The sequence below is a fragment of the Cupressus sempervirens genome, chromosome 7, assembly GCF_028749045.1.
Source record: "Cupressus sempervirens isolate cs-2001-9-10 chromosome 7, ASM2874904v1, whole genome shotgun sequence".
Taxonomy (NCBI): domain Eukaryota; kingdom Viridiplantae; phylum Streptophyta; class Pinopsida; order Cupressales; family Cupressaceae; genus Cupressus; species Cupressus sempervirens.
Genome location: NC_143124.1, coordinates 71,617,755 through 71,689,843, shown reverse-complemented (window position 1 = coordinate 71,689,843; position 72,089 = coordinate 71,617,755). Strand labels below are relative to the sequence as shown.

At 35.9% G+C, this 72,089-nt stretch overlaps 2 protein-coding genes across 2 annotated transcripts; both read right to left on the bottom strand.

Annotated features, from left to right (window-relative positions):
* Window positions 1-21,654: 21,654 nt before the first annotated feature.
* Window positions 21,655-25,584, bottom strand: LOC149545545 (uncharacterized). Its single transcript, XM_089793796.1, has 4 exons — window positions 25,384-25,584; window positions 25,005-25,103; window positions 22,457-24,913; window positions 21,655-22,264 (listed from the first exon to the last, which is right to left on the bottom strand). Exons 1-4 carry the CDS (start codon window positions 25,582-25,584, stop codon window positions 21,830-21,832), a joined length of 3,192 nt encoding a protein of 1,063 aa, XP_089649922.1. The 3' UTR covers window positions 21,655-21,829.
* On the bottom strand, window positions 25,504-39,590 carry LOC149545544 (disease resistance protein Roq1-like). Its single transcript, XM_089790707.1, has 2 exons — window positions 39,011-39,590; window positions 25,504-27,015 (listed from the first exon to the last, which is right to left on the bottom strand). Exons 1-2 carry the CDS (start codon window positions 39,550-39,552, stop codon window positions 25,677-25,679), a joined length of 1,881 nt encoding a protein of 626 aa, XP_089646833.1. The 5' UTR covers window positions 39,553-39,590; the 3' UTR covers window positions 25,504-25,676.
* Window positions 39,591-72,089: the final 32,499 nt, after the last annotated feature.

Genomic DNA, 72,089 nt, shown 5'->3' with positions numbered 1-72,089 from the left:
TATGGCTCAATTACAAAATAACCCATTTTTCTACATTGGCACGTATCCAAGGTGCTCAAAAACTCTAACCTAGAAAATAAATAGTAGAACTATGAGAGTTGGAACCTTTATTTGACCCAAATGGGTATCCAAAAATGAAAACACATTGAACGAAAACTATCTCTAAGCATATTTTGGGTGATACAGGATTGTGCTTACACCATTGGATGCTCCTACATCAGACACCCGAGGTAGATTGAAAAGTGACCTTATCAATTTATAGCTGGTAAAGGAAAAACCCAAATGGGCAACCTCTATTGCAAATATCCAAGTTGAGTCTTCTATTGGTCATCCTTTCCACTTCACCAGGTACTCTTCATATTATCTATTTCTAGTACTCTAACCTACATGACTATCTAGAATTTATTCAATCTCTTCCTTCGTAGAAGTAGGAATTGGACATGGCTCCAGCATCAACTTCTTATCTACACCATAATCATGATATTCTGTTATGTCTACAATATTGAAAATAGGAGAAATGTGAATCCCATCTAACAACTCCACCTCATGTGCATTTCCTGAATCATGTTTCTTTAAAATTTTGCAAGGGAAAAATTTTTTCATCTTCATATTGTTGTAAGTACCCACTAGAAATCATTCCTTTCTTAAGTATACCATATCCAAATCCCCTACTTGGAACTCCTTATGTCTCCTCCTTTGATTTGCCTTAGCTTTCTACTATTGGTTCATCTTGGAAATATGTGCATGTACCTCCTCATGTAGATTCTTGACATGTTCAAAAAATTCTTCTGCCTCGGCACATATCTTCTCCCCTTGCTCCATCTTTCTCAAATCTGGTGTAGTCCTTAGACTACTCCCATATACAATTTGGAATGGTGACCTACCAGTACTCCTATTTACAGAATTATTATAAGAAAATTTTGATTGTGGTAGAATCAAATCCCATCCCTTAGGCTTATCTCCCACTAAACACCTCAGCATATTGCCCAAACTTCTATTTACCACTTTTGTTTGTCCGTGAGTCTACAGATGATGTGTAGAACTGAACTTCAATTCCATCCTCAACTTCTTCCACAAAGCCCTCCAAAAATACCCCACAAATTTAGTATCTCTATCAGAAACAATACTCTTTGGGAGACCATGTAGTCTCACCACCTCTTCAAAAAACAAATTTGCAACATGTACTACATCAAGAGTCTTGTGGCATGGAATGAAATGTGCCATCTTGGAGAACCTATCAACCACCACAACTGCTAAATCATTACCCCTTTGTATCCCTGGTAATCCAAGAATGAAATCCATACTTATGTCCTCCCAAGGCTTTGATGGAACAGGCAATGGCTAATAGAGTCTAGTATTGTGACTAAATCCTTTTTCTTCTTGACATACTTGACAACTCTGGACAAACTTCTTCACATCCTGTGACAATTGAGGCCAAAAATAATGTTCTTTAATAATGGCAATGGTCTTGTCTTGACCAAAGTGTCCTACCATCCCTCCACTATGTTTCTCCTTGATCAAGTTCTCCCACATAGAACTCTTTAGAATACACAATTAACTACCCTTGAACAACATACCATCCTAAATAAAATAATCTAACCACCTGGTCCTATCTAGAGTAACAGGTTCTTTACAAGCCTTCCATACTTCGACAAAATTAGGATCATCAAGGTACAGATTCTTGAGTTCATCAAACCCAACCACTTCAACCTACATTACTGTGAGCAACAACTATCTCCTACTTAATGCATTTGCAACCCTATTAAACCTTCCACTTCTATGTTCCAACACAAATGTATAGCTTTGCATGAACTCTACCCATTTCAAATGTCTCTAATTCAATTTACCTTGGCTATTTAGGTACTACAATGCCTAGTGATCAATATACAAGAAAAATTCTTTTGGCAAAAAATAATGCCTCCATTTCTTTAAGGCTTGAACTATTGCATAGAACTCCTAATCATAAATAGAATACTTATTCTTTGCATCATTTAGTTTTTCACTAAAATAGGCAATAGGCCTACCTTCTTGGCTCAATATAGCCCCAATAGCTCTGCCACTAGCATCACAATCCACCTGGAACACTTTATTGAAATTAGGAAATGCCAACATAGGTTGCTCTATCACCTTCTTCTTCAACAATTTCAAAACTCCTTGCAGCTCCTATAGTCCACTTAAGCTCTTCTCTATCCCCACTCATTGTTTTAGTTAGGGGTGCACATATGTTGCTGAAATTCTTAATGAACTTCTTGTAAAAACTAACCAGACCATGGAATGAGCTCACCTCTGTAGTAGACCTTGGAGTAGAGCATTCCAATATGGTTTTTACCTTCTCTGGATACATTTTGAGACCCTCAGCTGATATAACAAACCCTAAATAGACTAACTCCTTTTTCATGAAGCTATAGTCCTTCAAATTAATCAACAATTTATCTTCCCTCAACTTTCAAGGACACTTTGAATTTGCAATAAATGTTCATCCAAAGACTTGCTAAAAATTAAAATATCATCCAAATAGACAATAACAAATTTTCCCAAGAATTTCTTTAGTACCTCATTCATAAGTGGCATAAAGGTGCTTGGTGCATTGGTCAATCCAAAGGGCATGACTAACCACTCATATAGACCCTCCTTGGTCTCAAATGTAGTCTTCCACTCATCTCCCTCTTGTATCTGTATCTGGTGATAGCCACTCTTGAGATCTATCTTTTTGAAGTACTGAGCTCCACTCAAACAGTCCATAAGATCATCCATTCTTGGCAAAGGGAACCAATACTTTATGGTTATTCTATTTATAGCCTGAGAGTCTATACACATTCTCCACTCTCCATCCTTCTTTGGTGCTGAAAATACAGGTATTGCACATGGGCTCAGGCTCTCTCAAATCAAACCTTTCCTCAACAACTCCTGAACATGTCTATTTAGCTCCTCAATTTCAGTAGGGGTCATCCTATGAGCAGCCTTGTTAGGAAAACTAGCTCTAGGGATTAAATCTATTTGATGACTGATTTGTCTTACTAGTGACAACTCTTCTAGAACATTATCAAAGATGACATCTCCATACTCACTTTATAGGCCTAAAACTTCAAGAGGAATTTCACTACTACCTTCCTTATCTTTTCTAGGAATGAAAGCATAACACATACACTGATGTTTCATGCCTTCTATAAATTTTCATCCATCAACAAGATGTACCCTAGCACTATTTCATACCTTTTCACCTTTCTTTATCAGGGGCTTTAGTTTGTGGTGAACTCCATCCTTTGTCAGAGAGCATGTATTTTCATGACCATCATGTACAACATGCCTATCAAACTACCACAACCTTCCCAACAATAAATGGTAGACATCCATTATAATGATTTCACAAAGAAAGATGAAAAGGACAAGGACATGGAAGAGAAGGCTCTCATGGAAAATATTTTCACTATTGAGAAGAAGGCCAGAGGGCTTATGGATGTCCTCAACACCAAGGAAGGATATATAGGATAATTGAAGACCAGACCATAGTTGCACATGTGGATGAAGATGCCAAGTCATCACATTCTAAAGATGCTAAAAGAGGAGAACTTTTAGTTAATATAAGAGTCTTTCTAAGTGGTGAGAATAGACCTAACCAAAGGAGGACCTTGTTTAACACCAAATGCAAGTGTGAGGACAAGTGTTGTGATGTGATTATCAATACTGGAAGAAATAAAAATTTGGTTTTAGAGGAGAAACTTACAAAGTTAGAGTTCAAGAGGTAGAAACACCTACATCCATATTAGATTCCCTGGTGTAGGATTATCACAAGGTTATGGTCAATGATTAGTTCCTAGTAAAGTTCAAGATCGGGAGACCATGATGAGTTTCTATGTGATATCATACCCATGGGTGCATGCCATATGTTGTTGATTAGGTTGTGGCACTTTAATAAGCACGATGTACGTGATGGCTATGTAAATACCTATTCTCTAACAAGGAATTGAGTAAGAGAATCCTAGGTGTAAAGGAAATCTTACATCACCTAAAACATTTTCCTTTTTTTCTTTTTAATAAGGGTGTTTTAGTGTAAAGTTTCTATTTGTGCAAGCTTACTATTTTTTTTTTTTGGTCAAATGAGCTCAGAATGTTCAAATTTCTTAGGTGGACATTTATCCTAGATATATATGCCTGCTAGATGAGTTTCATTATCATATCGTATGTATTGGTCAAGTTATTAAGGATTTGGTACAATTTTTTGGTATAAAAACTTTGAACTCAATTTTTAAGGCATTTGAGGATCCAAAAAGGGGTGACCTCAAATAACTAGAGCTTGCACAAGTTTGGCATTGTAGAAAAAGAGCTATCATTTCTAAAAAGTGGTTATAATAGCTAATTGTGTCTATGGTTAAATAGTGTTGGCCTCCAGAAGTTGGGCTACATAAAAATATAATTTGTAATTGTCTTGAGATGATTCTATGTAATAAAATGTGAAAAATAATATAACTTTAGAGTTGGTCAACCTCAAGGGTTAGGGTAAAATGTCTACAACCTTCTTGGGTGGTGGAAAATTGTCTATATAAGGAAGGCTCCTAGGGATGTATTGGGAAATTCTGGATAGTGGTTTGTATCTCTGTCTTGAAGGTCGTTATAAGGAAAGTGTTTGTGTGGCTTTGCATATTGTAATTCTAAAATTTGTAGTTCCACACTTTTGGAGATAATAAGAATCCTATTTTCTTATCTTAAAAATTATTCTTGTTTCTCAATTTTTGTCATTTCTTTGTGGTATTAAGGGGAGTACCCTTCATAAAGTGGTATCAGAGAAGGAGTTCCTTAGTGTGTAGATAGATCATTGATTGTGAGACAATTTGCACTAGGACTATGGTTTAGGGTTTCAATGATAAGCACAAAAACTCCTTCATGAAGGGAACATGGTGGAAGAGTCAAAGGTGGTCTAGATGAGGTTAGAGCCCTCTAGGGATAAGTGTGAGTTTTATAAGAAGAGATCCATTGAGGGATGACTCTTTTCATAAGAGATGAAAGTGAGGATAAAATCAAAAAAGAAGGAAATGTCAATCAGGAAGGAGAAGTTGAAGTTCTAAACCAAGAGCAACAAAGGCTTTTTAGGGCCATTTCCAAAACTGGAAAAATACCTAAGATTGAGGGCCCCACATTTTTAGTAAATCGTAACCCAGAGGAATTGATTTATTGGATCAATGAATTAGAATAATATTTTGAGTAAAAAGATATCAAGGGTCCTAGTAAGATCAAGTTTGCGAAGGCTAGATTGATGGGTCATGTAAAGATTTGTTCACAAGAGATTTTTTTGGCCTGTATTTTTCACTTTATTTGAATCTTGAAAATATTGGTGTGAAAATCCAATTTATCCATTACGTGCAATTAGGGTTTAAATTTTTCATGTGCAAAGTTAAACTAAATACCCTAGTATCATCACCTGTATCTTTGTTTCCATTAGAAACCCTCCTTTTTTCAAAATGTGTTTTCGTGCATTTAAAAGACCATTGAAATTTTTAAGGTGTGACCGTGTGACCAATGTGATCACATGGTCGTTACATGGTTAAGCACTTAACATTTTTATGATGTGACTATATGAAACAATTAAAAGGAACAATGTTCTCTTAGTCACAATCTGATAATGAAATAGTTAAAAGGTCTTTTTAGACAATGATCTGACACATGGAGGCATTTGAGAAGACTTTCTTGTCATAAAAGTCAAGGTTATGGTGCAAGAAATGATTAGTATCTTACAAACTATTGTTGTTTCTCAATTTTTGTCATTTTTTTGTGGTATTAAGGGGAGTACCCTTCATAAATTGGTATCGCAGAAGGAGTTCCTTAGTGTGTAGATAGATAATTAACTATGAGACAATTTGCAATAGGACTATGTTTTAGGGTTTCAATGATAAGCACAAAAACTCCTTCATGAAGGGAACATGGTGGAAGAGTCAAAGGTGGTCTAGATGAGGTTAGAGCCCTCTAGGGATAAGTGTGAGTTTTGCAAGAAGAGATCCATAGAGGGATGACTCTTTTCATAAGAGATGAAAGTGAGGATAAAATCAAAAAAGAAGGAAATGTCAATCATGAAGGAGAAGTTGAAGTTTTGAACCAAGAGGAAGAAAGTCTTTTCAGGGCCATTTCCAAAATTGGAAAAATACCAAAGATTGAGGGCTCCACATTTTTAGTAAATCTTAACCAAGAGGAATTCATTGAGTGGGTCAATGAATTAGAATAATATTTTGAGTATGAAGATATCAAGGGTCCTGGTAAGATCAAGTTTGCAAAGGCTAGATTGAAGGGTCGTGTAAAGATTTAGTTGTGAGAGATTATGTTGACCTATATTTTTCACTTTGTTTTAATCTTGAAATTCTTGGTGTGAAAATCTGGGTTATTCATTATGTGCAATTAGGGTTAAAAAAATCATGTGCCAAGTTACACTAGAAAGACCCTAGTTTCATAACTTGTATCTTTGTTTCCATTAGAAACCCTCCTTATTTCAAAAGTTTTTGCACCTTTAAAAAACCTTTAAAAATTTTAAGGTGTGACTATGCAACTAAGGTGATCACATGGTCGTCACATGGTTAAGCTCTTAACATTTTTATGACATGACTATATGAAACAGTTAAAAGGAACAATGTTCTTTTAGTCACAGTGGTTTGTGCAAAAGGTCTTTTTAGACAAGGATCTCACACATGGAGGCATTTGAGAAGACTGCCTTGTCACAATAGTCAAGGTTATGGTGCAAGAAATGATTAGTCTCTCAATCGCATGGTTAACTGGTCAAAAGTAAAGTGAAACCATGACCTAGCAAACTCTTTGATCGCACAGTTGTGCGTTCAAAAGTTGCAGTTAAATAAATGATTGTGAACTGATAAAAAGGTTTATAACCTTTCAAGGATCCTTTGATTACACAATCGTAGGGTTAAAAAGGGAAATAAAATTACATGCATAAGATTGTTAGTCACATTGTCGCATAGTTGAAACCTTAAGTTATAAAGAAAGTCACGACTGTGCGAAATAGTTAAGGGCTTGTTTTAAAACTCAATGATCGTATGGTCACGCATCTAAAGTAATAAAAGGAAATGAAAGTAGGAACCAAGTGATCACTCAAACCTAATAGGTTTCGCATGTTTGTGAGCTTTAAATGTTAAAGTCAGAATCAAGCAGTGATCATGTGATGTAGTTAGAAGGCTGTAAAGATTTGTGTGGTCACTTAGTTGCATAGTTAAGAGCATGAAGCAGACAAAAATTTGTGAAGCAACGAAAAGGAATTTGATAAAAAAATTCTTGGTCACAAGGCTAAGGGGTTAATCATTAAGATAAACAATGAAGCAGTGACCAAGGGATTCACATAGTAGTAAGCAGAAACATAGAATGGAAAATGAGCCTTGTGAAGCCGCAAACAACTAGCAGTATGTAGTGTTCACATGGTCTCAATATAAGAGCTTAATAAAAAAATGATTGTCGTAACTTCATGATTACCATATAAAAAAGAACCAAAAAATAATTTAAAGTTGGTAGTACAAGCATCGTAAAGCTAGATTGTGATGCTTTTGGAGTTTTTGAGAATTCTCGTGCATGTTGACTTAAAGACACCATTAATGCTATTCTTGTGCTCAACTACTATTAAAAAGTGATGCAACGTATTTCTCGTTATAGCTTTCACAAACTTTTAGAGCCCAAAGAGAATTGAGCACCAAGTTGTTTTTTAGAGATTTTATTTGGGGTAAAAGTGTTCAAGAAGTTGAATTTAGAGAAAATGGAGTAGGAAGAGGGAAAGATAATAGCTCAAGTCAATGTGGGAGAAGTTGCTCAAGGTGTTGAGCAACCTAATAGCCAACCTCAATGCAAAGAAGTGGGTCTATTTCTTATCAAGATCCTCACATGCTCAGACAGTAAACTCACATATTTTCAAAGATGTGTATAGTTTCTATAGGGATGCCACCATGCTAGAAACCAATGGAAATGAGTTGTTTTAGTATTTTTACAAAATAAGTTTTAAAAGGCTCCTATTCGTAACCCCTAGAATAGAATCCTGACAAATTTAATCATGTTATAGGTGATTTTGGATGTAGACCTGGTGAAGGCTTTAATAAAATCCTACAACTCATGGATTCCATAGGAAGGATATTAGTTTATCATGAAAATTAGATAGAGAAACCTTCATTGAAGTCTTTAACCTAGGAGGACCAATTACAAAGAGAAAGAGAAGATGAACAAGACATTCAAGAATCAGAAGAGTTTCTTCACTAGAAATGTCATCTCAAGACATGTCCCCAAATCCAATAAGGAGAAGGGTGAGCTCCTAAAGAAGGTAGGAGACCTCATGCCTCTATAATTATTCAATAGATACTTCCAGTATGATGTGTTTGGAGTGTATAAGGTAATTGGACTAAATGGCACAATGAATGCTCCTAGCAACGTCTATATCATTTCTCTAGACATTCAAGATGTGCACCATAATGTAGGATATGATTTTGTGACATATATAATCAATGTAATGCACAATGAAATCAGTACTACTTAGAGGAGAGAGATGGGGATTTTAGATTCCACTACTACTCATTATTGATGCAAAGAAAAGATCCTGGATTTTGGATGTAGAGAATGAGGAAATAGAAGCATCTATTTCAATTCCAAAAATGGAAGCTTAAACAAACTCGGAATGAAACAAAACCAACACCATTGTCTCCATCTCTGAACTATATTTTCACTGCTTCTTTCAGATTGGAAAAATACCTCTGTATGCTCAAGTTATGGCCAAACAACCAATTGCTGCTCCAAAAGACAAGTTCACTAGAAAATTAAAGACACTGAAAAAAAATTGATGGTCGCACAAACATCAATTGTGTGTCACTGGAACAAAATTTGGCAGCTAGAATGTTGATGTCAGCTACTAAAATATGATGCCACTCTACTAGAAAGTGACATCAGTAGGGTGGCCTAGGCTGATGACATAAGCCCCCCACAAAATGATGTCATGCCAAAATGCTAACATGGTAGGTTAGAGAGATGGTGTAATTGCACCAGAAGGTGACATCACACAAGAGCAGGTTTTGACTGTGGCATTGTTGGCAAAGGTTACAGGCGAGCGGAGATTGTGGTGGTACCACGATAACAGGTGATGGGTCAGTGGCATAATAGTGGCTGCAGAGTAGTAGCCGAGGTCTGGTTGCTCTATTGGGGCTTCGTGGTGGTGCAACTAGTTGCAATGGCACCAAAGCGGTGTGGTGGTGGTAGCATGGTGGTGCTACTCTCTTTTTTTTAATTTTTTTTTTTAAATCATTTGTACAACCTCCAAGGGGGCAAAAAAAAATTTCTAGAAGCTACAGTCATCAAAAATAGAAATTTTTCTATGAACCCTAACTATAACAGGCCTTCTGAGTGCAATGGCAAGATCTGTTTGAACCCAAAGTGCCCTGAAAAAATGCTCTTCCTCCCAATTGAAGAAAAAATCACAAACAAAATAGGTTTTGTGTCTCTAAATCGCGGCTTCAAAAATCTTTTAAACCAAGAAGCAGTAGGGAGGCTCTGATACCATGTAGAAGTTGATGAAAGCCAACTTCACAACTTTCCAAGATCACCTGCATGCAAATAACCTATTGAAGAGAAACCAAAGAAGGAAAGGTAGGGCTTGGAGAAACGGAACAAAGTGAGAGAAGTTATATTGCAACAATGAAAAATGAAATTGTTGTGCAAAAATGCAATGGGAGAGACTATTTATAAAGGCCTTTAGGAAGCTTGTAGAACAAGCTAGAAAGAGCTAGGAGATAAGGTTGACAACCAAGCATACATCCACAAAAGGTGGATTATCCTCAATGTAGGTGAGAATATAAGTATGACTAAGTAGGAATAAACTCTCGTGCTGTCAAAAACTCCTAGATGACAACTAATAAATAAATGCATTTATCCTAAGTAAAGAATAAATAATTATTATTTACTCTAACACAAACTCTATGCCATAGTACTACATGTTGAGTTCACGGGACAGCTGGATACTTTGGGTTGTAGGACTAGAGGTTAGGCAGGCTTTCGAGTTGATTTTCAAACTACCAACCATATTCTCACCCTTAGGGCCATTATTGAGGAGGCTTGGCACCATTCAGCGAAAGTCTACTACCGCTTTATTGACTTTCACAAATCTTTTGATTCAGTCCCCTGAGCGGCATTATTTCAATGACTCAGAGATATTGGAGTTTTCGAGATTCTTATCGTGGTGATCATGAGACTATATGAGAATGTTTTTGAACATCTTAAGACTCCACAGGGCTTATCTAACTTCATTCAGAGTTCTATTGGCATTATGTGGTGTTTCCCTCCTTCCCCCATGCTTTTTAGCATCTACATTGATGAGCTTGAGACTTTCCTAATGGGTGTTTCACATCCTAAGGATGGGTGTTTCACATCCTGAGGATAGGTGTTATCTTCACAAGGTTTAGGTTTCTATCCTTCTATTTGGGGACAACGTGATACTTCTTTCCTCCTTTCCTGATGGACTATAGCATCTTTTGGATGGTTTGGCCTCCTTTTGTGACTCTCAGTAGTTAGTGGTCAACTTGGGCAAGACTCAAGTTATGGTTTTCAATAGCTCAAAAACCTTTGATCGCTGATTCTTTTCCAAAGGGACTAAGATAGAGAGGACCTCTAGTTACACCTATTTGATCATTTTGTTTTTAGGATCATGTTTTAGCTTGAGACCAGCCATGACACCACGGGTGAATAAGGGGTTGGGTTTATTGGCCTTACTTGAGCAACAGTGCTTCAGACACCACTTTCAGGATACTACATTTAAGATGTCTATCTTAGACTCCCTAGTTAGACCTACTATACTTTATGGTTCGACCATTTGGGGGCCCTCCCCCCTGACCACCGATTATGCTTTGGTGGAGAGATTTCAGACTCTCCTTCTGCAGTGCCTCATCTATTGTTAGCCGACTACTTCTACTAGTATTATCTTAGTCGAGCTCGGTGCTCATCCCTTCTGACTCTACACGGTATTTGATCTAGTTTGGCTACTCCACAAACTCAAGGATTTTGTAGATTCTATTGATCGCAGATATCATCATTCTTACTTGGCTTACTATTCCTCAGTTTTGAGTGCTACCTCATATCTGACTAGTCGTGCTCATTGCTAGTATGCTCAAGTTTCTAGGCTCCTCAACACTGTTGGTATTGATATTGATCACCTTCCCCCTTTTCAATATTCCTTGGATGCTCGCACTCATCTCCTTCCTTCTCGATCGGAGTTGAATGAGATCACCAAGATGGACATCTACAGGAGGTATATCCAAGTGACTTGGGTCAATCCTTTAGGGAGTCTCTTTCCTCATATGGCAGTCTATGCAAATCACTTTATGGACATCTAAGACAATGTAATTGTTTATCCTTACTACTCTCAATGATGGCCCCATGCCTTATGTATCTAGTTGGGTTCTTTTAGAGTGGGTTCTCACCAATTCCATATTCAGACAGATCATCATACCAATAGAGTTGAGAGGTTTTCTCAATGTTGTGACATGAATGTGGTTGAGAATGAGATACATTTAATATTTTTTTGTCCCGTATCCTATTATATTAGAGGGAGGTTTCATTTCTTATTTAGAGAGTGTAGGTCATTGTCCTCCTTTTTTAGGTATGATGACCAGCAATGCCTTGCTCTTTATTTGTAGGAGACTTTTGGGCTTTGGTGGAGAGAGTTCAGATTCTCCTTCTGTGGTGCCTCATCTATTGTTAGCCGACTACTCCTGCTAGTATTATCTTAGTCGAGCTCGGTGCTCATCCCTTCTGATTCTACATGGTATTTGATCTAGTTTGGCTACTCCACAAACTCAAGGGTTTTGTAGATTCTATTGATGGCAGATATCATTATTCTTACTTAGTTTACTGTTCCTCAGCTTTGATTGCTACCTCATATCTGACTAGTCGTGCTCGTTGCTGGTATGCTCGAGTTTTTAGGCTCCTCAACACTGTTGGTATTGATATTGATCCCCTTCCTCCTTTTCAATATTCCTTGGATGCTCACACTCATCTCCTTCCTTCTCGGTCAGAGTTGAACGAAATCACCAAGATGGACATCTACAGGAGGTCTATCTAGGTGACTTGGGTCGATCCTTTAGGGGGTCCCTGTCCTCATATGGCATTCTATGCAAATCACTTTATGGACATCTAAGACAATGTCATTGTTTATCCTTACTACTCTTGACGATGGCCCCATGCCTTACGTATCCAATTGGGTTCTTTCAGAGTGGGTTCTCACCAACTCTATATTCAAACAGATCATCAGACCAGTAGAGTTGAGAGGTTTTGTCAGTGTTGTGACATGAATGTGGTTGAGAATGAGATATATTTAATATTCTATTGTCCCATATCCTATGATATTAGAGGGAGGTTTCATTTCTTATTCAGAGAGTGTAGGTCCTTGTCCTCCTTTTTCAAGTATGATGACCAGCGATGCCTTGCTCTTTCTCTACAAGAGGCTTTTTGTCTTCGAGATATCACCCTTCGGAAGCTTTCCACCCCTAGGTATATGGATCTTCACCTGCTTAGCACCTCTTTTTTCACTCTAGTTACCTCTCCTAAGGGAACCAAGCGGCCTCAGTGCATGTCCAAAAATACTCAAATTAGATCGAGGAGACCTTGTAGAGACAACGTCTAACACCACCATCAACAATGTACCTCCTCTCTCTAGCATTGGGTTTAGACTTCTTGGGGCATAGCTAGTTATCCCTCCATCTTGAGCTACTTTTCCATGGTTTTGAATAGTTAGTTTTGTGGTTTTGTAACCCCCTTTTTGTTTTTGATCTTTTTCTTTTCTTCTTGTGTCATGTCCCCTTTTCAAATAATAAAAAAATAATAATCTTTGCTAAGACAGGCAGGCCCAAGAAAGTGAAGTTTCGAAAAAAGGGAGTTAATCTTTGGAAACCGTTGGACTAATAAATGATAATTATTATTAAAATATGTTTTATTAACCTCTCTTGGATGTGAGTTACAGTTATTCCCTTTTTAAAGAGGTTTGGAGGCATTTTGGGGGGGATTCCAGACTTGATTTTCACTCATTCTTTGTTATTCTTCAGAGGCTGCCAAACCTGTGGAGAAGGAGACCCAAGAACGGGAGTTTGCAGGTTTCCAGGGAGACCCAAGAACGGGAGTTTGCAGGTTTCCAGGAAGGCTAAGGATGGGAGTTTGAAGCCATTCCATGTGCATGCTCATACAGAGTTTGCCTTTGTGCTGAACAGTGCAGATTTGTGAGTTTCCGGGTGTATTTTTGTAAGAGTTTGGTGTTTCCGGTTGAGTATTTCATATCAGTTTTGGTTGCTGCTGTATTTTATACTTTAAGCTGTTAAAATAGATCTGAATATATATATTGGGACGTGATTAAACTTCTGAGATAGATTATTAGTGTTCTTGTGGTGTTTCCGGGCATATTTTGTGCTATTTCGGGAGCCCGATGAGCATAGTTTTGGTCCTACATTTTCAAGCTATTGTGTAAAGGCTATACGGATCTGGAAATTTCAATTTGTAGGTTGTTATGCTGCTGAAAGTTCTGTAAAAATTTCCATTTTCAGATTCATTAATAATTTGTGAAGTTGTGAAGCTTTTAGCACTATTTTCAACATACCCGATTTGGGGTTTCTTGAGAAATTTGGTGGATCTTTGTGATAGCAGTTGTTTGATTTTTGAAAATCTGATTAGAGGTGTGAAATACCATATCAAATCAGAAAAGGGGACATTTCAGTGGTATCAGAGCCATGATCTTGCCAGCCTGAGGGTTTGTAGAAGTTGCAGGTCAGTTTTGACAACTACCCAGATCTTGCATGTTAGTTTTGACAACTACCCAGATCTTGCATGTCAGTTTTGATAACTACCCAAATCTTGCATGTCAAAATTTATGGTTGCATTCTACTTCTAATCATATGCATGTTAGTTCTTGGTGAATTTGGTGGTTGCATGTTGCTTCTAATCAGTTGCATGTCAAAATTTATGGTTGCATGCAACTAAGTGAAAGAGAAAAAAGATATTTGCAGCGAGAAAAGAATAAAGAAATTTTGATCAAACCTCCAGTTGAAAGTAAAAGTACAAAATCCAAGGAAGGGAAAATTATGGCTGATCCAGATAAGATGGCAAAGAAATTCTTCCAAGACATCCAAAATACTCAGAAGCAAACAGTGGATAGTTTGGCAAAAACTAGAGAGGCTTTGCGAATATTGACAGAAAAACTACAAGGAGTTGCATCTATTAATGAGAAAGGGAGCACTTCAGAGGAGCCAAGAAATCTGAAATCCACACCATCTAAATCAACCAAAACTATTTTCTTGCCTGCAGATGAGCCACCAGTACCAAATCCAGCCATTAATTCTATGGAAGAGGTTACAGGTAACTTGATTACATTAAGAGCTACTTATAATGGCTTAGATGATGACTTTCGTAGTTCAGTTCCTTTTAGAGAATATGTGGATATGATGAACACTTTGATGCCCAAGAAAGAGTACAGAAGGGAGCATGACATAAGTGGAAGAGAGCTCAAAAATAAAATAAGCAAGTTTATAGCACCTACTTTTGATGGAACAAATAAAATTTCAGCTAGAGCATGGCTACAAAAATTACAGACCTTCTTCACACTTAACCCCATGAAGGAGAGTGATGTTGTTCAAATTGCAAGTCTACACTTGGAAGATGCAGCCTATGATTGGTGGTATCATGGAATGACTACTCAAGGTCATGATCAGGTAACTACATTTGATGATTTTAGTCAAAGAGTGATAGATAGATTTGACCTCAAGGATGATGATTATGAGGATGTTGTTGTGCATGATGGTGAGATACCTGGTGTAGATGATCAGACATTGAGCATTCATGACTTTTTTGAGAGAGAGTACCAGGCACAGTTAGATGCTTCGTCACATGAGGTTGAGGCTAGTAGTACTTCACATGATTTATCCCGCCAGCTGAAGGTGTGTGAAGACAGTATTGTCACTACATTATCTCATCATGACAGGTATGTGGAGTTAGTTGGTATTGGTCATATTACTCAAGTCAGGATTTTGCTTGAGTTACCAGCTAATTCTAGTTTACGGATATGGACTCGAGATTGTTATATTTGCATTTGGGATTCAGTTGACTGGAGATCTTTAACACTTTTTGGTAGCAGTGTTTGTTTGGGTGCTAACATGGATTTGATTAGCAGATTACATGGTGTTGTCTTTTCTTGTGCCAGTATCTTGTCTGATGTTGGTATTAGTTTTTATACACCAATGTTGGGCTTTGTTCATATATCTAGTCGGCCATACTTGCTGGAATGTGTTGATGATATTTCATATTTGGCAGTGTGTATAGATGAGTCCCAGGATCACATTGGCATTGATGACATCCAGAAGGATGCAATGGGTAGTTTTGAAGACTTAGTTTTCTTGGGTATAGAGGAGTTGGACAGCAATGCTAATGTTTTTGATACTCCGTATGTTGATATGAGCTTTAGATTTGATTCACAGGATATGGATGGTAATACTCTAGAGACTAGTAACTTTGAGGACACTCCTTCAGACAGTGCATCAGAGGAGGTTTGTAGGAGACAGTCAAGCCAGTGCCATCATGTGTCTAATTAGTTGAGAGTTAGTGACCAAGACATTTCTATCACTTGCCAACATTTTGATGCTGCTCGTTAGTTGTTAGCAGTTTATGGATGGGGTTCTCCTACTAGTGATGAGCAGGGAGGAAGTTATCTTTCCTTGACAGAGATCCACTCTTTATGGGAGGCTATTCGGATTTTGAGACAGAATTATATGCAGTTGGTAGCACACAGAGATTATCTTATGGAGTGGGGCGGTACAGCATGTGATGCATTGTTGGCCAAGGAAGATGAGGTGAGTGATCTTACTGAGCAGCTTGAGGTGACTTCTGAGATTCTTGAGAGTACACAATTGGCTCTCAAGGAGTCACAGTTTCATTTGGCTAAGGTGACCATGGAGTTAGAGCGACTACAGTCTTTACCTGATTCTATACAATCATAAGCTATGGTGTTTGGTGATCCGAGGATGTCCATGGCCGAGATTGTTAGAGACAGTGGAGATGGGGATGCATCCATCCTTGATACTAACATTGGCATATCAGGTTCATTCCCACTAGAGTCAGGTTCAATTGAGTTGGGTGCTGTAGCAGATTTTTGTGGTGTGCCTGACATGGTGGTGACCTCTAGTACTAATGGCACGAAGACTAGAGATGTTGTATCAAAGACCATGTGTGATGTTGGTCAGCTGATAGTTGGCATGGTTCCTACTAGTAATACTACTCCCTTCGCAATGTCTTCAGAGGTAGCAGTCAGTTCCAACTTGGTTAATGATCGATTGCAGTTAGTTACATCTAGATTGCAGTCTAAGCCACTAACTGAGATTGGTGCATTCTATCGGCATTACACTGTGAGGTATGCTCATCTATCTACCTTTGATGACCATGTTGATGAGATGATGGTACAGAGATGTACTTTGGTTCCTAGTGCTTATCATCAGTTATGGGATAGTTTGATGCCTCGGGATGAGATTTGTGATGGGCATGACATGGTGATAGGTCCTGCAATTGACAGGTTGATAATACATGACTTAGAGCAGGATTTTTGGAGTGATGCTTTAGCAGGTGTTGTTATTGATTCTACTCCTTTGGCTATGACATCTCTTGACTTAGCTGGTGATCAGTGGGTTGTATCACTTCTTCATGGTGAGCTGTTGACTGAGGTTGGTTTTTTTTATCAACATTATATTGCAGGGTATGTACATCAGTTAGCATTTGATCCCTGTGCTGAGGAGTTGATGGCTGACAAATTTGGTTTGGATTCCATTTCTTACTCGTTATCTTGTAATGTCTTTTCACCATCAGTAGTGTATGGGAGTTATGGTTATGAGATAGTGGCCGATGATTTGCAGAGTTGTGTTGATTATAGGAGTTGTACAGTGTGTGGATTCTCCATACTTGGTACAGTTTCATTCGAGAGGGTTCACCATTGTTGCAGAGTTGGATTGTACATTCCATATAGGCCAGTGGGATGCGTTGATGGTATTTACTGTGTTGGTAGTTTGATTTGTCCACTTTACTTGGGTTCTGATGTTCTAAGAGTTTGTGCCTCATGGGTTTTTGATTGTGGTAGTGGTGATTTTGGAGTTTGGTTGAGCTATAATTGCCAGTTTGATTATGGATTCCTCTTGGTCATATTGCAGAGGATCTTGCAGGAGTCTGTGTTAATTGGTAGTAGTATAGTTCATGACTACATTTGGGATCCAGGAGGATTGATTGGTTTATTGTTCAGCCATTGCTTGAGGACAAGCAATGTTTGGGAGGGGAGGACTTGTCATGTCCCCTTTTCAAATAATAAAAAAATAATAATCTTTGCTAAGACAGGCAGGCCCAAGAAAGTGAAGTTTCGGAAAAAGGGAGTTAATCTTTGGAAACCGTTGAACTAATAAATGATAATTATTATTAAAATATGTTTCATTAACCTCTCTTGGACGTGAGTTATAGTTATTCCCTTTTTAAAGAGGTTTGGAGGCATTTTGGGGGGGATTCCAGACTTGATTTTCACTCATTCTTTGTTATTCTTCAGAGGCTGCCAAACCTGTGGAGAAGGAGACCCAAGAACGGGAGTTTGCAGGTTTCCAGGGAGACCCAAGAACGGGAGTTTGCAGGTTTCTAGGAAGGCTAAGGACAGGAGTTTGAAGCCATTCCATGTGCATGCTCATACAGAGTTTGCCTTTGTGCTGAACAGTGCAGATTTGTGAGTTTCCGGGTGTATTTTTGTAAGAGTTTGGTGTTTCCGGTTGAGTATTTCATATCAGTTTTGGTTGCTGCTGTATTTTATACTTTAAGCTGTTAAAATAGATCTGAATATATATATTGGGACGTGATTAAACTTCTGAGATAGATTATTAGTGTTCTTGTGGTGTTTCCGGGCATATTTTGTGCTATTTCGGGAGCCCGATGAGCATAGTTTTGGTCCTACATTTTCAAGCTATTGTGTAAAGGCTATACGGATCTGGAAATTTCAATTTGTAGGCTGTTATGCTGCTGAAAGTTCTGTAAAAATTTCCATTTTCAGATTCATTAATAATTTGTGAAGTTGTGAAGCTTTTAGCACTATTTTCAACATACCCGATTTGGGGTTTCTTGAGAAATTTGGTGGATCTTTGTGATAGCAGTTGTTTGATTTTTGAAAATCTGATTAGAGGTGTGAAATACCATATCAAATCAGAAAAGGGACATTACATCTTGCCCTACTTGTCTCCGCTTTGTTTTGTTATTTTTGGACACTATTTGATGGTCCTGTTGCCTTCTAGCCCCTGTTTGTATTCTCAATCCCTTAGACGCATTTGTGGTCTCTTGTTGGACATTAATAAATTATCTTATCTTATCTTATGTTCATTCATATATATTTCAATTTCATTCTATGTAATAGAATTCAATTGAAAAGAAAAGTTGTAACAAAAATGTAATGTTGTCCACATTGTCCTAGTTAAGGTCCTAATTGGTTTAATATGTATAAATTTATAGAATGAACTTTTAAAGGATAATAACTATGTAAAAGGTTATTAAATGGATATATCTTTAATTTTTATGCAAAGTCATGGCATCACATTTGTCCAAAGTCTCAAAAGCTTTCAAGAATGTGAAGAGATGCAAAAAATGCAACAATGTAAAATTGCATTAAAGTTGTCAAAGGAAGTCCAAAGGTCATAGTTGGCATTTCTAAGGTCTAAAATGACCAAGAAACTATAAAACTCATTGTAAGGTCAAACCAAATCAGAATGTAAGGAAATAGTAACATTTGAAGCAGAATTTAGAGTGATTCTAACTTGTTATTTTGATTGGCTTTCTAGTTCACTTTTTTTTTCAGGCTTTGTACATCAATGTACAGCCTAAAAATGATGTATTATTGATATGGTAGAGTAGGAAAATGAATAATCCTTCCACTTTTTTTGGTTTGAGTTTATTTCATGCTGATTTGAGAAAGTTATGAGCATTTTATGGAAGATAAATTTTTTTTTCAGATTTTCAAATTATAATCATATTGAAGCAATGTATATGAATAGTTAATCTTTGTTTCAAGGGATAAAACTTATATTTCTGGAAAGAGGAATGAATCATATTTCTAATGAAATTGAATTGGTACATTTTTGTTATGTTTTGTATAATTTATGACCATTTTAGTGAAAACTAAGTTTTTAACCAGCTTCAACGGAGTCACAAAAAATGGGTCTTGGTGTAGAGACCATAACTTTTGATTCTACCATTGGATCTTTCTAAGTTTTAGATATGTTGTTGGAAACCTAATTTCTCCTAATGTGGACAGTTATATTGGAGAAATAAGTTTTTGTTCAAAATTTATTAATCTCTGTATGCAGGCCTATCTCGAATGGCAGAATTGAAGTCTATGTTTTCAAGTTTGATTTGTTATTTGATGATGGATGATTATATTGAGAAATATGTATCGATGCCTCTAGAATGTTGAATAAATTGTATTTGTTATGGAACTCCATGAATTATTTGAGGGTTCTTAAAGGGTTATCATGATACTTGCATCACTATGAATGAGAACAAATATTCATTTCTACAATTTAGAAATCAATGCAATGCAAACTAGTGTACCAAGTAGTTGTATTACATTTTTGCTCTCAGCACCACCAACTCGTAATTGCAAACCAAACTCTAAACTAACATACCAGCTCAAATCATAATATTTTTCTTTCCAAAGTGAACAGTATCATTCAAATAAAGTTTGGAATAACAACCTACAATAGATTAAAAGAATGTTGCCAACACAAACAAAATTAGGTAGGAATGGTGCATATTTATATGAACGATATTTAAAATATAATATTCAAATCTATGCCAAAAATAGGAGTAATTATCTTGCATGAAAACTCGCCAACTTTATGATTTCACTTCCCATATATTTGGCAGCTTTTGCCGATGTTAAGTAGCCTTAATCATGACCAAAATGCTATTTGCCAGTACCATATAGCTTATACTTATTATTGTATTGTTATACAGTGTCAAAAAATGAATATTCATGATGAATTAGTTCACCACTATGACAAAAATTAAAAACCTCTATGTACGCACGGAAAACCAATATACTAATCACCCTTGAATTGTCTTACTCTGCCATTGCTTACTCCATAGCACCATACGGAATGGAATACAACATAAGACAAAATTGAGGGTCTAATAATGCTCCTTTTGAGAAAATTTGTTCAAAAATGTATAATGAAATGTTACACCTGACAAATACATGTTGTCACGTCATACTAAATTAGTATGTGACATTACTTCCTACTCATTTAATATCCAAACTTAGAACGGGTGCTGAAATACAAAAAACAAAATTTTCTGAACATGTGGATCCATGCTACCATTTATTACTTCAACCCCATTATCCCGTCTGACAATTTTAATTAGATCAAGCAGGCCCAAAGTCGGACCAAGCTAAGAAAACCCCCAACATGAATAGAAGCCAAGAAAAATGCCGACTCATCATCTGAGAAATTCGTTCTTCCAGGCCATGAACTATTCTATGCAATCATAAGCCAGAAGATAAGCCTCCCAAATTGCAAATTGAAATATGATTGAAGCCCTCTATCTTGAATAATTGTATCCAGAGTAAATATATATCTCGAGCAATAATACCTAACATGTTCAAACCACTACCAAGTAAACAGGTATGTCCTAATCAAATAAAAAAAATTAAAACATCTTACAGAATGCCAGTGGGAGCTCTTATTATTAGGTCATAGCCGGTCCCAAAATATAAAAGATAAGAAAAGCAAAACTCTAATCAAACAAAAGAAGACAATAACATGTGCAAATGTCAAAAATATGAATTGAACAATATAATTGTTGTGGATTCGTATTTTTTCGTACAAATTAACAAACTGGCCGAGTAGAAAAAATTTTTGTTGTAATTTCATTCCTACATGTTCTAATTTCATTCTTACATCTCAATCGAAGATAACCAAACTTTTAACAAGCAAAAGCCTCGTTCTCACTGAAATAATTGGGGCTGATCTCGTAGTCACTTTTTATACAGGCACAAATGGCCCACAAGAACCGACACTTGTTCTTAGCTTTGAAGGAAAGCAGGGATTAAAAATAAATATACCAAAACCCACATGCAAACCACTAGTTAAAGTGAACAAAGATCAAATGCAAACAAACACGTGATGCAGTAAAAATGCAGCATAAATTGTACAAATGCCGACCCCATGGCGATCAAGCTGTAGCCAATAAATCGTACAAATACCGACCCCATGGTGATCAGGCTGTAGCCAATAAACAACAACACACCACGACTATAGCAGATCACAGGCCCACGCCCGGCGACAGGTAGCCAAGATAGCATAGGACCATAGCAGGTCGCTGGGAAGAGCGGCAATGTGGAAGCAGCACGTTGGCAGGCCAAAGAGCCTTTCACCCTACTCAAGCAACAGGAGAAAATGGACAACCAGGATTTGGACCATCATAACACACGAATTTGGAGCCTCTATAGTTGTCGATCTAAAAATAGATGGAATTTCTTCAGAGAGGGTATGCCTTCGATCTAAAAATAGATGGAATTTCTTCAGAGAGTGTATGCCTTCGACGTAATAACTAATTTAATATATTAATTGCTATAATAATTAATTTAATATATGTTAATTGCTGAAATTATTTTTTTATTAGATGAAGGAATTTAATGTAATAGTTTACAAATACAATTACAAATTATTGTCATTATTGTCCTTCTATGGTCTACTTACCAACTTAGAGTTACAAACATAACTACTGAATATTGACTATTTACTTACCAAATTAGATTTGCAAACATAAACTATTAAGAGCATTCAGTTATCTCTGAAGATGGCTGCTCGTATAGTTTATCAATAATTGTGAATAATACATGACGAATTTTCCATACTTCACTTCTGTCAACGACCACCGCATACCCCTTCTTCGGTATTCCTCGCCTTTCAACATCTTCAACAGATTGAATAAAATGGTTATAACTTGCTCCATAATACTGGTTGGTAGTTACCCCTGTAATTATCCGTTCTCCTTGTTGCCCTCTCATATTTGACCTCAAATGTCTGCTAGTCCCATTAATAGCGCAATAGATGACTGCACTGGATTCCCACATTTTATGTCGTCTTGTACCACCGATTTCTGATATATGCGAATCAATGTCAGAAAAGAGACTTGTATTTAAATTCGAGAACGCTCCATCTGCTGCTTTCCCAACAACAGCAAGAAGCAGGTTTGCCGGCAAGGTCTGCAATAAAAAATGAAGAAGTAAAAAGATTCATTTTAGTTTATCAATGACGTAATAGATTATTTAAGAAAAAATACGGCAGAACATAAGGTTTAAACTTAATGCAGAAACATTTTTCTCTCTCGATCTGCCTTCAAACCAAGAAATATGGTTGATTGTTTAGGGCCGGAGTCTGAGTCTTCAAATCAGTACCTTCAACATGAAAATTAAATTACGTGTTGCTTCATTGCAGCAATTTAAAAGTTGCATCCTTTCCAATGCATGTAGATTATCAAATCCTTCTACGATCTGCAAATTGTCACAGTTCCGAATTATAATCCCCTTTAAACAGCTCAGTCGGACAAAATTCGAGGAGTCATGTAGTTCCAGGCGTTCCCTATGGTCCGAAATCGCAGCCACTGTTTTCAGTTCACTGCATTCTTCTATTCTGAGATCCACAATATTTGCTGGCAATGTTATGCTCTGCAGCTTCCCACATCTTGCAATGCTGATTTTCTCAAGGCAAGTTTGACTTGCACAACATGGCAGATCTTCAAGCTCCCCACAATCTGATATGGATACCTGTTTCAAATTTTGGCATCTAAGCAACTGGAGACTTTTGAGCTTTCCGCATCTATCAACGATAAGATTCCCACATCCATCAACGGTAATCTTCCCACATCCATCATTGCCTTGTATGGTCTGCACCTGGTCAAGTGTATGACTTTTAATCGACTTCGGACAGCTCAGGGGAGCAAAACTTGAGAAGTCATTTTCCTCCTCATATTCACTATGGTTACAAATTGCTGCCACTGTTTCTATTTCCCTGCAGTCAACTATTTTAAGTTCCACAAGCTTTGTTGGCAATGTTATGTTCTGCAGCTTCCCACATCTGACAATTGTAATCTTCTCAAGGCACGTTTGACGTGAAGAAATTGACAGCTCTTGAAGCTCTGCACAGTTGTAAATGTCAATAATTGCTAATTCATGCATGTCATCAATGCCTTGAATAGTATGCAGTTTTGCACAAGTCTGAAGTTTAATCCGCTTCAAACCGCTTAGTCGGGCAACATTTGACAATTCCTGTAGCTCCAGACGTTGACCATGATCACAAATCAATTCCACTCTTTCAAGTTTTCCACATCCTTCTATTTCGAGTTCCACAAACTTTGCTGGCAATGTTATGTTCTGCAGCTTCCCACATCTGACAATTGTAATCTTCTCAAGGCACGTTTGACGTGAAGAAATTGACAGCTCTTGAAGCTCTGCACAGTTGTAAATGTCTATAATTGTCAATTCATGCATGTCATCAATGCATTGAATAGTATGCAGTTTTGCACAAGTCTGAAGTTTAATCCGCTTCAAACCGCTTAGTCGGGCAACATTTGACAATTCCTGTAGCTCCAGACGTTGACTATGATCACAAATCAATTCCACTCTTTCAAGTTTTCCACATCCTTCTATTTCGAGTTCCACAGATTTTGTTGGCAAATTTATGTCATGGAGCTTCTCACATCTGACAATTGTAATCTTCTCAAGGCACGTTTGACGTGAAGAAAGTGACAGCTCTTGAAGCTCTGCGCAGAAGTAAATGTCAATTATTTCCAATTCATGCATTTCATCAATGCCTTGAATAGTATGCAGTTTTGCACAATCCTTAATTGTAATCCTCTTCAAATAGCTCAGTCGGGCAACATTTGACATCTCCTGTAGCTCCAGACGTTGACTATGGTCACAAATCAATTCCACTCTTTCCAGTTTTCCACATCCTTCTATTTCGAGTTCCACAAGTTTTATTGGCAAATTTATGTTATGGAGCTTCTCACATCTGACAATTTTCACGTTCTCTAGGCATGTTTGATGTCCAGAACATGTCAGCTCTTCAAGCTTACGACAATCTGACATCCATAATTGTTTCAGATTTTGAAATTGGGGCAACTCAAGACTTTTGAGCTTCCCACATTCATCAATGGTAAACGACTCAGTGCATGTTTCAGCTCGAAGAAAAGACAACGCCTCAAGCTCCACAAAGCACAGCATGGATAATTTTGAAATATCAAATTTACCCATCACTCTTTTCAGATTTTGACATTTGGAGAAGATAAGACTCTTGAGCTTCTCACATCCATCAATTGTGACAGTTTCCAAGTTACCTGGACCCTGAATAATTGGCAACACTTCAAGCTTTGGACAGGCACGAATGTTGATGCTTGCAACCTTTTCAATATTTAACATTCCTGATATTGTTTCCAAATTTTTGCAATCGTCGAACTCAAAACTTGCTGGCCTGAAAGAATATTCTACATCAATCCGCTTCAAGTTGTTCTGACCTATTACACGCAGCTGCTCAAATATCGGACACCTTGAAATGACCAATTCTACCAGCTTCTTAAGATCGGATATTCCTGCCACGATTTTCAGACTATGACACTGGCGAAGTACAAGTTTCTCCAAGCTGTACAAACTTATAACACTCAACTCCTCAAGCTCGTAGCACCAAGAAATGTTCAATTCTATCAGCTTCTTAAGATTAGATAATCCCGGCATGGTCTTCAGCGAATCGCAACCATCAATTGTAATTTTTTCCAAACTATTTGAGAGTACTGATAAATCTGAAAATTCTTTTATGGAAACCCTGTCCAAATGCAGCTCTTTCAACCGGGTGGGCGCCTGAAATTCAAAATAACATTCAATTGCTGGTAATAGTAGAGAGAGTAAATACCGTTAATGGATATTAAATTTTCATTTCAGAGCATAATACCTTTACGCTGCTCTGCCACAATGTTTTGAGGCCTAAATTATGGACTATCGAGCTTCCCAAAATTTGGAGAGGAGTCCTTGAAGTCGAAGGATTACTTCGCTGCAATATATTTAGATGTAAGTTTTAAAAATACGTCTAAGATGAATGTGTTTGTAGAGTGAGTTGTTAAAACCGCTTCCTAAGAATAGAATATTTTAGATAATTCCTCAGTTGTATAATTTAGATAAATATTCTATTACGATTCAAGTACTTGGTAATAGCCCACGGATGGCCGCCCTAAACTAAAAACAAATTATTATTTTTAACCAACCTTTATTGGCTAGCGATAACAAAGAAAGTTCCGTTGATTGAAATGTAGTTTTCATCGACAATGTAATACCTGTCCATGGCTGCGCCACAATCTTTTGAGACTTAAACCTTCGACGCTCAAATATCGCAACTTTTGAAGAGGAATCCACGATGGAATGCATGCCTGACTCAGATTCTTATCAAGGTAGGAGAGCTTAACCCATAATAAAACCGTTGACTTTTCCGTACTGACATCTGATTCTCCAAGAAGATATGTAACATTACATTTCATGGACTTGTCATAAAATGAATGGAAGCATCTAGCTTTGGTTTGCCGGATGAGAATGTTTTTGAATCCCTCTGATTCCTACAATCACAGAACCATCACAGACTTGAATTAAGAAGGTCAAATACGTAAAGTATCTCATGGTATGAAGCAGAAACTGGGAGGAGAGACAACCATACCGGATATTCAAGGTCTTCTCGGCGCCACAACCGAGGTGGGCTCAAGCTATTTGCAATTTTTCTTCCCATGTCCCGCAGATGGTCATGCATTCTCAAATATTTAGAATGCCCTTCCATTTCTTGAACAAAACACTTGTTTCTAAGTGTTTCCAGGGCATGCTGAGCGCTCCATCCTGATGCTTCACATACTTTCATGGCAGTGTTCTCCCGCAGATGGTCATGCATTCTCAAATATTTAGAATGCCCTTCCATTTCTTGAACAAGACACTTGTTTTTAAGTGTTTCCAGGGCATGCTGAGCGCTCCATCCTGATGCCTCACATACTTCCATGGCAGTGTTCTTGGATTCGTCAACAAAAAAACATGCTATATCCATGAAAATCTGTTGTTCCTCGTAGTCCAGTGCATCAAAGCTTATTTTGAGCCTTTGATGTATGTCCCTATGCAGTGTCTTGCTGACTTTTTCTAACTCTAACCTCCAATAATTCTGATCTCTGCCACGAACATGACTACCAAGAACTTGAAGTGACAGAGGTAATCCTCCGCATACATTGAGGAAGGAGTTAACCAGATTCTCATAATCCTCGGCCGGATAGGGTTGGCCGAAGGCGTGCCAACAGAACAGCTCTCTGGCATTGTCTATATCCATCCCTTTTAAATTATAAGCAGCACTAATTTCAGCGTTTATAAGCACGCCCACATCACGGGTTGTAACTATTACAAGGCTATGTACCGACTTCTTTAGCATCTCCACAATCAGTAGAGAATCTAACTGCTGCAGGTGATCAATATCATCCAGGACAATTAGGAAACTCAGCCTGTTGCTCCTTTCTATGCAATTCGCTATATGAGTTTTTCCTTCCTCTGTAGATTGAAAATTGAATTCATCGGTCTGGAATAGATCTTTGATGAATTTCATTTGTAAAGAAGAAAAACTTCTATTTGCATACGCTTCCCTCACATCGAACAGAAAACAGGCTTGCTCATATTGGGAGCGTTTCCGGTTAAACAACTCTTTGGCCAGAGTTGTTTTGCCGACCCCACCCATTCCAAAAATGCCGACGATCTGAACCTTGTCTTTGTTGCCTTCATTCATCTGGCACAGCCTCTCAAAATCTTCGACAAGCTGATCAAGGCACGCCCTTTCAAAATCTTTCACAAGCCTCTGAAGTCCCACTGGATATTTGGCGACATGCAAAGATCTTTTCCTTTCAACTTCCTTTTGGACAGCTGACACTATATTTTGGCTGTCACTGATACTTTACAAAGGGAAAGAAGATCTCGATAAGAAAACAATTTAGCTCGCTAAAATATTAGTAATTTTTTATGATAAATAAGAGTATATAATAGCCAAGCATGATGGAAACACCGAGATCTTGTTAGTAAGCCGTGCTTACATACATTGCCATGCAACTTACTGGTTAGAAAGAATTTGAGCAAACGAATTGAATACAATAACGATTACTTAAGCACTTCACTTTTCTTTTCTTTTTCTTCTTTTTAATAAGATATTAATTTAGTAGCTTTAAATATTAATTTTATAAATTTATTGATTTTTCTCTGCAAAGATTTTGATAAGAACTTTATTTCAATTGATATATGTTTGTTAAATGTATGAAAAAGATAGTTTGATCTAGGCGTAATGAATGGTAAAGTATATTATTCATTTTCATGAGAGAGGTTATTGTGAACCACTTTTTATTAAACATGAATCAACGAGTTTACTCAAATATCTCGTAGTTTTTTTTTAAGAATAAACACATTTTGAAGGTATCTAAAACACTTTCTACAAAAATATCTCAAGATAATCATTAACCAAAATATCCAAAAACCAGAACGTTGCTTGTTAGCCCTATTATTAGTAGCTTCCTTTTATTTCCTTCATAGTCTTAATCGAACTCATGGGTTGGAACCACTCAACCAATCCCTGATGTCAAAGTACCCTTCAGGTTGGTCGGTATTCCTCTTTTGTTATTGAACCTTCCCTTTGAGTCATCTTTTCTTCTTTCATACCAAGTCCTTAGTATTTTGAGTTATCTATTTGAAGGCTTTAAACCCTTGAACCTCTTTGAACTATTTGAACCACTTTGAACTGGGTTTCCTCTTGGTATATCTTGGTATATCTCCCTTAGACTCTTAGTCTTTCTTGGCAATAGGGAGGCAAAAGTTTGATCTAAAGTCTCATTATTGTTAATGCAACTAATTTACATACTAATTCGGGGTTGTCTAGAGCTGCTAGGAATTGATTCTCTACATGTTTGAGGATGCTTTCCCTTTTGCCTTTTTCTACAGCTATCTATGTTTTCTGATCCATCATCTTTTTTATCACCAACTTTATCTTCTTCATCAATAGTTGACACTTTACTTGAAGTACTTGAAGATTCATCTACTGAGCCATCCCATGACTGATTTTTAAGAAACTCCGCATCTCTTGAAATGATGATCTTCTCGGTGATTGGATCATACAATTTATAGGCCTTTGATTTTGAGCTATAACCTGTGAAGATGCACTTCACACCTTTCTCATCCAACTTTTTCCTATGTTCCTTTGGCACATGTGCATGTGCTACACACCCAAACACTCTTTAGTGTTCAACTGTCCATCTATGTCTTGTCCACGCCTCAAGAGGAATCTTGTCATGGAGTGCCATTGTAGGACACATGTTTATCAAGTACATTGTTGTTGCTTCAGGCTCTCCCAAATACTCAGTTGGGAGTCCCTTTGCTTTCATCATGCTCCTTCTCATCTCAACAATGGTCCTATTCTTCCTCTTAACCACTTCATTTTGTTGCGAAGTATAACTGGTTGTAAGCTCCTTCTTGATGTCATTTTTTTTTGAAAAAATTTACAAAAGAATTGGAGGTATACTCCCCTCCATTATCTAACCTTAGGACTTTGACAAAGTATCCACATTCTTTTTCAACCAGGGCTTTGAATTCAACAAACTTATCAAATGCTTCATATTTCCTTTTCAAAAAATACACCCATGTCCTACAACTAAAATCATCTATGAATGTCATAAAATAAGTACTCCCCCCGCCCCATAGAAGGGGTTTGTATAGGGCCAACTAAGCCAGAATGCACGAACTCTAATGGTGTCCTTTCCCTTCTAGAATTACCAAAATTAATGAGAAGCCTATGTTGCTTACCCAAAATACAAGCCTCACGCTTGTCACATGAATTTACAATATTTGGAAAACCTTCTACCATTCTTTTTTTGGACAATAAATTTAAACCGTTAAAAAACAAGATATCCATACCTGAGATGTTATAGCTTGGAAGGGTCTTCTATCACACTCTTCAGAGCTTATTGCTGATGTATTGTTGTACATGCATGCTTGGGAGGCGAAGCAATGACTTGAGAAGAGAAACATGTATCTATCTTCAATGGAAACATCTAATTCTTTGTCATTTGGATTGTTGCGAGAATCTTCTTACTCCCATCCTTCTCATGAATGACACACTTTTCATTTTCCATCAGGACCTTATAACCATTTTAAATGAGTTATCCAACACTCATCAAATTGTGCTTCATACCTGGGGAAAATTAAATATTTTGTATCTCCTTCTTCTCACATTGCTTGGTGCGGACCATGATAGATCATTTGCCCACAATGGGAATGGTTCCATTGTTTCCCATTTTAATTTCAAACTTGAAGTTTCTATCAATGAATGAAAAGAAGCTTCCATTACCACTCGTGGTTGCTGCAACCATTGTCCAAGTACCATAACTCATGGCTGCCTTCTTTACCAATGTTACACATGATGAAGGTTGTGGGATTGTTTGCATTTCTCATATTCACATCAACCACATTTGCACTCTGCCTTGACTGATCACCTTGCTTCTTCCAAAATTCACTTGCATAATGCCCAAATTTATGACAATAATAGCATTCTACATTACTCTTGTTGGAGTTTTAGTTTTTCTTACCTCCTCTAGAGTTATTTTGAGATTTTCTTGGTCCACAAAGAGACATTTGAACATGGAGGAGATTGCAGGTAGTAAAGACCACCAAAATTAAAAATAGAAGCCCTAGTGACAAAAAAAAAAGTTTCCCCGATGACTTCTTCATTGGAATAACACAGTCCTTGCCTCTTCAATGTTCAAATGGGAAAATGATAAAAGGCGAGAAAAGCCAATACACACATACAGATGACAACACCATGGGAAAATGGGTCAATCTTGTGGAGCTAGAGAAATTAATAAATTGGTTGGTAAAAGAAAGTGAATTCACTGTCAACCATTCAAAGCTTAAATGAAAAGGCATCTCATAAAGCATTAGGAAGGAGGACTATACAAGAAGTTCACATAGAATTCTTAATAGAGTTGCATATGACAATTGGGTGCAATTGAGTTAGAATAGGTAGCCAAGTAGAGAGTAGCAATGGACAAAGATAATATGAAGTGTGTTCCTTATGTATTGGATTTTTTTAAAAAAAATCTTCCACATGGACATGGAAAAAGAATTTTAAACATACATTTTTGGGTTAGCCATGTCATGTGTCATGGGAGCAAAGAGGACCCATCCCATGCATAAATTAATTAGAGAATAATGAGAGACATACACGATAAATCATGGTTGGTTGAATATGAAGGTGACAAAGATAAGAGAAAATTAGTATAAGTTGGTCTACCATAAAGGTAAAGTGTAAATATAAAGGAGTGATTGAGTTTTGAAAAGTCACAACCTTTGTGTGAAAAGAGGAATTCAATTTGAAATTCATTCTCTATCATACGAGGTGGACATTAAGAGTACATGTGCTAATAAAAGATGGAAACAATTGATATAATCACCACATTTGAATTGAATTTATAAGTATTTAATATGTCACTCACGATAAGACAAGGTTAAGAATATAAATTCATGAAGGACACCAAAATAAAACCATAAATTATAGGAGGTCAAAAAAGTGAGGTATGTTATGTAAAGGTAAATTGTTTTATTAATAAGAAAAGAAAAAAAAAATTTAACGAGTTTATTATATAACTTTTCTTATATATATAGAACATGGACTATATGCTTATATATTTCAATTAGACGTTTATCTAAACTACTCCCTCTTATTTTTGTATTTCTATACATACTATATGAGATACGTGCCTTGATCTTTTCCTTCGAGATTGTTTTAGATTAAGGTAAAAGCAGGTTTTGAAGGGTCCTGAAACCCTTTACATCAAAGAGAAAGATAAACCATTAAGCACAACTAGGTTTTAAAAGGACCTAAAACCAACTAAACAACTAAACCAGGTTTTACAGGGACCTGTGACCAACAGATGTGACCAGAAAAAACAACCATAAAAACACTGAAACCTGGACAGTCCATAGACTGGAGCAAAGCAACCTGAAAAACCACCCAAACTAGTATCTGCAAACCAGAAACGCATCCAGTTTACCATCACAAAAAAAAAAAAAAAAAACCAGTCAGAAAAAGGGAACATAGGATTTTCCTTTTGATTTGAAGTTTCCCTTTCGCGATCGAAGGATCATATCTAAAGGGGGAGCAGAAGACTTATTCTTCTTCCTTTTAATTGCAATCCAACCATCCTCTAACTTCGCTGCCTCATCAACCCAACCCTCAGAAGAAAAAGACCCATGGAACCCAAGGGATGTAGAAGCCGAAGCAAACTCCCTATGAGAATCAAACAACTTTTGGCCCCTAAGAGGAACATCTGAAACACGGGGAGAGACCAAAACATCCACCTCAACCACGGGCTCAGAATGAACACTATCCTCAGCCACAACCAAGGAATGTTCCACCAAAGCATCCTCCTCAACCACCGGCTTAGAATGGACGCTAGCCTCAGCCACAAAATCCGAAGGAGCAACCCAAGGTTGTTTAACCGTGTAGTGCTCAGAGGAGGCCCGTAACCACCAAGAAGGTGGTCGCCTAGATTTGGATCTCCCAGCAGCACAATGAGCAGCAATGTGACCTGTCAAGAGGCAATTCTTGCAACGAAAAGGGATAACCTCGAAATCCAACAATTGTGTCCAAGAACTCCTCAAGGAATCCAAGCAAATTGTCTCAGGAGGGCCCTTAGAAACATCCAAGTCAACAAGAAAGTGTGCACAGGTCAAATGGAGAATATCTGAAGTGTCAGCATCCACATATAGGAAGTCGCCAATAGCATTTCCAATAGTTTCAAACATCAAATCTTGCAAAAAATGTAATGGAAGATTAGGAAGCTGGACCTAGATAGGGAACTTATTAAAGGATTTTGTGAGTGGATCAAAATCCATATGCCACAGTTTGGCCATAAGTGGAAATCTGCCCAACCAAGAAAAATTATTGTGACACAAAATAATCTTCCTGTCACTAGAACTTTGAAACTTAGCTATAAAAAAACCTTTTTCACATAGGAAGATGTGGACATTATTATCTATAAGTGGCATTCAGTTCTTGGAGATCTAGACATGTAGATCAGAAAGAGAGGGCCAGTAACCTCTAAAGTGAAATATGGTAGCCAAAGAGGAAAGCTCTTCAGCCGTATAAAAAATATCTTCAATAGAATCTGGGTCAAGAGAAACCTTGATGGGTTTTAAAGCACTTACAGGCGTCACAAGAGGGGGTTTAGATGAACCTACAAGAGGGGGAGCACCATGTAAGCTGGCTTCGAAGGCAACCACATCTACAAAAGACCTGCCCCTCGAACAAGGAGGTGACCCAAGAGCCAAGCGAGGGGCAGAGGAAGCCCGAACCCCACCTGCAGTAGAGGCTGATTGCAGAGCAAGCCCTTCCGCAGACCGCCCAACATCACAACCACCCGCATGACCTGTAGGAGCAAACACTGCAACAAAGGATGAGGATGCAAGAATGCCTAAAGCGGGGGCACCAAATTTTGTAGCAGGAGAGGAGGCATGAACGCCATGAGCAGGAGATCTAGCATTTCGAACAGGAGTAGGAGACCCAACCATAATCCTATTCAAGATCATTATTGTAGGTAAAATGAATGATATTAGATTCAGAGGGAGTCTAAGACTTTGTTAAAGGAAAGTTTGGATAACAAGATCAGTAGATTGATATTCAAAGGAAGTAAACCATGTGCAGATGGATTCTCTAAATAATCAATAAATTGTAGCAGCCAAGATTATTGTGATTCATGAATATACCTCATGACCATGTGATTTTACTATGCCTACATCATGGGTGCATCATTAGGAAGTGATGACTTTCAAATGATGTCACTTGTATTCATAGAAGTTATTGAAAGGTGATGATCTTACATTAACTTAATTTTCTATTATGATGGACATCTTACGATGTCTATGTAGTTCATGATAGATTATATCTTGCATGGTAGATGTTTATATAGTAAGTATTATGAGAATGTGTGTCCATATACCTTATAAACATTTTTTTGAGTATATGGTGAATGTTATGCAAATTGATGTTCTAGAGGCTATTACACAAAGTACATGGTGAATATCATACAACTTGATGTTCTAGAGGCCATTACTCATAGTACTTGGTGAATATCTTGCATCTCATTCTAGAGGCCATTACTCATAGAGTATCTGGTGAATATCATATGTTGATATTCTAGAGACCAACACTCAATTGTGATATCAAAATGGTGAATATATTATGTTGATGTTCTACAAACCATTACCTTATTGAGTACGTGGTGAATATCAAGTTTTGATATTTAGAAGACCATTACTCAAAGTATGGGGAATATCATACATGTAGATATTTTGAAGGCCAATACTCATAATATCAAATGTGATATCAAAATAGTGTAAATCTTTTGATCAAAGATTTTCTAAATGTGTCATTCCTAAATATTTCCACTAGTGTAATATATGTCTTGTGTTTATCCTCCCTACCTAACAGGGAGTGTTTATGTTTGCTAGCTTCAATTGGATAAAACTATGGCTATAGATAATTACATATGAGATATAAGTTTATTATATGAGAGAAATCAATATAATAATGATATATATATATATAACTATGATTATATTTTTTATTATACTAATTATCAATTTAACAAATAGACATGTCCCATGAAGGGATGTGTCTCTTCTTTTCCTTTTCTCATTATAAATAAGAGATTGTTGCCATTTGGAACACACATACCAAAAATACAATGGCAGTGCTTAGTACATTTGCAGTAGTTGTCTGAACTCAAATACCACATTATGAAAAGGGGACTTTAGATAAAGAAACAGTTGTTAAGGCCTTTGAAGACACCATGAAATCAATCAAGGAAAAGATAAACTTTACATCGATGAATTTTACAAAGGTTGCATAGGTGCAGTCGATGCTCAGTTTGTGTGCAACTTGTCTTCAAGTTATGTGGATCAGATATTGAAGATGAGATGGATTGGGACACTTTGAAGATGAGGATCTTGAGCCTAAATAACCCAACCATATGCTCCATCAGGAATTGGTGAACGAATTCCAGAACTAGAAACTGACATGTGGAACTATCGAAGAGGATGAGGAAATTGAAGAAGATGGGGGTGATTCGCATGCTTACTTTAGCTCTATTTTATGTTTCATGATATGTTTGAACACTCCGGATAGGTGTCCTCTACACACTATTAGTTTTTATAATTATCTTAATTATCGCTAGCAGGTTAGGTTTTTAGGGAGACCTCCTAACAATCTAAAACTATTTATATGGTGGATTGAAATTAGTTTGGGGTTAAAAATAGACTTTGGGAAAGAGACTATATCATTTCTTAGTTAGATTTTTTTTTTAAATTCTTTTGACAAGTTGAACTTGATAAATTTACATGTTTTGAATGGGATTATCTTAGCCTTTCAAACTTTGATTATAGAAGATAGTAGTAAGAGCTGAATCTTTTGTGTTCTTGTCGATGGATGGAATATTTCTTTTGAGAATATTTTCTTTCATCTTATGAACTATCTTGTCATTCTGAAAATGTCTATTGTTAAGTTCAACTATCATGTTCTAGTGGCGCATTTTAATGATTTTCATAAGAACCTAAAAAAATTTCCTATGATTTATTTGAGATTATATTTGTTGAAGTCACTTATCCAAGAATAAGTAGGGTTTCCTTTATACTTTATGGTTAAAAGGATACATGTTTATTTAGAGTAGGGATTCATTGTAAATCCAACAAGGGAGTCATAACTTATGTAATTCAAAGGGAAGCAATAAACACATTCCTATCCAATTGTAGTGAACTTATATTGTCTTCAATGAAGTAATAGACTCAACTTAAGAGAATATTTGTAAGACAAATTTGTTCACCAATAGATTTTTTGGTGAATCTACTAGGGAGTCAAACAATTGACAACTTGGTTTGTTCCTAAAATTTCTTATAGTAATTAACCATGGTTCTACCACATGATGATATATTTCCTGTGTTGCAGCCCAGTCTAGGATTCTACAATAAATAGGGAGACTTGGTCTCTGATTTGAATTTGGTAGCTTGGGAATTGAGAATGAGCAATTGAAAATACCAACAAGTCATTGTGCTTTCTTTTTAGAATATGAGTATGATTTTGACAAAAGGAGAAACATTTTGGTTACTCTAAATGAACACGACTTGTATGATTCTGACTAGTAACTATAGGGAGGCCTTTTTTATGGTAGCTACTGGCTTTCACTTCTATCTAGGTGTTAGCTAGCCTAAAAGTGATGAGAAAAAAGGTTGAGATCAACCTGAATTTGTGCTTTAACTTCTTTACATTAACCTACTTATGGGTTGAGAACACACTTTTAAACCATAAAAAGAGAATCACTTTGTTCTTGCTATGTGAGTTGTAGATCAAAGACATATTTTCCTTTCTCTTAATCTTGGATCACTCTAGTACTGAAATGAATTTACTTGATTCTTTAGCCTTGGGGATGGGTTTGATGTATTTGAAGAATAATTTAGTTTACTTTTTTTTCATTCTAATACGAAATGACCATCATTCACATTTACCCAATGTTCAACATCTCTCACCCTCTGAGATGCTTGACCTGTTTAACCCTCTAGTCAATAGTAGACCTTAGGAGTTCTCTATTATAGAATTTGTTGGCATTGATCATTAGAGATTTTTTACCTAAAATATGGTGTTTCCTTTGAACATATAAATACTTTTAGGAATGAGTCTTTAAGAAAATACTATCTTCTCAAAAAAGGAGAGGCAAAAGAGATTTCCTATACTATTCAGAGGTTCCTCGTGGATGATAGTGAGAAAACAAATTGGTATCCACCACTACTAATAAATATTGAAAGTAAAGAAAGGAGCCTATCTCTATTTGTTCTTCTAATGTATACATCTTTCCACTATATCTAAGCTTGATTAAAAAATTATTCTTGCAATGTTGACCCTTTTACCTCTATTTAGCATTGAAATTCATGCAAGATCTCTCATGCATTTTCATAGTTGGGTCTTTTAGAGGGAAGATGTGAGGTTGTAAAAATATAGGATGAGTAATTATTGTATTCCATAGTGGAATGCTAGCAAAGTCATCTAAGTCTAGTTGAGCAGTGTTCTAATTTCTTTCTTCAAAGCTAAAATATTAAAAAATGCACTATATATATTTGAAGATGAGAATCTGAGAAGCTCTCATTAGGTATGCTAGAGAATATTTTTGATCCCCGAGAAATTTATACTTAAATAAGGGCAATCAAAAAAAATCACGAGTATGGGACCCGTTGCACCTTGTAATTTAACCTCTAAGATTTTAGAAGTTTTATCTCTATTATGGGTATTTTGAAAGGGAAAGGGGTTCACTCAAGTAAAAAATAAAGTAAGAAAATGAACAAAATTTACAAAGCACTTATGGCACTTTATACCTTCCAATCTAGGGAAACATCATTTTCCAATAGAAAGACATTAAACCTTTTATTGTTGGAAAGGGGAACAAAGTACATTTAGTGAAAAGGAAAAAGTGTTGCATTCAAATCCTCACGATGGGTAGCATTTTCAAGAGTCTAATGAAGATACATACATCCCTAGTTTCACAATAATTACCCATTCTAGGATTTCAATTAAGAATGTTACTATTCATCTTTTATTTTAGAGAAAAATAGAAGACTAAAAAGCTTATGATTCACAATTCATTCAAATAGATAAAAGATAAGAGATTAATATTAGTAAATAGGACCATATAAATACATTTATAGCACATAACACAATGATAACCAACACAAAAAGGCAACAAAGATATGTATTTGACACTTTTCTAAGAAAATATATGCTAAGGCCAAAATATAGATCACACTTTACAAATTAAATAGTATAATACATCTCATATTGAGTATAGATATTTCTACGAAATGTAAACTATTAGAGCTCTAAAATCTATATTAAATTAATATGAAAGGGTGATAAATTAGTTAAATGATACAAACATGTTTACAATAAATTAGAAGAAAAATAAAATTTAATTAAATAAGTTAAAGTATTTAATTATTCATGAGTCTAAGTCATGATCAGAAATTATTAAAATTGCACATCAAATAATTATTTTCCACTTGTTCAAACATAGTTACATGGACTATAAAGAAACAATGTTTAGTTGCTCTTTCATTCATAAAAGAAGAGCATATTGTTCTTACTTCCATAAACACACAAGGTTTCTAGCTTCAAAGTGCTCAAAAGAAATCAGAATGGAACAAATTTAGTCAGCCATAATTTGACATCAAACATCTTGTCCCTCATAAGAAAAAAACTCAATTTTGAAATACCCATCCATTTGAATTTTGACTAAAAGGAAAGAGGTAGAATTTAAGTATTTATCAACTTGAATACATATTACAAATATCTTTTAAAAAGTAGTTACAAAGGTTCCTTTTTAACATATCGAAACAATTGATAAGTAGGTGATATTTTCCATGGAAAGTCAATTTGTGATTTTCTATTGAGATTCAATTGTCTAGTTTGTTGAGTCAAACTCATTGATCCATATTTCATGAGTAGTTGTTCACATTAACCCATCTCTTGTAATAATGAATGGAACACTCAACACTCATTAGGTCGAGGTGATGCTCACAGCTCAGTGAAGCATCATGACTTCTCTGGATGTCACTCAATTGACTCAAGAAACTACGCAGTTGAATCCTTATAGCAATATCATAGTTTGGACTTGTTGCAGAAAATATCACCTAGTTATCAATTGATGAGCTTGAGGGGTTTCTAATGAATGGTTCATAAGGCACGACACTTGGTGAAGGTTTTGCAAATGGGGTTACAAGCAGAGTGGGTTTAACCATGGAGGAAACTTTGTGGTTAAGCATGCTCAAGATGGAGTAGCATTGGGATGGGTGACCTCACAAGAAGTCTCAATGCTTCACCTCAATGAGCATCACCCAGATCCAATGAGTGTTGAGTGTTCCATCTATTCCATGAGAGATGGGTACATGTGAACCATTACTCATGAAATATGGGTCGATAAGTTTGGCTCAAGAAACTACATAGTTGAATCCTGATAGCAATATCACAATTTCAAAATCTAGTTAACATCGGCAAGAGTAGGTTGATATTGATGTTCAAATATATTGCCATGCAACTTATAAGGATTTTGAATGCAAGTACAATTGTTTAAACAAACTTTTCAGATTTGCCATGTACAACCTTAAATTAATTATTATAGATCAATCACTAATTTTTAAAACAAAGTGTTACATTTAAAATTATATTTCAAGTAACATGTTTTGCATGAAAAATCTACTAGAAGGGGAAGGACCTAATTGTTGTGGGCATTTCAATAATTTTTATAACATTCGTTGGTTTGATAGGTATTATATTTTAAAAAGTAGTTGAATATGTGAAAGCATTTCATTGTATCAAGAAAACTTGACTTAGTACATATTTATGGGTCTTACATTTTTTAGTCTTTTTGAGATACCCTTAATCTGACATCATATTTGATAATGTAACTTTAATTCTAAGTAAGGAACTTAAATTGATACTGATTTGAAATAAGTGAAATTGATTTTTCTAAAAACAACAATTTATAGAAAGAATTTCCATTTGCTATTTGAACAATCAGTGGGAGGACAATAGAGTTCCTAGTTTTGCTTTACGATGAATTAACTTTTTTAAGCTGTTTATATTGAATATGTTGCGCTGTAAGTTGCATTCCCCTTTCTGAATATTCAATGGTGCAAAGCATTTTTGCCGCACCAATCTGTTTATTCTATTTATTTAAGCAACAGCGATAGTCAAATTATAATCCTAATAAATTCCGACAGAATTTGGCTACCTAAAATCTACAAATTTCATGGAATAAAAACCAGAAGAGTGTACAACAATAGAGTATAAGGGAAACGTGGAGATCTTACTTGAAATGGCTGCTGATCTCATAGCCTGTGATATATGAAACAGTTTGGAGTGCTTCCTTCCAGTCCTTAAGCTTCTCCATATACCTCCCCTTCTCTTCGTATTTAGCAAATGCTTTGCCATACTTACCCTTTTCTATGTAGCGAAGAGTAGAAGGCTCCACACCGTAGAACAATGGAATGATCTTAGCACTACTTTGTAACATGAGAACAAGCTCTGCCAAACACCATGGGGACTCTGCATATCCTTCGGAAAAGATTGCAATATGAGCCGAGGCAGAGTGGATCGCATTCTCAATGGTTGAAGGAAATGAGTCACTGAGTTCTTTCTCTTCTGAATCAAGAAATGCATTTACTCCTAAATCTGTAAGAGAGTTGTAAAGCTGAAGGGCAAGAGTTTGTTTGACATCAGGGCCCCTGTGGTTGATGAACACTTCAAACAATCTTGAAGATCCATCTACTCTCCTCCTTGTGCCGTGAGGCTCAATTCCAGAGAAAGCGTCATGCTGCATAGTCCATGGGTGAGACGATGATGCGGATGCCATTGATTAATGCTAAATAAGAAAGCGGGTGTGTATTTCTGGTGCAGAGGGAATTGGACAGAATCATAAGCAGAGGATCATATAAAAACTCTAGATGCAAACGACCTAAGGTGTCATGTCCCCTATTCAAATAATTTAAAATAAAAAAAAAAAAACTTTGTTAAGGCAGTTAGGCTCCAAAAAGGTGAAATTTCGGAAAAAGGGGCTAATCTTTGGAAACCAATGGACTAATAAATAAAAATTATTATTAAATTATATTTTATTAACCCCTCTTGGACGTGAGTTAGGGTTATGCCCTCTTTAAAAGGGGTTTGGAGGCATTTTGGGCTCATTCTACATCTTGATTCTTGCTAATTTTCTTGTTGTTCTTCAGAGGCTGCCAAACCTGTGGAGAAGGAGACCCAAGAACGGGAGTTTGTAGGTTTCCAAGAAGGCTAAGGATGGGAGTTTGAAGCCATTCTATGTGCATGCTCATACAGAGTTTGCCTTTGTGCTGAATAGTGCCGATTTGGGTCTTTTCGGAGTTGTTTTTTGGTTTGAGTTTGGGTTTTCAGTTGAGTGTTTCATATTAGTTTGGTTTGCTACTATATTTCAGGCTTTATGATGTTAAAATAGAGCTGAATATATGTATTGGGTTGTGATTAAACTTCTGAGATAGTTTATGAGTGTTTTGTGGTGTTTTCGGGCATTTTTATGTTAATTTCGGGAGCCCAATTGAGCATAGTTTTGCCCTACATTTGTGAGCTATTGTGTAAAGGCTATACAAATCTGGAAATGTCATTTTGTAGGATGTTATGCTGCTGAAATTTTTGTAAAAATGTCCATTTTCAGATTTATTAATAATTTGTGAAGTTGTGAAGTTTTTGGCACTAATTTGGACATACCCGATTTGGGTTTTATTGGGAAATTGGCAGATCTTTGTAATATTGGTTGTTTTATTTTAAAGTTCTGATTTGAGGCTGGAAATATCATAAAAAATCAGTAAAGGGACATTACAGTGGTATCAGAGCCGTGATCTTGCCAGCCTGAGGGTTTGTAGAAGTTGCATGTCAGTTTTAACAACTACCCAGATCTTGCATGTCAAGTTTTGATAACTACCCAGATCTTGCATGTCATATTTTATGATTGCATGCAACTAAGTGAAAGAGAAAAAAGATATTTGCAGCGAGAAAAGAATAAAGAAATTTTGATCAAACCCCCAGTTGAAAGCAAAAGTACAAAATCCAAGGAAGAAAAAAGTATGGTTGATCCAGATGAGATGGCAAAGAAATTCTTCCAAGACATCCAAAATACTCAGAAGCAAACAGTGGATGGTTTGGCGAAAACTAGAGAGGCTTTGTGAATATTGACAGAAAAATTACAAGGAATTGCATCTATTAATGAAAAAGGGAGCACTTCAGAGGAGCCAAGAAATGGGAGATCCACACCATCTAAATCAACCAAATCTATTTTCTTGCCTGCAGATGAGCCACCAGTGCCAAATCCAGTCATTAATCCAGTGGAAGAGGTTATAGGTAATTTGATTACATTAAGAGCTACTTACAATGGCTTAGATGATGGCTTTCGTAGTTCAGTTCCTTTTAGAGAATATGTGGATATGATGAACGCTTTGATGCCCAAGAAAGAGAACAGGAGGGAGCATGACACAAGTGGAAGAGAGCTCAAAAATAAAATAAGCAAGTTTACAGCACCTACTTTTGATGGAACAAATAAAATTTCAGCTAGAACATGGCTACAAAAATTACAAACTTTCTTCACACTTAACCCCATGAAAGAGAGTGATGCTATTCAATTTGCAAGTCTACACTTGGAACATGCAGCCTATGATTGGTGGTATCATGGAATGACTACTCAAGGACACGATCAGGTAACTACATTTGAAGATTTTAGTCAAAGGGTGATAGATAGATTTGACCTCAAGGATGATGAAGAGTACTTTAAAGAATTGTCAAAGTTGAAGCAAACCAAATCAGTTAATGAGTATATAGAAAAATTTCAAAAAGTGGCTGTTATGGTACCTGATATGAGTGAAAAGATGATCGTTTATCTTTTTCTTGATGGTTTAGAAGATTCTGTTAAGGGTTTGGTTAAGGCTTTCTCACCCTCAACCTTACAGGAAGCTATCAAAAGAAGCTTGCAACTTGAAACTTGCGTGCCTATGAAATCAATCACTAATCAAAAACCCCCAAATCTTTGGCAACATAAGGGAAATTTTCAGACAAAGACTTTCCCAACACTACCACCAAAAGATGTGACAAATGTGGCAAAAAAGAAGGTAGATGAAGAGACTAGGAGTGAATTACGAAGGAAAAAGCTTTGTTTTACTTGTAGAGAACCATGGGTTCCAAGACACAGATGTTTGGGGAAAGGTCAAGTGCACTATATTGAAGTTGCTTCAGAATCTGATTTAGATGAGCATGAGGAATTTCATGATACTAAGGAGGAGGTAGAAGAAGAGAAAGTAAAAGAAATCAGCAAGGATGGCACTTTAGCAGCATTATCAGGAGTCCCAAGATACCATCCCTTCCGAATTCAAGGGGTACTAGCAGGGCAAAGGTTGACTGTTCTTCTTGATAGTGGGGAAACTCACAATTTTATTGATGAGGGATTTGTCATGAAAAGAGGGCTTAAAGCAGAAGATTTTGAGGGATTCATAAGGCCTAGCTCTAGTCCATTTGCATCATCTATGGTACTTGTCAATAAAAAGGATGGTACAATGAGAATGTGTATAGACTACAGGGCTCTAAACAAGAAGACCATAAAAAATAGGTATCCCATACCACGCATAGATGAACTCATTGATGAGTTACATGGTGTTGTATACTTCTAAAAAATTGACTTAAGATCAGGCTACCATCAAATCCGTATGAGGAGTGAAGATGTGGAAAAGACTGCTTTCAGATGTCACTATGGGCACTTTGAATTTCTTGTTATGCCATTTGGACTCACTAATGCACCTGCAACATTCCAATCTTGTATGAATAAGGTATTCAGTCAGCATCTTCGAAAATTTGTTTTGGTATTTTTTGATGATATCTTGATATACAGTAAAACATGGGAAGAGCATCTAAAGCACATAGACACTGTTTTGGGAATCTTGGAACAGCAATCCTTCTATGCTAAGCTATCTAAATGTGAGTTTGGTTTGACAGAGATCCTATATTTGGGACATATTATAAGCTCTAAAGGAGTACAGGTTGATCAACAAAAAATCCAGGCAATTTTGGATTGGCCTCCACCCACTAATCTTACACAGTTGAGAGGTTTCTTCGGGTTGTGTAGCTACTATAGGAGATTTGCCAAGGGATTTTCTCAGCTTGCTGCCCCCTTGACTGATTTGAAAAAGAAAGGAGCTTTTGTTTGGACAGAAGAGGCACAAAAAACATTTGATAAGCTTAAGGCGGTAATGAGTTCATGCCCTGTGCTTGCAATTCCAGATTTCTCTTTACCTTTTGTTGTTGAATGTGATGCTTCTGGAGAAGGTATAGGGGCTGTCCTAACTCAAAGGGGACATCCAATAGCATTTGAGAGTCAAAAATTAAATCAATCAGAGAAAGGGTACTCCATCTATGATAAGAAAATGTTGGCAATCATGCATGCACTTCATAAGTTTAGACAATATTTGGTATGTGGGAGATTCATTGTAAAGACAGACCATAATAGCCTCAGGTTCTTCTTGAACCAAAGGGATTTGAATGATCGTCAACAAAAATGGGTAAGCAAATTGCAAGCTTATTATTTTGATATTGAATACATGAAAGGAAAGAATAATGTGGTTGCTGATGCTCTCTCAAGAAAGCCCACTTTGTGTTCCTTATCATCTATCTCTGCTGATTGGAAAGTCTCCATAATTTTAGAGTATGCTAAAGATTCATTTGCCACCAAGATTTTGGATAAGTTAGTGGATGATAACAAGTAAAAGGTTGTTGATGAATTGATTTATTACAAGAATAGGATCTTCTTAGTGCCAGGGTCAAAAACTAAGGAGAGGATATTGAGGGCCTTTCATGACACACCTTTGGCTGGTCACTAGGGATACTTCAAGACATACAGGCAAATTTGAGAGCGGTTTTCATGGAAGGGTATGAAGGAGGATGTCCTTAAACACATTAAGGAATGTATGGTATGCCAACAAAGCAAGAGTGAGCAAAATTTTCCTGCAGGGTTGTTGCAGCCACTTCCTATTCCCGAACAAAAATGGGAAAGTATTTCCATGGATTTCATCACTGGGTTGCCCAAGGTTCAAGGTAAGGATTGCATATATGTGGTGGTAGATAGACTAACTAAGTATGCACATTTCTTTCCTATCACATCTGATTTTAAGGCATCACAAGTGGCCGAATTGTTCTTCAAGGAAATTTTTAGATTACTTGGTTTGCCTAGAAACATTGTTAGTGACCGGGACAGTAGATTCCTCAGCTCTTTTTGGAAGGAGCTCTTTCATTTGGCAGGAACTGAACTCACTCCCAGTACTAGCTATTACCCTCAAATAGATGGACAAACAGAGATAGTTTATAAATGGATAGAAGGATATTTGAGGAACTATGTTTCAAATCAACAACATGCTTGGGTGAAATGGTTACACCTAGGGGAGTATTGTTACAATACATCTCATCACATGTCTATTGGTATGCCTCCTTTTCATGCTCTTTATGGTTATGATGCCCTTTCCTTTGTTGATCTAATACTTTCCGATAGCAGAGTACCCGCAGCAAGTGATTTCATCAAGCAAAGCCAGGACATAATAAGGTCCCTCAAGGATAATCTACAACATGCACAAAACCAACAAAAGATATATGCTGACAGGAAAAGGATTGAAAGATATTTTGAGGTGGGAGATTTGGTATTTGTTAGGTTGCAGCCATATAAGCAAAGCACCTTGAACAGAAGTGGGGCAGAGAAACTCAAGCCAAGGTTCTATGGGCCTTATAAAATCATCAAGAAGGTAGGAGAGGTAGCTTATGAATTGGAGCTCCCACCAAACAGCAAAATACATAATATTTTTCATGTATCTTGCTTAAAGAAGGTTCTAGGCCAGCAAACCATAGTATCTACAGAATTACCACCTCTTGATGATGAAGGGAAATTAGTTTTGATACCAGAAAAGATTTTGGATACAAGAGAGAAAAGGTTGAGAAATAGGAGCATCATAGAGCATTTGGTCAAATGGAAAGGATTACCACTAGAGGATGCAACTTGGGAAGGAGCACATATTCTTGAGAATTCCAACCTTCATTGCTTGAGGACAAACAATATTTGGGAGGGGAGGACTTGTCATGTCCCCTATTCAAATAATTTAAAAAAAAAAAAAAAAACTTTGTTAAGGCAGGCAGGCTCCAAAAAGGTGAAATTTCGAAAAAAGGGGCTAATCTTTGGAAACCAATGGACTAATAAATAAAAATTATTATTAAATTATATTTTATTAACCCCTCTTGGACATGAGTTAGGGTTATGCCCTCTTTAAAAGGGGTTTGGAGGCATTTTGGGCTCATTCTACATCTTGATTCTTGCTAATTTTCTTGTTGTTCTTCAGAGGCTGCCAAACCTGTGGAGAAGGAGACCCAAGAACAGGAGTTTTTAGGTTTCCAGGAAGGCTAAGGATGGGAGTTTGAAGCCATTCCATGTGCATGCTCATACAGAGTTTGCCTTTGTGTTGAATAGTGCCGATTTGGGTCTTTTCGGGGTTGTTTTTTGGTTTGAGTTTGGGTTTTCAGTTGAGTGTTTCATATCAGTTTGGTTTGCTACTGTATTTCAGGCTTTATGATGTTAAAATAGAGCTAAATATATGTATTGGGTCATGATTAAACTTCTGAGATAGTTTATGAGTGTTTTGTGGTGTTTCCGGGCATTTTTGTGTTAATTTCGGGAGCCCGATTGAGCATAGTTTTGCCCTACATTTTTGATCTGTTGTGTAAAGGCTATACAAATCTGAAAATGTCATTTTGTAGGCTGTTATGCTGCTGAAATTTCTGTAAAAATGTCCATTTTCAGATTTATTAATAATTTGTGAAGTTGTGAAGTTTTTGGCACTAATTTGGACATACCCGATTTGGGTTTTATTGGGAAATTGGCAGATCTTTGTAATATTGGTTGTTTGATTTTAAATTTCTGATTTGAGGCTAGAAATATCATAAAAAATCAGTAAAGGGACATTACATAAGGCGTAAATTTTCCTTCCGAAAAGTACCAAGGAAAACCATGGAAAACGCTTAGAAAGTAGGCACCACTTACACCACCATGAAGAGTAAATTAGATTCCATTTAATGAGTCAAAGTCTCAATTTTTAAGTAATGAGTGCCGGCCACTTTGTTGGGCCCTAGGCATTCTCAATGTGAAAGAGGACAAGCTAAATTTTCCAATCTACAGTGTAGCTCTTGCTCATAGCCTTCGAGAGACAATGAAACTGATCATCACCGCTGATTCATGTGCTTGTACAGCTATCAAATTTTGTATGCAAGTGCATGTCAATTAACTCTTGTCCTTATTTGAAAAAGAAAGTGCGTTTCAGTAAAATATGTGAGTTTTATGTAAGTATATTCTGCATATTTCGAATTGGGCAATTACCTAAGCAGATTCTATTAAATAATTGAATGAAGTGTTGTGAAAATTTGAAAAGAATTTTTCGAGAAAAGAGAAGTTCTAATTCAAAACAAGGATGCATAGTTTAGTTCCTATCGTAGTGATAAAATATTCTACAATGGAAATTGTTCACATTGACTTTTCATTGTTCTAATCTAAAAGTTTTGGTGAAAATTATATATGTTCACCATTTAATTGTAAAAATTATATAATTTGTCAAATCAAAAAGATAGAAATTAAACAAATTCTTTTAATTGTGATATTGCTATCAGGATTTATCTGTGTGATTTTGAGTCAAATTCATTCACCCATGTTTCATGAGTAGTGATTCAACATGAATCCATCTTTCATTAGAATAAATGGAACACTTAGCATTCATTGAATCTAGGTGATGCTCATAGGGGTGAAACACCAGGACTTCCTGGGAGGTCACCCATCTAAGTACTACTCTAGTTTTAGCGCGCTTAACTACGATCCAATGAGTGACCTCCCAAGAATTCTCGGTGTTTCACCCTTGTGAGCATCACCTAGATCCAATGAGTGCTAAGTGTTCCATTTATTCTCGTGAGAGATGGATTCATGTTGAATCACTACTCATGAAATATGGGTCAATGAGTTTGACTCAAAATCACACAGTTAAATCCTAATGGCAATATCACAATTTGACTTCTTGTGGAAATTATCTCCTACTTATCAATTGATGAGCTTAAGGGACTTTGTAATGAATGATTCATAAGGCACAACACTTGGTGAAGCTTTTGCAAATGGGGTTGTAGGCTTTGGGTTTAACCATGGAGGAAACTTTGTAGTTAAGTGCACTCAGGCTAGAGTAGTACTGGGACGGGTGACCTCAAGAAGTCCCAGTGTTTCACCCCTGTGAGCATCACCTAGATCCAATAAGTGCTAAGTGTTCCATTTATTCTCATGAGAGATGCATTCATGTTGAATCACTACTCATGAAACATGGGTCAATGAGTTTGACTCAAAATCAAATAGTTAAATCCTGATAGCAATATCACAATTTGACTTGCTATGGAAATTATCTCCTACTTATCAAACTCTTTTAAATTTAGAAGAGGAAAAACAAGTTGAAACACCTCTAGTATGAGCATTGTGCAAATCGTGATGCCACCCTCTGTTCATGGCTACGAATCCAGTAAACAAAGGGCAAGAATAACTCAGGGATATTTGGTGAGCCTTGGTCACCCAAATTTGGGCCGAACTACCAAAAGCTAGAGGGAAGAATGGTGAAAAAGGATAAAACATATTAGCATGAATGAATGCTATAATAGAATAGTTTAGGTTTTTTTCTAATTTTTATTTTTATAGATGTTTAATAGATACAATCTTTCGTGCTATTAGTTTTTTTATTTTTGTTTATCCATTCGTTGTAATAGATTTTTAATCAGTTTCATTATTTTTGTATGATCACTTGTAGACATTAATGATTCATTCAACTTCAGTTTGTATGTATGATCTTTGTTCAACTCATGTGCTAGTAATGTATTTTTTGACTAAACAATTTGTGTGTGTGATAGATGGTGTTTAATTAGACAATATCATTTTTTAGTTTTTGTTCAATGGATAATGAGATTAATGCTTCAATCTATTAGTGAGGAGATCAGAAATTGAGGCAGTTTGCTAAAAAAATGGAGAACTACAAGATTTGTGCTTTCTTCATCTAAATTAAGTACAACTTGGTGGAGCTAAAATTTGAAATCAAAAAGCCAGCATTAACAAGTGTAGGGTTTTTAATGCTTGTGAATTTTGCAAGCATTCAATTCAACAAATGGCCTATAGAAAATTGAAAGTAGCCATTGTAGATCAACTCAATGGCAAGTACATAAGATGAAAGTGAAACATGTTAAAAGTTATGCTAAAATGTGATAAAATCACTCATCTCCCCAAAATTTGTTGCATTTTGAATGCACAAAGTGTAAGAGTTAAAATGATCAACTAAATTAAAGATAATTGTTGTACCAGCTATACCTATAGGCACTATCTAAACAAAGGAACATTGAATATACTTCAAAATTCCAAAGGTTTCAATAAATCCAATGTACTTATTTTATAGGAACTACATAATTGAAATTAATGAGACCACATTGTTTCTCTTTTATACACATTAAAATTTGGACTGTACATTATTTAAGATGAATCAAAAAATCCTAGAATCCCTACTGTTTAGTGTACGAACCAATAGAAAATTGATATTAAACAAACTTCAATAAAATATGAAAAACCATTAAAAAAAAATTTTAAATCATGAAATAGGTCTCTATAATTTAAATAAATCTCTCTCATTGGTCAATACTAATTCAACAAAAACATCCACTACCTAAGCTCATTTGTTGACCACTAGGTATACAAATCCATAGAGGAAAACAACTTTCAGCCCCCCTTACTCCCTAAGATCAATCCATTTCTTCTTTTTTTAATCTAAAAATAAATAAAAGTCCAAATAAATTTGCTCAATAAATTTTTCCTGAATCTTTTTAAACCCTGTAAATGCAATATATTTTATATAGCATCTGAAAAAAAAATAGAAAAAACTTGGAAATTTAAAAATTTGGACTCTACAACGACACCTCAATGAAAAATGCTCTCATTGTACACCTTGAAGTATGTTCAAATCTATCAATGGAAAACTATTTTTAGAGCAAGGTAGGCAATTAAATAAATTGATCCTCAGATTCACCACACGGCAACAAGAAATAAAATGTACAAACCACAAGACTCGACATCAAAAATTTGGAAGAAATCCATCGATACAACTAAAATAGTAAAATAGAAATGTGGTCAAATACATCAATGGTGACTCTATTGTAGGGTTTGATGTTCAAGACAGAGATTAGATCTACTTGAAGGTAGTGCAGATTAGCAAATTATGTACAAGAATATTGGATGCTCATTTGACAAATCAACATATAACAATTTATTTATTTTTTAAATCCCTAGCAATTGTTTCTAATGATAACAACATTTTTTAACTTTTTGGCTTCCCTCACAAGACTTGGAAATTGTATGAATCCCAAATATTTCATAGGGGAATCTATAGAGAATAGTGTGAACTGGCTAGAAGAAAAATGAGAAAATAACAAAAAATACCATGTACAAAACAATAAACAAAACATCCATAAGTTAGAAATTAAAATAAGAAGGAGATGAGCGAAAAAATAAAGTAAAACTTGAAAGGGGATGAATTTCTTACCTCAATATTTGTTACAAAAATGGAGGTAATATAATATTGAAAGCTTCATACATCTCTACAACTTCATTTAGAAGAGATTTGAGATTTGAGATTCTGGACTATTTGTAATTCACAATCCCAATGGATGATGTGCATTGAATTTGAATGACTTTCTTCTAAAAACTATATTAAATGTTAATATTGACCACTCCTCAATGTATCAAATATTTGGGCATTCAATACAGATTTGTAAATTTCTAAATCTATTCTAGCTCTTTAAGATTTGACAATAATACATGTTAGTGTTCTATACATGTGCATAATGAAATATTTTATTGATTGATAAACTAAAACTTTCTTTTTAAAATAGAAGATTGGTTGTTCAATGTATGAACAAATAAAGTTAAGATAAATCATTTTAAATGAAAAAGAATTAAAAAAATTAGGAACATGTGAAAATTTATATTGGTTGGGGCGAGGGCCCTAGCTCGGTTGGCTAAATCTTCCCTGTTGCAGGGGGTTGGTTACGGGTTCTAGTCTCCCTGGTCCTCATGGTACCGGTGGGCATGTCGGGCCAGCACTACCGATCACATTAAAAAGTTTACCTAGCGCATTGCAGTTTATAGGGTGGGTCGTGCTGCACCCGATTCCTGCAGTCTAAAAATAATAATAATAATTTATATTGGTTGAATAAAACTTCAAAATAAGCATTTCATAGATGTTATAGTATCCTACATGTTGACATGAACTAATAAAAGTTATTCCAAACTTCACCCCTTAACACAACCTTCCACACATAATTGTGAGGCAAAGAAAAGAAAATCCTTGCTCAAATGAACACCATATCATCTGTCGTGTGCGATAGATAGATAGATGGTGTTCAAGGAGGTTTCTTACACTGAATTTTGACAAAACAAGCCTACACCTGAAACCCGTGTTTTTCTAATTCAAAATTTTATGTAAACGATTATGAAAATAGTATAAGTTTTTCATCATGCTCCCATAGATTGTTTCATCTTGTCTATGTTAAAATACCTTCATCCATTCATTCTCATAGGTTTCTTATTGAAATTTAGAAATATGTAAATTGAATTTTTATATAAAGTTCATTATAATTAGGTTAAGTTAAAAAAATAATCTTTTTTTTTACCAAATTAAGATTAACAATGTCTTTACTTAAATATAATTCATTAATTTAAGTAAAATTTTACTTTATTCAATTAAAATTATATAAAATTATATTAGTTATATAATTATTATATTTAATGATTAAAACAAATAAAATGCAAAAAAATAATTTATTAATTGTAAATTGTAAAATTAAAATAATATAGTAATTGCATCTAAAAAATTTGTAATACTTATCAAAAAATAATTTGATCAAATTTATTATGATTTTAATTTTAATTGATGAATATTTTAAAATGAGTATTAATATGACTACTAATAATAAAAATGAATAATAAATTCTATTTGGATGTAAATTTATTTAAATTTGAATAAGTGTTAAAATTTTAGCCTATGTTGAAATAAAATATTACTTCTTTTCTCTCTTATTTGTGTCACCTTCTAGGGTTTCTTTGTATATTTCATTGAATTTGGTCGTGCCCATGACCTATTTGACTAAATGCCTAGAAGAAGTTTCTTGTAATGGATTGCAATTGTTGCAGGATATATACAAATATTTATAGGTTTAAAAAAATTCAAGAAAATGTACCTTGTAGGTGTTAAGTTGGACTTCACAACCTTTGCAAAAATACTCATTGCATATGCCAAAATGGGAACCTTCGAATAGGGTATAGAAATACAACTTTAGTAGTCATTGTAAAATGTGGGAGCGTGGAGAAGGTAGGTCAACTATTTTGACAAAATGCCTCAAGTCCATATGTGATCTCATGAGATGCAATGATTTAGGATATGTACAAAATGGATTTGTTAAATGTCTTTAAAACTAGTCAAGAAAATGCAATCGGAAGGTTTAAGGCCATATTCTATTACTTCTTCTAGCATCTCCATGTCTATGCCAAAATGCGAGCTTTAGAATAGGACATGGGTATTGATTAAAGCATAAAAGATAGAGGAATGATGTCAAATGTTCAATTGAATTATATGATAGAGATGAGTAAATATATCAACCCAGATAAAGAAAAAAATAGTTTTGCCAATATCTGTGAATGTTAAATTGGGGGAAATCCAATTGAAGGCTACAAGAAGTGAAAAGCTTGATTAAAGAAAAATAAATCCACTTACAACCCACCAAGAGGCATAAAGCATATAAAGACAATGCAATGAATGTTGGATGAGAATTGTGACATGATAACAATAAAATCATGACCACCAAAAAATTAAATAGATCATGAAAAGCCAAGTGAAATCATTAGTTTTCCTTATTAAAATAGCTAAAGAACGATATATCTATCAACACATTAAAAACTTGATAGGGCAAAGAGTGTGCAAACCCATTAGAGATGCAATGAAGGGACAAAGGAACAAAATCTTGCAATAATACTATTACAATGTGCTTTGCTACTGATCCTCTTCCCCTAAAGTAAAAAATTATATTCTATTTTATTTCTCAAAGTAGAAAAAGATTCTTGAAGCCATCCTGGTGGTTATTTATACTTACAATAACTTTAAAAATGGGAACCAAAGAATTGGAAAGACTTTAGAGCATATGGAAATGGTTTACCCTTGAACAAGAGGAATCCCAATTTTCCTCTAAATAAAACATTCATTCTATGAACATAAACACTCACACAATTACCAATCGCTGTGGAAATAACAGTCTAGATTCCTCTCACTACAACTTTCTCTATTTTTCTCCAAGGTAACATTTATCATTAGATATGTATAGAGTTTTTTTTTTTACTAAATGATGGTTTAAATTTATTGAAACACAAAGAGATAAGAAAGAAGAGCTTAACAAAACTCTCTAGAGAACCCTATCCTGATCAAAAAGTTCATCAAAATTCTAAAGACCGTTTAGTGAAGCAATCAACAACACCATTCCACTCTCAAGGAATATTAATAAAATGAACATATTCAAAAGACATACATAAGTGGAAAATCTAATTATAATTGAAGCCAAGTATCAAACCACGTCATCAAGCTTCTACATAGTGAGCAAATTCACAACCACCTCATGAAAATTAGCCACACAGCATTATCTTGTGTCAACCACACACACAATATTGCTCTATAGAAAAAAAACTACCAAACTCTCCATATAATTATTAGTATCTCTTAAACACAGAGAAAATAAATTGGACTTCACTAGAACTACTATGCAAAAATACCCAATGCTTGCAAGGCGATTCCCCCAATAACCATTAGTATTGAATTTGAAAACACAACGCAAAGGAGGAGTCCACCATCCCTCACGAATAACATCACAAAAATATTTTATGGGCTTACTATAATACCTCTAACCTATACCCATTGGGACCCCTCTAGGAAGAGGAAAATTAAGATGATTGCATATAACATTTCTAAGACCTTTACTTCCATTCACCTCACACTTAGCCAAAACTATCTCATGAAGAGAAGGGTAATCTTCTAGACATCGTAGATGCATAACCCAAATCCAAACATCATTAAAGACTCTTGTTCCTCTCCAAAAATACATGCCAAATATTAAAGGAGGACTAATAGCCTAAGTAACCTGAAGAAGAGGAGCATTACAAAAGGAACATTGCATATGATCCTAGAATTTAGACAAAGAAGAGCATGCTAGTAGGGACACCCTAAAGAATTCAACTAGAGATGTCATCCCTTACCAAAAAATAGAACTTTGAAAAAAAATAGGCAATAGACTCCTCACTATTGCCGCATAAAACACAAAATGGAGGACCTTGAAATCTTTCCTTAAAAATATTGTGCCAGGTAAGACTTTGATTGTGAACCACCAAACACATGAAGAAATTAAATTTTCAGACCAGAAAAAATTATTCCAAATTTTCTTCCACTAAGGCACCACAACATCTCTAAATATTTACCTAGTAAGCTCGTGGTGCCATGTAGAGACAGAGTATTCACTAGATGAGGCACCATCCCAAGGCAAAAATTTAGGTACCATTAAGGAATTTGATGCAGCAACATCCTGGGTTTAAGGGTCAGCTTACGTCATCCAAAATTATTTTTGTTTGTATTTTTCAATAAGGGTTGTTTGAGCACAAAGTTACTATTTATGGAAACTTACTATTTTTAGTAAGCTAGTCAGCTGATCTCACAAGGCTTTCATTTTACAAGTGGTGGTTCACCTTAGATATATCAGTCTACTAGTTGAGTTTCATTGCCATACCATCTGTATTGGTGAATTTATTGAGAATGTTTGGTACAAAATATCTAAGCTTAATTTCAAAGCCCTTAGAGGCTCCAAAATGAGATCAAATCCTAATTGATGGTGCTGACACAATCATGGAATTATAGATTAGGAGTTATCATTTTCGAATAGTGGTCATACTATTCAATATGAGCTACAATTAATAAGTTGTGACCTCTAGAAGTTGAACTACATGAAATTATAATTTGAAAATACTTTGAGCCAACTTTGATGTAATAAAAAATGAAAAATTAAATAATTTTGGGTTGTTCAACCTCAAGGGCTAGGGGTAAAGTACTCTAGAATCTTCTCAAGTGGTGGAAAATTATCTATATAAAGAAGGAACGTAAGGTTGTTTAGGGAAGTTTTGGGTGATTATTCATGGCTCTATCTTATGGAATATTACAAGGAAAACACACATGTGGCTTTGCATGTTGTGTTTCTAAAATCTATAATTTCGTATGCTTGGAGATATTAAGAAGCGCATTTTCTATTCTTGAAAATTGTAGTTGTTTCTCTATTTTTGTCATGTATTTTTACAATTAATAGGCCACCCTTCATCAACTAGTGTCAAAGCAGGAGTTCCTGAGTGTGTAGGTAGATCATCAGTTGTAAGGCAATTTGCACTAGGACTATGGTTTAGGATTTTAGTAGGATGAAAATGCCTCAACAAATGGAACATGGAAAAAGAGTTGGAGGTATGACACTTGAGGGTTTTAGAGCCCTCCAAAGATAAGTGCAAGCATTACAAGAAGAGATTCATAGAGGGATGAATATTGTGGTAAGAGATGAAAGTGAGGAAGAATTCAAAGAAGAATGGATTTTTAATTAGGAAGGAGAAGGTGAAGCTAGGAACCTTGAGGAGAAAAGGAATTTCAAGGTGATTTCTAAGATTAGGAAGAGACCCAAGATTGAAGATCCCACATTTTCAAGAAATCTTAACCCAGAGGATTTGATTGACTAGATCAATGAATTAAAGAATTATTTTAAGTATGAAGATATCAAAGATTCTAATAGGGTTAGGTTTGTGAAGGCTAGATTGAAGGGTAATATGAAGATTCAGTGATAGGAGATTCAATTAGAGAGAAATAGAAGAGGAAAGGAGAAAATAAAAATATGGGATTGGATGGTAGATAAATTAAAATGATAATTCATTCATGTAAATTATGATCTTGATCTACTAAAGAAAATGCAAAGTTTGAAGCAAGCAGAAAGATCTGTTCAAGAGTATTTGTTAGATTTCTGCAGAGTCCTCATCAAAAGAGGCCATAAGAAAACTCACAAAGAGAAAGTTATATGTTAGCTTAATGGGATAAGGAAAAGTATTTAGGAGGAGCTAAGTTTGTTAGAATGAACAATATTGAAGAGGCATACCAGTTTGTCCTAAGAGTAGAGGAAAAGTTGTACAAGAAGTTTGGGAGAAGGGAAAGTGGAAGAGGTTGTGGTGGAAGATCTAGTAGAGGGTCTTATGGAGGCAAAAATGGAGATCAAAAAAATAATGATGCAGTTAGTAGTAATCAAAATTAGCGAAAAAAATTTCAATCATTTCCATGATTTGATTAATAGGGATCAAAGAGGAACATTACATGGACAAGGACATGGAAGAGAAGGCTTTCATGGAACACGTTTTCACTATGAAGAAGACCAGAGGGATTATGGATGTCCTCAATACCAAGGAAGGATAGATAGGATAATTGAAGACCAAGCCATAGTTGCACATGTGGATGAAGATGCCAAGTCATCACATTCTGAAGATGTTGAAAGAGTGGAACTTTTAGTTAATATAAGAGTCCTACTAAGTGGTGAGAATAAACCTAAGCAAAGGAGGACCTTGTTAGACACCAGGTGCAAGTGTGAGAACAAGTGTTGTTATGTGATTATCAATAGTGGAAGAAATAAAAATTTGGTTTTAGAGGAGAAATTTACAAAGTTAGAGTTCAAGAGGTAGAAACATCTACATCCATATTAGATTCCCTAGGTGTAGGATTACCACAAGGTTATGGTCAATGAATAGTTCCTAGTAAAGTTCAAGATCGGGAGACCATGATGAGTTTCTATGTGATATCATACCTATGGGTAAATGTAATATGTTGTTGATTAGATTGTGGCATTTTTATAAACATGATGTACATGATGGTTATGTAAATACCTATTCTCTAACAAAGAATGGAGTAAGAGAATCTTAGGTGTAAGGGCAATCTTACATCACCCAAAAAAAAATTCTTTTTTCTTTATAATAAGGGTATTTTACTGCAAAGTTTCTATTTGTGGAAGCTTACTTTTTTTTTTAAATTTGGTCACATGAGCTCAGAATGTTCATATTTCTTAGGTGGAGCTTCATCCTAGATATATCAGCCTGCTAGATAAGTTTCATTGCCATATCATATGTATTGGTCAAGTTATTAAGGATTTGGTATAGTTTTTTGGTATAAAAACTTTGAGCTCAATTTTTAAGGCATCTGAGGATCCAAAAAGGAGTGAAACCTCAACTAACTAGAGCTTGCACAAGTTTGGCTATGTAGAACAGGAGCTATCATTTCTAAAAAGTGGTTATAATAGCTAATTATGTCTACGGTTAAATAGTTGTGGCCTCCAAAATTTGGGCTACATAAAAATATAATTTGTAATTGTATTGAGATTATTCTATGTAATAAAATGTCAAAAATAATATAACTTTAGAGTTGGTCGACGTCAAGAGTTAGGGTAAAATGTCTACAACCTTCTTGGGTGGTGGAAAATTGTTTATACAAGGAAGGCTCATAGTGATGTATAGGGAAATTTTGGATGGTGATTTGTATCTATGTCTTGAAGATCATTATAAGGAAAGTTTCTATGTGGCTTTGCATATTGTATTTCTAAAATTTATAGTTCCACACTTTTGGAGATAATAAGAATCCTATTTTCTTATCTTACAAATTATTGTTGTTTCTCATTTTTTGTCATTTTTTTGTGGTATTAAGGGGAGTACCCTTCATAAAGTCATATCAAAGAAGGAGTTCCTTAGTGTGTAGATAGATCATTGACTGTGAGACAGTTTGCACTAGGACTATGGTTTAGGGTTCCAATGATAAGCACAAAAACTCCTTCATGAAGGGAACATGGTGGAAGAGTCAAAGGTGTTCTAGATGACATTAGAGCCCTCTAGAGATAAGTGTGAGTTTTGAAAGAAGAGATCCATAGAGGGGTGACTCTTTTCATAAGAGATGAAAGTGAGGATAAAAATTTTTAAAAAGAAGGAAATGTCGATTAGGAAGAAGAAGCTAAAGTTCTGAACCAAGAGGAAGAAAGGCTTTACAGGGCCATTTTCAAAATTGGAAAAATACCTAAGATTGAGGGCCCCACATTTTTAGTAAATATTAACCCAAACAAATTGATTGAGTGGATCAATGAATTGGAATAATATTTTGAGTATGAAGATATCAAGTGTCCTAGTAAGATCAAGTTTGCGAAGGCTAGACTAAAGGGTCGTGTAAAGATTTGGTCACAAGAGATTTTGTTGGCCTGTACTTTTCACTTTGTTTGAATCTTGAAAATATTGGTGTGAAAATCCAGTTTATTCATTATGTGCAATTAGGGATTAAATTTTTCATGTGCAAAGTTACACTATAAATACCCTAGTTTCATCACTTGTATCTTTGTTTCCATTAGAAACCCTCCTTATTTTGAAATGTTTTTTTGCGCTTTTAAAAGACCTTTGAAATTTTTAAGGTGTGACCATGCAACCAAGGTGATTGCATGGTTGTTACATGGTTAAGCTCTTAACATTTTTATGATGTGATTGTATAAAACAATTAAAAGGCACAATGTTCTCTTAGTCACAATTTGACAATGAAACAGTTAAAAGGTCCTTTTAGAAAATGATCTGACATGTGGAGGCATTTGAGAAGACTTTCTTTTCATAAGAGTCAAGGTTATGGTGCAGGAAATGATTAGTCTCTCAATCACATCATTAAGTGGTCAAAAGTGAAGTGAAGCCATGACTTAGCAAACTCTTTGATCACATAGTCACATGTCCAAAAGTTGCAGTTAAATAAAAGACTATGAACTAACAAAAAGGTTTATAACCTTTCAAGGATCCTTTGATCGCATAGTCATAGTGGTAAAAAGGGAAATCAAATTATATGCATAAGATTGTTATTCACATTTTTGCATAGTTGAAACCTTAAGTTATAAAGAAAGTAGCAACTGTGTGAAATAGTTAAGGGCTTGTTTTAAAACTCAACGATCGTATGGTCACACATCTAAAGTAATAAAAGGAAATCAAGTTAGTCACCAAGTGATAACTCAAACCTAAAAAAAATTGCATGGTTGCGAGCTTTAAATGTTAAAGCCCGAATCAAGTAGTGATCATGTGACGCAGTCAAAAGGCTATAAAGACTCATGTGGTCTCTTAGTCGTGTAGCTAAGAGCATGAAGTAGACAAGAAGTTGTGAAGCAGCAACAAAGAATTTGAGAAATGTTCACTTGGTCACAAAACTAAGGGGTTAAACATTAAGATAAACAATGAAGCAATAACCAAGGGATTCACACAGTAGTAAGCAAAAACATAGAATGCAAAATGAGCCTTGTAAATCGGCGAATAGCGAGCAATATGTAGTGTTCGCATGGTCAAAACATAAGAGCTTAGTAACAAAATGACTGTTGTAACTTCATGATTACCAAAAAGATAGGTACTATATAAAAAAGCACAAAAAAAATTGAAAGTTGGTAGTATAAGCATTGTAAAGCCAGATTGTGATGTTTTTGGAGTCTTTGAGAATTCTCATGCATGTTGACTTAAAGACACCATTAATGCTATTCTTTTTCTCAACTTCTATTAAAAAGATGATGCAGTGGATTTCTAGTTATAGCTTTCATAAACTTTTAGAGCCCAAAGAGAATTGACCACCACGTTATTTTTCAGAGATTTTAGTTGCAGAAAAAGTGTTGAAGAAGTTGAATTCAAAGAAAATGGTGCAAGAAGAAGGAAAGATAATAGCTCACATCAATATGGAAGAAGCTACTCAAGGTGTTGAGTAACCTAAAACAAAGTTAGCTAGCCTCTATGCAAAGAAGTGGGTCTATTTCTTACCAAGATCCTCACATGCTCAAATAGTAAACTCGCATATGTTCAATGATGCGTATAGTTTCTGTAGGGATGCCACCATGCTAGAAACCAATGGAAATGAGTTGTTTTAGTATTTTTACAATAATAAGTTTGAAAAGGCTCTTATTTGTAACCCCTAGAATAGAAACCTAGCAAATTTAATCATGTCATAGGTGATTTTGGATGTAGACCTAGTGAAGGCTTTAATAAAATCCTACAACCCTACAACTCATGGATTCCATAGGAAGGATATGATTTTATCATGAAAATTGGATAGAGAAACCTTCATTGAAGTTTTTAACCTGAGAGGACCAATGAAAAATTCTGTTCAGAAAGATAAGATGAAAGTGACATTCAAGAATTAGAAGATTTTCTTCACTAGAAATGTCATGTCAAGAGATATCCCCAAATCCAAGAAGGAGAAGGGTGAGCTCCCAAAGAAGGTAGGAGACCTCATGCCTCTAGAATTATTCAATAGATACTTCCAGTATAATGTGTTCAATGTGTATAAGGTAATTGGACTAGATGGCACAATGAATGCTCGTAGCAACATTTATATCGTTACTCTAGACATTCAAGATGTGCACCATAATATAGGATATGATTTTTTGACATATATAATCAATGTAATGCATAATGAATTCACTACTACTCGGAGGAGAGAGATGGCAATTTCATATTCCACTACTACTATTATTGATTCACATCATCCTCTACAAGAATATAGGACACATGTGTCCTGATTTCATTGAAGGAACTAAGGAGAATGGAGAAAACCTTCTTATGCAACTATGGACTCGATTATGGAAAAGGTTCTATCCCTATTCCATTATTGTTGCTTTTTATAATGATTTTACTTTTTTCAAATTTCCAATATGCTTTCTAATATATTAGAGAGGGTTCCCAGGGGTGTCAAGATGTTGATTAGACCATCTGTATGTCCTAATGGGGATAGAAGGTTGGACCATGATTGGGCTAGGTTGTTTCTTTTTAAAAAAAAATCTTTGATAAGGGTTTTTGGATGCCCCTGACCCCCTCATGTCTTGCCCAAATATATTCCAAAAAGATTGGGGACAATAGAACTATTTTGGTTGTTAATAATGATGAATAGGGAATACATAGGACTTGCAATAAAAATGGTTCCTTTGTTCCTAGAAATATCAAAATAGGGGATTTTGTCATAGGGAAGGATGCCACAAAAGAAATATATGCATACATGAATGAATTCCTATTACCCCCAGTCCCTACTAGGACCCATAATCCTAATGACCTAGTTAGGCATGCCCTCAAGTAGATGAGAAAATATACTCTGCCAAGCAGCAAACCCTATTAGGAGGAAGATGTGATAATGAACTATTTGGAGACAGAGGACTGCAGAGACAGGACCCTAAAATGGATAGAGCTCATGAGGAGATGGAGACACAACCCAAGACCAAAATCAACACAACAAGAAAATTAAAATATTATTATTAGAAGTGATCTACTGTTACATTTAGTACACTAAAAATAGACTCCAAGACATGCCCTATGGGCTTACAATGTAGTTTGAATTTGGAGAAAATCTTCCTCCAATACCTTCTCCCAAATTCTAACGAGAACTACCTTTACAATGCTAGAAATGTTCTTAAATAAACCCCGATTAGGTTTAGGGTTAGGAATACATTCTAGAATATGCCATTTATCATCCACCACCAAAACAGAAGGTTCTAGAAATCATGTTAGAAGTCGGTGTAAAATTAGAAGAATCTAGAAACGGTAGTCCAACTTTTGAGAGGCATAACTTTTGATCTGAGACTCCGATTGACGAACCATTTACATTTATGGAAAGCTCTTGAAGTACTCTATAGCCATATGGACCAGCTTTTCTTTTCCTCAATTTTTTGGGCCTATACGAGGCCATTTAGTGCCTTAAATCTGACTTTGAAGCGCTCTTCGAAGGTCTCCAAGCAACTTAAAACTACAATAACTTTCTAACCGTAAAGCCTTTTGACTTGATTCCTTTTCTAGAGTGCTTTAAATTACAATTATAATCATCCCTCAAAATTACACCCTCTAACTCATCATAATTATGGCTCCATTACAAAATAATCCAATTTTTTACATTGGAACATATCCCAAGGTGCTCAAAAACTCTAACCCAAAAAACCAATAGTGGAACTATGAGGGTTGGAACCGTTATTTGACCCAAATGGGTATCCAAAAATGAAAACACATTAAACAAAAACTATCTCTAAGCATACTTTGGGTGATACAAGATTGCCCTTACACCACTGGATGCTCCTACATCAGACACCCATGATAGATTGAAAAGTGACCCTGTCACTTTATAGCTGGTAGAGGAAAAACCCAAAAGAGCAACCTCTATTGTAGATATCCAGGTTGAGTCTTCTATTGGCCCTCCTTTCCACTTCACCAAGTACTCTTCATACTATCTATTTCTGGTACTCCGACCTACACAACTGTCTAGAATTTCTTCAATCTCTTCCTTCACTGAAGTAGCAATTGGACATGGCTCTAGCATCAACCCCTCATCTGCACCATCATCATGATATTTTTTTATGTCTGCAATATTGAAGATAGGAGAAATGTGAATCCCCTCTAGCAACTCCACCTCATATGCATTTCCTGAGTCATGTTTCTTCAAAATTTTGCAAGGGCCAAATTTCTTCATCTTCATCTTGTTGTAAGTACCCACTAGAAATCATTCCTTTCTTAAGTATACCATAACCAAATCCCCTACTTGGAATTCCTTATGTCTACTCCTTTGATCTTCCCTAGCTTTATCCTATTGGTTCATCTTGGTAATATGTGCATGTACCTCCTCATGTAGATTCTTGACATGTTCAACAAATTCTTCTACCTTAGCACTTGTCCTCTCCCCTTGCTCCATCTTTCTCAACTTTGGTGTAGTCCTTGGACTACTCCCATACATAATTTGAAATGGTGATCTACCAGTACTCCTATTTATAGAATTATTGTGAGAAAATTTTGCTTGTGGTAGAATCAAATCCCATCCCTTGGGCTTAGCTCTAGTCCATTTGCATCATCTGTGGTACTTGTCAAGAAAAAGGATGGTAATGAGAATGTGTATAGACTACAGGGCTCTAAACAAGAAGACCATAAAAAATAGGTATCCCATACCACGCATAGATGAACTCATTGATGAGTTACATGGTGCTGTATACTTCTCAAAAATTGACTTAAGATCAGGCTACCATCAAATCCGAATGAGGAGTGAAGATGTGGAAAAGACTGCTTTCAGATGTCACTATGGGCACTTTGAATTTCTTGTTATGCCATTTGGACTCACTAATGCACCAGAAACATTCCAATCTTGTATGAATAAGGTATTCAGTCAGCATCTTCGAAAATTTGTTTTGGTATTTTTTGATGATATCTTGATATACAGTAAAACATGGGAAGAGCATCTAAAGCACATAGACACTATTTTGGGAATCTTGGAGCAGCAATCCTTCTATGCTAAGCTATCTAAATGTGAGTTTGGTTTGACAGAGATCCTATATTTGGGACATATTATAAGCTCTAAAGGAGTACAGGTTGATCAATTAAAAATCCAGGCAATTTTGGATTGGCCTCCACCCACTAATCTTACACAGTTGAGAGGTTTCTTCGGGTTGTGTAGCTACTATAGGAGATTTGCCAAGGGATTTTCTCAGCTTGCTGCCCCCTTGACTGATTTGACAAAGAAAGGAGCTTTTGTTTGGACAGAAGAGGCACAAAAAACATTTGATAAGCTTAAGGAGGTAATGAGTTCATGCCCTGTGCTTGCAATTCCAGATTTCTCTTTACCTTTTGTTGTTGAATGTGATGCTTCAGGAGAAGGTATAGGGGCTGTCCTAACTCAAAGGGGACATCCAATAGCATTTGAGAGTCGAAAATTAAATCAATCAGAGAAAGGGTACTCCATCTATGATAAGGAAATGTTGGCAATCATGCATGCACTTCATAAGTTTAGACAATATTTGGTATGTGGGAGATTCATTGTAAAGACAGACCATAATAGCCTCAGGTTCTTCTTGAACCAAAGGGATTTGAATGATCGTCAACAAAAATGGGTAAGCAAATTGCAAGCTTATGATTTTGATATTGAATACATGAAAGGAAAGAATAATGTGGTTGCTGATGCTCTCTCAAGAAAGCCCACTTTGTGTTCCTTATCATCTATCTCTGCTGATTGGAAAGTCTCCATAATTTTAGAGTATGCTAAAGATTCATTTGCCACCAAGATTTTGGATAAGTTAGTGGATGATAATAGGTACAAGGTTGTTGATGAATTGATTTATTACAAGAACAGGATCTTCTTAGTACCAGGGTCAAAAACTAAGGAGAGGATATTGAGGGCTTTTCATGACACACCTTTGGCTGGTCACCAGGGATACTTCAAGACATACAGGCAAATTCGAGAGCGGTTTTCATGGAAGGGTATGAAGGAGGATGTCCTTAAACACATTAAGGAATGTATGGTATGCCAACAAAGCAAGAGTGAGCAAAATTTTCCTGCAGGGTTGTTGCAGCCACTTCCTATTCCTGAACAAAAATGGGAAAGTATTTCCATGGATTTCATCACTGGGTTGCCCAAGGTTCAAGGTAAGGATTGCATATATGTGGTGGTAGATAGACTAACTAAGTATGCACATTTCTTTCCTATCACATCTGATTTCAAGGCATCACAAGTGGCTGAATTGTTCTTCAAGGAAATTTTTAGATTACATGGTTTGCCTAGAAACATTGTTAGTGACCGGGACAGTAGATTCCTTAGCTCTTTTTGGAAGGAGCTCTTTCATTTGGCAGGAACTAAACTCACTCCCAGTACTAGCTATCACCCTCAAACAGATGGACAAACAGAGATAGTTAATAAATGGATAGAAGGATATTTGAGGAACTATGTTTCAAATCAACAACATGCTTGGGTGAAATGGTTACACCTAGGGGAGTATTGTTACAATACATCTCATCACATGTCTATTGGTATGCCTCCTTTTCGTGCTCTTTATGGTTACGATGCCCTTTCCTTTGTTGATCTAATACTTTCCGATAGCAGAGTACCCGCAGCAAGTGATTTCATCAAGCAAAGCCAAGACATAATAAGGTCCCTCAAGGATAATCTACAACATGCACAAAACCAACAAAAGATATATGCTGACAGGAAAAGGATTGAAAGATCTTTTGAGGTGGGAGATTTGGTATTTGTTAGGTTGCAGCCATATAAGCAAAGCACCTTGAAGAGAAGTGGGGCAGAGAAACTCAAGCCAAGGTTCTATGGGCCTTATAAAATCATCAAGAAGGTAGGAGAGGTAGCTTATGAATTGGAGCTCCCACCAAACAGCAAAATACATAATATTTTTCATGTATCTTGCTTAAAGAAGGTTATAGGCCAGCAAACCATAGTATCTACAGAATTACCACCTCTTGATGATGAAGGGAAATTAGTTTTGATACCAGAAGAAATTTTGGATACAAGAGAGAAAAGGTTGAGAAATAGGAGCATCATAGAGCATTTGGTCAAATGGAAAGGATTACCACTAGAGGATGCAACTTGGGAAGGAGAACATATTCTTGAGAATTCCAACCTTCATTGCTTGAGGACAAGCAATATTTGGGAGGGGAGGACTTGTCATGTCCCCTATTCAAATAATTAAAAAAAAATAAACTTTGTTAAGGCAGGCAGGCTCCAAAAAGGTGAAATTTCGGAAAAAGGGGTTAATCTTTGGAAACCAATGGACTAATAAATAAAAATTATTATTAAATTATATTTTATTAACCCCTCTTGGACGTGAGTTAGGGTTATGCCCTCTTTAAAAGGGGTTTGGAGGCATTTTGGGCTCATTCTACATCTTGATTATTGCTAATTTTCTTGTTGTTCTTCAGAGGCTGCCAAACCTGTGGAGAAGGAGACCCAAGAACAGGAGTTTGCAGGTTTCCAGGAAGGCTAAGGACGGGAGTTTGAAGCCATTCCATGTGCATGCTCATACAGAGTTTGCCCTTGTGCTGAATAGTGCCGATTTGGGTGTTTTCGGGGATTGTTTTTGGTTTGAATTTGGGTTTTCAGTTGAGTGTTTCATATCAGTTTGGTTTGCTGTTGTATTTCAGACTTTATGATGTTAAAATAGAGCCGAATATATGTATTGGGTCGTGATCAAACTTCTGAGATAATTTATGAGTGTTTTTTGGTGTTTTCGGGCATTTTGGTGTTAATTTCGGGAGCCCGGTTGAGCATAGTTTTGCTCTACATTTGTGATCTGTTGTGTAAGGGCTGTACAAATCTGGAAATGTCATTTTGTAGGCTATTATGCTGCTGAAATTTCTGTAAAAATGTCCATTTTCAGATTTATTAACAATTTGTGAAGTTGTGAAGTTTTTTTTGGCACTAATTTGGACATACCCGATTTGGGTTTTATTGGAGAATTGACAGATCTTTGTAATATTGGTTGTTTGATTTTAAAGTTCTGATTTGAGGCTGTAAATATCATAAAAAATTAGTAAAGGGACATTTCAAGAACTGAACTTCAATTCCATCCTCAACTTCTTCCACAAAGTCCTCTAGAAATACCCCACAAATTTAGTATCTCTGTCAAAAACAATACTCTTTGAGAGACCATGTAGTCTCACCACCTCTCTGAAAAACAAATCTACAGTATGTAGTGCATCAAGAGTCTTGTGGCATGGAATGAAATGTGCAATCTTGGAGAACCTATCAACCACCACAAATACTGAGTCATTACCCCTTTGTGTCCTTGACAATCCAAGAGCAAAATCCATACTTCTTTCCTCCCAAGGCTTCGATGGAATAGGAAACAACTAATAGAGTCCAATATTGTGACTAAATATTTTCGCTACTTGACATACTTGACAACTCTGTGCCAACTTCTTCACATCTTGTGACAATTGAGGCCAAAAATAATGTTCTCTAATAATGGCAATGGTCTTGTCTCAACAAAAGTGTCTTTCCATCCCTACACTATGTTTCTCCTTGATCAAGTTCTCCCACATAGAACTCCTTGGAATACACAATTGATTGCCCTTGAAAAACATACCATCCTGAATCAAATAATCTAACCAATTGGTCCTATCTAGAGTAACAGGTTCTTTACAAGCCTTCCATGCTTTGGTAAAATCAAGATCCTCAGGGTACAGATTCGTGAGTCCATCAAACCCAACCACTTCAACCTACATTACTATCAACAACAATGGTCTCCTACTTAATGCATCTGCAACCCTATTAGACCTTCCACTTCTATGTTTCAACACAAATGTATATCTTTGCATGAACTCTACCCATTTCAAATGTCTCTGATTCAATTTACCCTATTTAGGTACTGTGATGCCTAGTGATCAGTATACAAGACAAATTATTTTGGCAACAAATAATGCCTCCATTTCTTTAAGGCTTGAACTATTGCATAGAACTCCTGATCATAAACAAAATACTTCTTTGCATCATTCATTTTTTCACTACAATAGGCAATAGGCTTATCTTCTTGGCTCAATACAGCCCCAATAGCATTGCCACTAGCATTACAATCCACTTAGAACACTTTATTGAAGTCAAAAAGTGCCAACAGAGGTTGCTCTATCACCTTCTTCTTCAACAATTTTAAACCTCCTTGTAGCTCCTATAGTCCACTTGAACTCTTTTTTATCCCCCCTCATTGTTTCAGTCATGGGTGCACATATGTCACTGAAATTATTAATGAACTTCCTGTAAAAACTAACCAGACCATGAAATGACCTCACCTCTGTAGTAAACCTTGGAGTAGGCCATTCCAGGATGGTTTTTACCTTCTCTAGATACATTTTGAGACCCTCGGTTGATACAACAAATCCCAAATAGACTAACTCTTTTTTGACAAAGCCACACTACTTCAAATTAATCAACAATTTCTCTTCCCTCAACCTTTCAAGGACACTAAAAATGTGCAATAAATGTTCATCCAAAGACTTGCTGAAAATTAAAATATCATCCAGATAGACAATAACAAATTTTCCAAAGAATTTCTTTAGTACCTCATTCATAAGCCACATGAAGGTGCTTGGTGCATTGGTCAGTCCAAAGGGCATGATTAACCACTCATATATACCCTCCTTGATATTGAACGTAGTCTTCCACTCATCTCCCTCTCATATCTGTATCTAGTGATAGCCACTCTTGAGATCTATCTTTTTGAAGTACTGAGCTCCACTCAAACAGTCTATAAGATCATCCTTTCTTGGTAAAGGGAACCAATACTTCATGGTTGTTCTATTTATAGCCTAAAAGTCTATACACATTCTCCATTCTCCATCCTTCTTTGTGCCAACACTGCAGGTACTGCACATGGGCTCAGGATCTCTTGAATCAAACCTTTCCTCAACAACTCCTGAGCTTGTCTGTTTAGCTCCTCAGTTTCAGCAGGGGCCATCCTATGAGCAGCCTCGTTAGGAAAACTAGCTCTAGGGATTAAATCTATTTGATGACTGATTTGCCTTACTAGTGGCAACCCTTCTAGAACATTATCAAAGATGACATCTCCATGCTCACTTAATAGGCCTAAAACTTCAAGTGGAATTTCACTACTACCTTCCTTATCTTTTCTAAGAATCAAAGCATAACACATACGCTAATGTTTCATGCCTTCCAAAAAATTTCTTCCATCAATAAGAAATACCCTAGTAGTACTGCATACCTTTTCACCTTCCTTTATCAAGGGCTTTAGTTTGTGGTGAACTCCATCCTTTGTCAGAGAGTATGTATTTGCATGACCATCATGTACAACATGCCTATCAAACTACCACGGCCTTCCCAACAATAAATGGCAGACATCCATTGGAATGATGTCACAGAGAACCTCATTGTGGCAACTACCAATCTTGAACTTTACCAAAAATTGTTCACTAACTCGGACCTTATGATCATCCTTCACCCAAGAAATCTAATAAGGTTGGGGGTGTTTCTCCCTCTTGAGCTTTAGCTTTGAGACCATCTCCTCTGACACCAAGTTGTCACTCCTTCCACCATCAACAATCACATCACAACATTTACCCTCGCACTTGCACCTAGTATGAAATAAACTCCTCCTTTGCCTAGGTTTAGTCTCACCACTTAGTAAGACCCTTTCATTTGCCTAAACCTCCCCTCTTTCTACATCCTATGAATGTGATGACTGTGCATCCTCATCCACATGAGCAACCCTTGCTTGACCATCAACTCTCCTATCTATCCTTCCTTGGCATTGAGGGTATTCAAAGACACGATGACCTTCTTCATTGTAATGAAAATAGGTACCACAGAAGCCTCCTCTTCCTGAACCTTGTCCACCTCCTCTACCTCTTCCTATCTAGTCACCAAAGTTTTGATCACAGGAGCGGTTGAAACCCTCATTCCTCTAGTTTTGGCTAGTACCCACATCTTCATATTTCTTCTGGTTCTCATCTTGACCTCCAAATGACCTACCACTACCCCTTCCTCCTTGACCATGCCCCTATTGCCTTCCATCAAACCTTTTTTTAAGGTTCTTCTCAACTCTCAAGGAAAATTGTTATGCCTCTTTAACGCTATTCATTCTAACTAGACTTAACTCCTCCTGAATGCTAGGTCTTAACCCAGTAAGATAATGGGCAACATTCTCCTTGTTTGCTTCTACATGCCCTACCCTAAGAAGAACTCGATAAAATTCCTTTGTATATTCTTGGACAGATTTTCCTATTTGCTTTAACCCTTGCATTTTCTTGAACAAATCAAGCTCATAATCAACAAGAATGAACTGCTTCTTTAGTTTGTCCATCATGCTATCCCATCTTGTCATTTTCTCCTTTCCTATTCTATTTATTTCCAGTTGAATCTCTTGCCACCAGATTTTGGCATGGCCTTTCATTTTGGCCTTGGAAAACTTAACCCTATCAGGGTCCTTGATATCCTCATACTCAAAATATTCCTCTCATTCATTGATCTAGTTGATGATCTCATCTAGGTTTAGATTTCCCAAAAACATGCCCACATGAATTTTATGTCTTTTTCCAAGCTTAGCAATGGCCCTAAAAAGCCTCTCCTTTGCTTGGTTTAGGACTTCCTTTTCACCTTCCCCTTCCTATCCAATATTTTCTTCTTCTTCATTTTCTTCCTCACTTTTATTGCCTACAACAACATTCATTCCTTTGCGAATCTCCTCCTGTAATGCTTGGACTTGTCTCTGGAGGGCTCTAACCTCAGGAGTAACAACTCTAGCCCTTCCACCATGCTCCCTTCATGGAGGCATCTTATCACTATATCACACCCAGAACTACATAGTCCTAGTGCAAACTACCTCACAGTCGACACTCTGTCTACACACTCAGGAAAACCTACTCTCATACCACTTGATGGAGACACAACCCAAGACCAAAATGAACACAATAGGAAAAGTAAAATATTAATATCAGAAGTGATCAATTGTTATGTTCAATACACTAAAAATAGACTCCAAGACATGTCCTATGGGCTTACAATGTTGTTTGAATCTTGAGAAAATCTTCCTCTAGTACCTTCTCCCAAACTCCACCAAGAACTGCCTTTACAATGCTAGAAATATTCTTAAATAGACCCCAATTAGGTTTAGGGTTAAGAATACATTCTATAATATGTCATTTAGCATCCACTACCAAATAAGAAGGTTCTAGAAATCACGTTAGAATTCGGTGTAAAGTTAGAAGAATCCAAAAATGGTAGTCCCAACTTCCAAGAGGCATAACTTTTGATTCAAGACTTCGATTAATGAACCGTTTATATTTATAGAAAGCTCTCAAAGCACTCTATAGCCTTATGGAAAAGCTTTTCTCATCCCCCATTTTTTGGGCTTGTACAAGGCCATTTAGTGCCTCAAATCTAACTTTGAAGCACTCTTAGGAGGTCTCCAGCCAACTTAAAATTGCAATAACTTTCTAACCGTAAAGCCTTTTGACTTGATTCTTTTTCTAGAGTTCTTTAAATTATAATTATAATAATCCCTCAAACTTACACCCTCTAACTCATCATAATTATGGCTTAATTACAAAATAACCCTTTTTTTACATTGGCACATATCCCAAGGTGCATAAAAACTCTAACCTAGAAAATTGATAGTGGAACTATGAGAGTTGGAACCTTTCTTTGACCCAAATGGGTATCCATAAATGAAAACACATTAAACAGAAACTATCCCTAAGTATATTTTGGGTGATACAGGATTGCCCTTACACCACTGGATGCTCCTACATCATGAGGTTAGAAGAGGATATGAAGAGAACATATCCCTCATTTAAAGGTTTTTATCATGAGGAGAGGTATCTTAATAGATACAACAAATGCATCAGCAATTTTGATGCCATGATGTCTCAAGTACATGCTGAAATAAAAGATACAATAGAGCCTCAATCTCCACAATAGGATGATGTTATAGAAATTTATGTGGAAGATAATCTATAGGAAATATGGTCAATTAGATTTCTAGAGTGTTTCCATTTATGTCAACATGTATTGAGCATTTCATTTATGCATTTAGAGTTAGAAAATTGTCTCTAAGTGTTAGACAGTTTGTAATAGTATAGAGACAGATGGTATATGGATGACACACTCTAAATTATCTTATGTGCAGTTGAGGATAGGTTTATGATGATGTCATGATGATGTATGTCAGTGTGCAGACTTGTACAGACTATATAGTGCAAGTTATAGTTGAAATACTAGTTTGGGTTTAACAGAGCATAATAGAGCAAACCAAAGTTGTGAGCTGTATGACTTAAGGAATTATTTTGGTAATAGAATAATTACTAATTCATGATGGCTTGACATTGAAAATGTTAATCCTTAAATTATTTTATAATAATTTAAGTGTGTGGAGACATGAAGGCCTACTGAGCTAAGATTTATTAATTTGCAAGATATAAGTAAAGATCTTATCTTATGCAGATAGTGTAAAATGTCTTACATGCAAACTATTGTGAAAAAATCTTAGAAGATATGTGAGCCTTATGTGATATGACATCTAATGTATGATCAAATCAAGTGTGAGTTTCAACAATGAGAAAGTATTCTATGTATACCTATTCTTTTGAAGAACTTTATTGCTTATTGCATGTTAGGCCAATGGGCTCTTCTTGTATACATTGTATTTGATCTACCAAATCCTAACAAGGTTGAAGTAGTTCCTAATAGGATTGAGGTTTTTGATAGGGTCTACTACTCTAACAAGGACTCTAGACACTATGTGTACTTCATAGACTCCTAACAAGGTCAATATCCTTAACAGGATTCTTTTGTTTAGTGGATTATCTTGTGGGTATCATCCCCACTGGGGTTTTCCTTTGGTCAGGGTTTCCCTAGTTAACAAATAATGGTTTTATGATTTCTCTTTTTGTATGGTTATATTTATTGTTCAGCGTTATTGGTTTACTGTCATATGCAAGATATAAAGTAATTAACAATATTTAGTTGTGGGCAAAACTTTATAGAATAATGATTCACCCCGCCTCTTAGTATTATCTATTTCTAACAATTGGTATCAGAGCCTAGTTACTCTGAAGAGGCTTAACATCTTGAGTAAGATCCCTATGGATATGGAACAATTAAAGAGAAATATTGAAGAAGCTCTTGAATGGATTGACCTTCTTACAAAAGAAAAAGATAACATGAAAGATAGGTATGAAGATGTAAAAGTTTACATTGGAAAACTGAAAGACAACATTGATGATCTGAAATTTGGTAAGGAATCAAATGTGAAGACTAGTGACTATGAAGAAGTAGAAAATCTCAAGAAAGAAAATGAGATCTTAAAACATGAGTTAAAAATTGTTGAACTGTATTTGAGCCTTACTAAAAATGACAATAAGAATGAACTTGATCTAAAATATCAGAATGCAGACCTTAGATCCCAATTGTTTCAAGTAACTTCTGAATTAGATTCTATCAAGATAGAACATGCTAAGTTAGAAAAATATAACACTATTATGAAAGGAGATTTGACACAAGCTAAACAGTAGTTAGAGAGACTTTATACAAGTAGAGAGATAATTAATGAACATATATTTTTCAAAGACCCTTTTATGACAAAATAGGTCTTGGATATCTTATTGGAGAAAAGTCAATCAAGAAAGTTGAAATTAGAAAAGAACCAGATCCAGTTGTAGAAAACCCTAAAGAAACTAATCAGAATAAGATCGAGTCATCTAAAGGAGTTGAGCTAGTTGGTTTTTCTAAGAAATCTAATGAACCTAAGATAATAGAGCAAATTGATCAACCTAAGCAAAATGAATCACCCATGCAAGTTAGACATGAATTTAAAGGTAGATGTTTCATATGTAATGAAGTTGGACATATGAAGAGAGATTGCATAGGTAATACTTTTAAACCTTTT

Bases quoted from the DNA above. Each gene is read 5' to 3' on its own strand.
- LOC149545545 (XM_089793796.1), bottom strand. From the start codon at position 25,584: ATGAAATGTAATGTTACATATCTTCTTGGAGAATCAGATGTCAGTACG. The intron at 25,104-25,383 runs GTATTACATTGT...AATATATTGCAG, and splicing joins TGTGGCGCAGCCATGGACAG to CGAAGTAATCCTTCGACTTC. The intron at 24,914-25,004 runs GTATTATGCTCT...TTTGAATTTCAG, and splicing joins TGTGGCAGAGCAGCGTAAAG to GCGCCCACCCGGTTGAAAGA.
- LOC149545544 (XM_089790707.1), bottom strand. From the start codon at position 39,552: ATGGCATCCGCATCATCGTCTCACCCATGGACTATGCAGCATGACGCT. The intron at 27,016-39,010 runs GTAAGATCTCCA...CCCTTTGTAAAG, and splicing joins GAGATCAGCAGCCATTTCAA to TATCAGTGACAGCCAAAATA.